Source organism: Lampris incognitus, chromosome 8, assembly GCF_029633865.1.
Source record: "Lampris incognitus isolate fLamInc1 chromosome 8, fLamInc1.hap2, whole genome shotgun sequence".
In the NCBI taxonomy this organism is placed as follows: Eukaryota; Metazoa; Chordata; class Actinopteri; order Lampriformes; family Lampridae; genus Lampris; species Lampris incognitus.
The window spans coordinates 37,171,233-37,236,198 of NC_079218.1; the positions used below are offsets into that span (position 1 = coordinate 37,171,233).

General features: G+C 45.1%; 2 non-coding genes and 1 pseudogene across 2 annotated transcripts; 1 reads left to right on the forward strand and 2 right to left on the reverse strand.

Moving 5' to 3' along the window:
- Window positions 1-2,387: 2,387 nt before the first annotated feature.
- On the reverse strand, window positions 2,388-2,469 carry trnas-gcu (transfer RNA serine (anticodon GCU)). The gene has a single exon. It is a non-coding gene; the product is annotated as a tRNA-Ser (tRNA).
- A 3,021-nt stretch (window positions 2,470-5,490) lies between these two features.
- On the reverse strand, window positions 5,491-5,572 carry trnas-gcu (transfer RNA serine (anticodon GCU)). The gene has a single exon. It is a non-coding gene; the product is annotated as a tRNA-Ser (tRNA).
- An 11,985-nt stretch (window positions 5,573-17,557) lies between these two features.
- LOC130116376 (sodium- and chloride-dependent betaine transporter-like) lies at window positions 17,558-50,153 on the forward strand (annotated as a pseudogene).
- Window positions 50,154-64,966: the final 14,813 nt, after the last annotated feature.

Consider the following 64,966-nt stretch of genomic DNA (forward strand, 5'->3'; position numbering starts at 1 on the left):
CACAGATCGAGAAAGAGTGCTTAGCCAGCGTCTGGGCATGTGAAAGGTTCGAGAAGTACTTGTTTGGGCTTGACAATTTCAGACTTGTCACCGATCATAAACCACTAGCGCCTCTCATGAACAGCAAAGACTTGGATAATGTGCCCATTAGGTGCCAGAGACTGTTAATGAGGCTGATGCGTTTCAATGCAGTGGCTGAATACGCACCAGGCAAAACTTTAGCTGTGGCTGATGCAGTCTCCAGAGGCCCAGAGCAGTGCTACGGAGATGGTGCTTCTCATGATGATGTTGCAGCGCACATTGATGCCATCGTGTGCCAGGTGCCTGCCACACCTCAAAGGATGCAGGAGATAAAACAGAGCACGGATGGGGATCTGCAGCTCCAGACAGTGTTGGGCTTCATCAGACACGGCTGGCCTGAGTATGTCGATAAAGTGCCGGAGACAGTCAGAGACTTTTATCAGGTGAGAGGGGAGTTATCTGAGGTAGATGGTTTAGTCATCAGAGGCAGTCGTATCGTCATTCCCACAGAGATGAGGGAGGTGATCTTAGACAGAATACACGACGGGCACCAGGGGATAGTTAAGTGCAGAGAGAGAGCTAGCCAGTCAGTGTGGTGGCCCAAAATGACAGAGCACATTACAACAAAGATACAGCAATGTCAATTCTGCAGAGAACACAAGAACACACAGAGAAAAGAGCCTTTAATGTCAAGTGAGCTCCCATCCAGACCATGGCAGAAAGTTGGCATAGACCTGTGTGAGTACAAAAAGCAAAACTACTTGATAGTGTCTGACTATTATTCCAGGTTTTTGGAGATCCTAAATCTACCAACAACTACTAGCAGTCAGGTTGTAGCTAGGCTGAAGGCTACATTTGCACGTTTTGGTATCCCTGAAATTGTAGTTAGTGATAATGGGCCACAGCTAGTTTCAGAAGAGATGAGGAGGTTCAGTGAGGATTATGATTTCATCCATGTGACTTCAAGCCCACACTACCCCCAGAGTAATGGACAGGCAGAGAGGGCTGTTCAGATAGCCAAAAGCATATTAAGGCAGGAAGACCCTCTCCTCGCCCTGTTGACATACAGAGCTACACCCTCTTCTTCCACTGGAGCCAGTCCAGCGGAATTGCTCATGGGTAGGAGACTCAGAACCACCTTACCCACATTGCAGCATAACCTGAAACCGGCCTGGCCTAAAGAGGAACTGATCAAAACCGCTGACGCCGCAGCCAAATCGAGGCAGGCTTTCTACTACAACCGCAGGAACGGCGTGCGGACACTGCGCCCACTGAACTCGGGTGACGCAGTACTCACCAAACCTGATGGACAGAAAACATGGACAATGCCAGCAGTTGTTCACACTCAGAGCTCCACTCCCAGATCCTACATAGTGGAGACAGCTCAAGGTGAACATTACAGAAGGAACAGGCGCCACCTGTTGGCTACACCCAAAACCCTCACCTCTGTCAGCAGGGATCCTGACCATGTCACTCCAGGGGAGAGTGGAAACACGGATGAGTCCCGAGCAGCAGAAATGCCAACTTCCACACCATATGTTACTCGCTCTGGCAGGGTGAGCAAGCCTGCAATCCGGCTGGATTTGTGAGGCGTATGGACTTGTGTATTGTGGGGGGATTTTTTATTTTTTGTGAAAAGGGGGGTGATATACAGGTTAGAAAATCATCTTAGAGGGGGAGATGTAATGAATGAAAGGTCACGTGTTTAACTTGACCTACTCACGGGTGTACGTGCAGTGTGTGTGACGTATACAGGAAGTTAGAAGGGCATGTTATGAAGGTTGTATGTCGGATGAACGCTAGTAAAAGCTACACAGTTAAGAACCTACGAAGTCGGCTCGTTCTTGAATTATTCTTATGTCAGTAAGACAAGGCGTCTACGGACATTACACCCTGAACTTGGTGTAGAGCCTGGGGGGAGGGGGGGGGACTATGGTGTTGAAAGCTGAGCTGTAGTCTACAAACAGCATTCTCACATAGGAGTTCCTTTTCTCCAAGTGGGTGAGGGCGGTATGGAGTGTAGTGGCTATTGCGTCATCAGTGGATCTGTTTTGTTAGTAGGAAAATTGGTGGGGGTCAACAGTGGGTGGTAACATGCCACAGATTAGTCCCTTAACAAGCCTCTCAAAGCATTTACTCACTATGGAAGTGAGAGCAACAGGACACCAATCATTCAAGCATGTTACCTTGGTCTTCTTCGGCACCGGTACAATGACTGATGAATTAAAGCAGGAGGGGACTACACACAGGGAAAGGGAAGACACCCACCAGCTGCGCTGCGCATGCTCTGATCACTCGGCCTGAAATGCCGTCCAGGCTGCCTGCTTTGTGGGTGTTCACGCACATGAATGACCTGAAAAGTATACCGACGAGGATGGGATTCTAACCCATGCGTGCAGAGCACAATGGATTAGCAGTCCATCGCCTTAACCACTCGGCCACCTCATCCTACACCTCATCCTGAGGACGAGGAGCTTCGTCAGGTGCTAGCTCTCATTAACTACTATGTAGGGAGGTTCCTGCCTGACCTCTCCACGAAGGTGCACACAATCACCAGCCTGCACATGAGAGAAAGAGTGAGTGGGTATGGCGTGATGCACAAGAACAGGCATTTGACACGGTCAAAGCCATGTTTGTTTCAGCCCCAGCACTCACGTATTATGATGCCAACCGGAAAACTGTCATTAGTGTTGATGCCAGTAGCTATGGCTTAGGAGCAACATTATTACATGATGGAACATGATAGTGAATTAAAGCCAGTTTCATTCTGCTCCCGCACCCTGTCCGACTCAGAGAGGAGATACTCCCAAATAGAAAAAGAGTGCCTAGCAGGTATGGGCATGTGAATGTTTCGCACGCTATGTGCAGGGCATGGACAGCTTTCGACTGCAAACAGACCATGAGGTACAAGAAAAGGTGGAGTCAATAATAACTAATGCACCAGTCTCATCACAAAAACTCAGTAAAATCTGCACAGCCACACAACATGATGGAGAGCTGCAAATGATCATGGGTTTTATCAGGAACGGATGGCCACCTAAGATATCATTATTTCCATCTCTGCATTGATATTACTCCGCAAGAGCACACCTCTCTGAGACTGATGGGCTAGTGTTATATCAGGACAGGATTGCCATTTCGACAGCACTACGATCTGCTGTGCTGAAACAGCTGCATGAGGGACACCAAGGACTGACAAGGTGCCGAGATCACACAGACAGTGTCAACATGCAAAATCTGCACTGACAACAAACCTACTCAGAGACGTGAACCACTCCTCACCACACCTTTACCTGGGGGCCCCTGGCAGCACATTGCTCCAGATTTGTGTGAGTTAGAGAGACAACTGTCTCATTGGGACTGACTATTACTTGCGGGATATCGAAATAGCTCACCTGTCTTCCACATCTAGCAGCTGGACCCCATGTTGTGCGTTGCATTTGGTTTCGATGGGGCATCGGCTATGTCCGGCAATAAAGAAGGGGGACATATGATTTTAAAGAAACGATTCTCCAGGGCGTCCGCATGGCGATCTGTTCCGTTTGTCTACCAACACGGGGATCGCCGGTTCGAATCCACTTGTTACTTCCGGCTTGCTCGGGTGTCCCTACAGACACAGTTGGCCGTGTCTGTGGGTGGGAAGCCGGATGTGGGTATGTGTCCTGGTCGTTGCACTAGTGCCTCCTCTGATCGGTCGGGGCACCTGTTCAGGGGGGAGGGGGAACTGGGAGGAATAGCGTGATCCTCCCACGTGCTACGTCCCCCTGGCGAAACACCTCAGTGTCAGGTGAAAGAAAAGAAACGGCTGGCGACTCCCTATGACTCCACATGTTTTTTCTATTATTTCCTTCAATTAACCCCTCAGCTATCTATTCTTCTGTAATGCCTTTTGGCTGTTTTACTCTTCCATCTTAACTTGCACTCTTCTCCATATTATTACACAGAACAAAATCACAAAGACTCCAAAATGTTTATACTCCTAATCTTGTCTGTTCGTTTATTTCTGCTCCCTCCTCTTCTGTTATTATTTATACTAGTGTGTTATCTATAAGGGGCCTGACTCATAGGTCCTACAGTCTTGTGGAGAGAATTTTTTTTTTCTTTTCGCAGTCAGGCGCCGGCTCCGTCCCGGAGTTTCTGTGGGTCACACAGGCTTAAAGGGCTGGCTCGGATAACCTTGTCGCCTTTCCTGTCTCCCTCCAGCCTTCAGAAGGGGCGTCCACAGGCACTCTCCCCTATTGGGTGTCGTGGGTCACACGTCCCTCAGCAAGAGTCAACCTGGAATATGGCCCGGCCCCTCCGTTGGTTTTACAAGACTGCGGACCAGTTTAGGGCTCAACCAGGCCCAGGCTTTTATCAACAAGCTTATTATCTTTCAGGCTGGAGGATTTAGATACTGTATCCGGATGTACTATTACACCCTGATACTATACCGCACCTGTCCCCGTTTCCCTAAACAGGTGCCTAACTCCCCAGAGCTAGGTCTTGGTGGACACTGTATCAAACGTTTCTTACCGTTCCTTGATACTGTACCGTGCCCTGAGACACTGTATTTTGCAAACGATACCGTATATCCCGATATACTGTTACACAAAATACTGTCCCGTGCCTCGTCCCCATCTTTTCCTAAGATAGATGCTTCACTTTCTACACGTGTTAACCCCCCATGCAGAAGGACCCTTGTGTCTTTAATTTGTTCGTTAAATTTGGTAAGCTTTAGAAAACAGCTCTTACCGACAGATAATGGGCGTCCCAGCACTGATCTCCTCACAGAAATATCTATAATAAAGCAAAAATATTGCTTACCTCTTAGTGGCCACTTTTCTTTGAGAAATCCAGAGCCAGGGCCCACCCTGCGTCGAGGCAGCTTGCTTTATCCAATTCTGTTTGTGACGCCAATTATTCTCTGTGGTGGCCAGTGATACAGAGAACTTGCAAAAAAACTCTGAGACGAGGATCCTTCAAAATAAGACTTTTATTGACGAATCAACAAAGTCTGAGTCAGGTCTGCAGAGTGACTGAAAATCAAGACAAAAGCCTCCCTGTCTTTATACCATTTACAAATCTAGTGAACAATCTACTTGCGTCAGTCAATGTCCTGCTGTTAATCAGGGTTCTTGTTGATCAGGACATGTTGGTGGAGCAGGAGCATCTCTATCGATGTAAGGATGACGTTAGGATGTCTTTAGTCATCGCCCTTTGACAGTCTAATGGTTGTCTTGATATGCTGCTACTATTGCTATTACTGTTTTCTGCATAATAATGGTTACACTTACAAAATGGAATGTCACTTGTCATACTTTTGGGCATAAACAAGTTTATCTACTACTGATGTTATGTCCTGGTTATATGGCCTTGTGCTACTTGCCACACTTGTTTGGCACTCTAGTCACATGAAATGATGGATACCCACATGTGCCCTTACGTACTACCATATGTTCACGCACATGAATGACCTGAAAAGTATACCGACGAGGATGGGATTCGAACCCATGCGTGCAGAGCACAATGGATTAGCAGTCCATCGCCTTAACCACTCGGCCACCTCGTCCTACACCTCATCCTGAGGACGAGGAGCTTCGTCGGGTGCTAGCTCTCATTAACTATGTAGGGAGGTTCCTGCCTGACCTCTTCACAAAGCTGCACACAATCACCAGCCTGCACAAGAGAGAGAGAGTGAGTGGGTATGGCGTGATGTACAAGAACAGGCATTTGACACGGTCAAAGCCATGTTTGTTTCAGCCCCAACACTCGCGTATTATGATGCCAACCGGAAAACTGTCATTAGTGGTGATGCCAGTAGCTATGGCTTAGGAGCGACGTTATTACATGATGAAACATGATGGTGAATTAAAGCCAGTTCCAGTTTCATTCTGCTCCCGCACCCTGTCCGACTCAGAGAGGAGATACTCCCAAATAGAAAAAGAGTGCCTAGCAGGTGTGTGGGCATGTGAACGTTTCGCACGCTATGTGCAGGGCATGGACAACTTTCGAATGCAAACAGACCATGAGGTACAAGAAAAGGTGGAGTCAATAATAGCTAATGCACCAGTCTCATCACAAAAACTCAGTAAAATCTGCACAGCCACACAACATGATGGAGAGCTGCAAATGATCATGGGTTTTATCAGGAACGGATGGCCACCTAAGATATCATTATTTCCATCTCTGCATTGATATTACTCCGCAAGAGCACACCTCTCTGAGACTGATGGGCTAGTGTTATATCAGGACAGGATTGCCATTTCGACAGCACTACGATCTGCTGTGCTGAAACAGCTACATGAGGGACACCAAGGACTGACAAGGTGCCGAGATCACACAGACGGTGTCAACATGCAAAATCTGCACTGACAACAAACCTACTCAGAGACGTGAACCACTCCTCACCACACCTTTACCTGGGGGCCCCTGGCAGCACATTGCTCCAGATTTGTGTGAGTTAGAGAGACAACTGTCTCAATGGGACTAACTATTACTCGCGGGACATCGAAATAGCTCACCTGTCTTCCACATCTAGCAGCTGGACCCCATGTTGTGCGTTGCATTTGGTTTCGACGGGGCATCGGCTATGTCCGGCAATAAAGAAGGGGGACATATGATTTTAAAGAAACGATTCTCCGGGGCGTCCGCATGGCGATCCGTTCCGTTTGTCTACCAACACGGGGATCGTCGGTTCGAATCCACTTGTTACTTCCGGCTTGCTCGGGCAACCCTACAGACACAATTGGCCGTGTCTGTGGGAGGGAAGCCGGATGTTGGTATGTGTCCTGGTCGTTGCACTAGCGCCTCCTCTGATTGGTCGGGGCGCCTGTTCAGGGGGGAGGGGGAACTGGGGGGAATAGCGTGATCCTCCCATGCGCTACGTCCCCCTGGCAAAACACCTCACAGTCAGGTGAAAGAAAAAAAACGGCTGGCGACTCCCTACAACTCCACATGTATCGGAGGAAGCATGTGGTAGTCTGCAGCCCTCCCCGGATCAGCAGAGGGGTGGATCAGAGATCAGGACGGCTCGGAAGAGCGCAGTAATTGGCTGGATATAATAGGGGAGAAAAAGAAAACGTTTCTCCACACCATATATGTGCATTGCAATTCCCCATTTAAACCTTGCCCTGTGCACAGCATCAAAGGTCCCCAGGCCTTTCAACATTTTTTGATGTCATTAACAACCTGCATAGTTTCATGACAGAGTCACATAGACATGCTAGATTTATGGAAATCCAACAGCAGCTGCGACCAGGGAAACAAACGTTAGAACTAGAGAGATACTGTGATGTCCGATGGAGCTCGTGGTCAAGTGCAGTCAAGTAAAGTCTAGACAGTTTTTGGTCCAACTTCGGAGACTCTACTTCAGCAAATGCAAACGAAAAATATTGTGTTCCTAGTTGTCATGCTTAACAAGTTGTTTGAAATGAGTGACTACGTCACTATCGGCTTGCGATCTCCCACCGTTAAACAAATCTTTTTTTTTTTTTTTAATTCTGATTTTCCCCTTTTTTCTCCCAATTTAGTGGCCAATTGATCCCTATTTTAATTCAAACACCCACCCTCGTATTGCATGCGTTCGCCAACTGCATCTCTCCGGCCGGTAGTCTCGAAGGAAAGCGCCTCCCCACTTTCGTGACAAGGCGAATCCAAGCCGAACCACTGTTTTTCCGACACACACAGAGACGCATTCACATGACGAACACAAGCCGACTCCGCCCCCCTCCCGAAGACAGCGTTGCCAATGATTGCTGCTTCATCGAGTCCGGCCATAGTCGGATCTGACGAGACCGGGGCGCGAACCCCAGTCCCCAGTGGGCAACTGCATCGACACCAAGCCGACGCTTAGACCGCTACGCCACCCGTTAAACAAATCTAATTGAGGAGAGCAACAATACATTCAGGAATACAGAAAATGACGTTGATGAAGTGATGCAGATGATCTGATGAAGAAACATGTCATTCTGAGCTGGGACATCACTGGGTTGTGGCTAGATGGGGTACAGCCACGGACGGAAGTGCCGCAAAATCTCACCTGGAGTATTTTGTTGCTATGGCGATAGCGAGCCTAGCTAACTTCCCAAGCTACCGCGAGTTTAGACTTTGGTTTTTAAAGCCAGATGAATGACGAGTCGGGTGAATTAGTTTTACTTAAAATAACTACAATTTCACTTAATAAAAACTGACAATTGTGTATTGTAAATGAAATAACACTGTTGCTTGTGCATAGATGCTGCTTCCCAATGCTAGCAAGCCAGCTAAGTCTATATAAACGGTAGCTAAAGTTAGCTAGTGTCTGCGACACTGTAGCTATTTATCCACAGAAATAACATTATATTTAAAATGTCACTCTGTGCATTTATCCCTATTAACTAATCGTGTTTGCCACACTCCGCCAGGAGAGAGGAGCGGGAAATAAACTACAATGTATCAGATTCATCGCCAGTGTATGGACACTGTATAATCAAACATTTGTCCTGCTAAAGTCGCATGCCTAATGTGGTCTTTCGAAGTCAAACAGTCCTACATTGATTGCCATCCGTTATCTGCACATACTGCCATACCTTGCATGGTTCAGCAAGAGAGTCAGTCAGACGTGTAGTATCTTTGGTTCGGCTCCTTCCTTCAGATGGTAGGGATGGCAATGCGTCTCTCAGGAGGTTAGCGATGCTAGTTATCGCCAGAGCGGTCTCTCGACGGCCCCGGCTATCGCCATAGCAACGAAATATGCCCGGCGAGATTTTGCGTCACTTCCGTCCGTGGCTATACCCCATCTAGTGACAACCACGTCGGTTACGTCACTGGGTCTCGAAAGAAGAAGTTGCCAGCTAAGTTGGGCGATACGCAGGTTGAATCTACCGTGGGAAAAGCATCACATATAAAGAAAAACTCAGACCTGAAAATATGGAATTATATAAACAGGCAGATCATGGAAATGAACACTCGTTTTAAGGCGGACACGTGAAGGTTTATGAGAGCGCTGCTGCTTGCTTGCCTCGGTCAAAGACCTTTGGTGACAAGGTATTAATATAGCCCGGCACCAGCACACACTTTTCCACCAGATAAAAACTGGCATCAGTGATGACATACAGACTGAACTCGTTGTCCCTGCTCTCCTTTGAAAGAGAACTGACCGACTCATTGGACTATAATGAAATTGAATTCAGTGGTCAACACCAAGCGCTGTCGTCTGCTGCTGTAATCATCAAAAGTAAGCTAATGAACAATTTTGGACTGTAATAGCCTATTGCTTATTTCAATATTATTGTTTATTGGGTATTGTAATGGCTTGAACTACTTGGGACAAAAAAAAACAATAAACCTACAAGCCATGAGGAGGCTAAAACCGGCTAGAACTTACTAATTGAGGCGTCCGTGTTGAAGTAGGCCACTTGTCAGATCAATGATTGAATTTCCACAAGGTCCATTGCAATAATACTCCACAAGTGTATTTATTTACACCACAAAAATATCCGATGCACAACTGCATGAAAGATCTAAAGCAGTGTTTCTCAACCCAGTCCTCAAGGAACCCCTATCCTGCAGATTTTCTTTGCAACCCTGAATAGGTACCTGTTTGTAGTAATTCAGCAGTGAACGTCAGAGTTTGCACACCTTGCATAATTAAGTGCTGTGAGATGATTGGTTGAGTAAGTAAATGCAGAGCTACCTATGCAGGGTTACAATGAAAATCTGCAGGATAGGGGGTCCTTGAGGACTGGGTTGAGAAACACTGATCTAAAGCAAACGGTACTACCTTGACAAGTGCACAACAAACGACATGACGGTCAAAAACTTGCTTGCCCTCGCTGGTAACAAACACCTGAATGTCATCAGGACCATACACATTAGACAGGTAATGCATATCCGCTCTGACAGGTAGAGCCACCTACTGGGCAATAAAGGGAACTGCCATCAAGAACCCAGTTTTATACAGAGGCATAATGCATAGAAGGATACATATCGCATAACAATAGAGAAATGCAAGCAAAATAAATGAAATATGAAATATAGCGCTAAACCAGCAAATTGGCTCTACCACGCCGGCCCCTAATTGTTACATGTTGGCAGGCATAACAATTACACCATGTAAATGCAACCAAAGAGCCAAAGTGTGCCATAGGGAACCATATTGCGATAACAGTCTCAAGTCTGTGAAACTGCTGCCTCGTGCAAAAGACAAAGCTTGGTTACTGGTTGCTCCAACACATTAGATTTGGTCTTAAGACGCACTGAGCGCACCAAGCCGTTCTTTTTTGGGAAGGTCTCCAAAACTCTGCCGACGAGCTACAGAGTCGTCCACAACGATGATATCTCCAGGTCCAAAATTTCTCCTGGGTTGACTCCACTTTTGCCATTCTTGAAGGAGAGGGAGGTACTCCTGTACCCATCTTTTCCAGAAATATACTGAGCTTGCCTCCACCTCCTCTTCACATACAAATCCCCCTTCACAAACAGTCCAGGCGGTAAGACTGGCTTGACTTTCATCAGGAGAATATGGTTGGGAGTAAGCAGTTCAAGATCGTTAGGATCGTCGGAAAGTTTGGTGATGGGGCGGTCGTTTAATATTGCCTCCACTTCGCACAAGACAGTGTGCAAACCATCGTCATCCAGAGTTTGCAAATGCAAAACAGACGTAAGAACCTTCCTCACCATGTGGATAACTCCCTCCCACATGCCTCTGTGGTGCGATGCTCCTGGTGGGTTGAAACTCCAGTGAATTCCATCTTGGAGCAAGGCTCCCTTCAACCGTTCCTGATTCAGAGCTGCAAGAACCTCCTTCAACTCTCGCTCCGCTCCCACGAAGTTCGTTCCATTGTCAGATCGCATCTGGGATACCTGCCCTCTTCTGCAGATGAATCTCCGTATAGCGTTGATGCATGCATCGGTATCCAGAGATGGCGCCACTTCCAAGTTGACAGCTCTACTTGAGAAACAGGTGAAAATCAACCCGTAGCGCTTACACATACTTCGGGCTCTCTTCACTTCAAACGGCCCGAAGTAGTCAACTCCAACATTTGTGAAGGGAGGTAAATCAGGCAGAAGCCTTTCCTTGGGCAAATCTGCCATCTTCTGTTCTCCTACCCTTGCACAGTGGAGCCTGCAAAAGCAGCACTTTCCAACGATCTTCCTCACAGCCGAATTGGCATTTGTGATTCAGAACTTCTTGCGAAGCTTCGACAGTGTATGATTTCTTCCACCGTCTCCCAGTTGTTCGTGGATGTGCCTCAGAATGAGTGTGGAGATGTACTGATCTTTAGGCAGAATAAGTGGATGTTTCATTTCTTCAGGCATCGCCGCTCTACTCAGTCAGCGGCCAACTCTCAAAAGGCTATCATCCAATCGTGGGTCCAGCTTATAGATCACACTGTCTCTTGCAACTGATTTTCCAGCTGATAATGCAGCCATTTCCTTCTGGAACCTTTGTTGCTGACAGTATCGAATGATGGAAACTTCGTCTTCCAATACGTCATCCAATGACAAGGTCTGCCCTCTCAGGGCTCCTTTGGCCTTTTCCATCTCTGCCTCAATGTGCCTGGAAGAACCACATGTATCCTTCTCATGGACCTTAACAGCCTGCAACTCCTTCTTCCTTTGTACCAGCTCCAGAAGAGTCCTCTTCACCTTTAGAAACCATGCCACAGCTGTCTTGAGTTTCTTCCAATCGGAGAAGTAAGTAACAAGCTGTTCTGTAGTATTAGGTGTGTCTGTGATGATCGTGTTCACGACAACAGGCTTATTGACCTCTGGATCATTGCTGGCAACAATGCAGTCTGCTGTATAAGTAGGCCATTCATCCACAGGCTGAGAGAGGAACTTTGGGCCCTCAATCCATCTGTCACCAGTCAGCAGTTCTTCAGCTTTCATACCCCTGGATGCGTAATCAGCAGGGTTGTCTCTGGTGTTGATGTACTTCCATTGAGACACGTCAGCCATTTCTCTAACGGTTGACACCCTGTTTGCGACAAAGGTATGAAAGCGCTTGTCCTCGTTTCTTATGTACTTGATCACTGACATGCTGTCTGTCCAGAATGTTGATTGATCCAACGGCAGCTGAAGCTCAGTCTTCACCATCTGTTCCACTCGGACTGCCAGGACCGCAGCTGTCAGTTCAAGACGGGGAATGGTTATATGTTTCAGAGGTGTGACTCTCGCTTTCTCCAGGAAGAATGAAACATGGATACTGTTCCTGCTGTTCTGCAGCCTAAGATGGGTAAAAGTGCCAAATCCATGTTCACTAGCATCAGAAAAATGATGTAATTCTGCACGAGTGGGGCGTCCAAAGTCTTTAGGCTTAACGCATCTGTTGACTTTGAATGACGTCATTTTTTCCAGTTCCTCCAGCCATCTTGTCCATTGGTGTGCAATATCTTTGGGAATGTCATCATCCCAGCTGCACCCTCTTCTACGCAGCTCCTGCAGCATGAACTTGGCAGGCAGTGTAACTGAGCTAAGGAAGCCCAGGGGATCGTACACTGAACTCATGATGGACAGCATACCTCACCTGGTATGCAGTTGCTCCTTCTTCACCATCCTGAATTTAAAGGAGTCTGTTTCCACACACCACCGTAGCCCAAGGGCTCGCTCCATTGGAAGCTCATCTCTGTCCAGATTCAGCTCTTTCGAGTCCCTTGCCCGGTGCTCTTCTGCAACTGACTGCAGCACTGACCGGCTGTTGCTGGTCCACTTGGTCAATGTGAAGCCGCCTCTCTGACAAATCTCAAAGAGCTTGGACCATGGCCACTGCTTCCTCCTCTGTGGGTAGGCTCTTTAAACAATCGTCAACATAAAAGTTTTGCTTGACCATGTCAACATCATCAGCAGGAAGGGGATTGCAATTGTCTTCAGCCGTCTTCTTTAGTGCGTAGCTCGCACAACTTGGGGAGGAAACTGCCCCGAACAGGTGCACCGTCATTTGGTGTTCCACAACTTCCAGACTTGTATTGCCCTCAGGCCACCAGAGAAAGCGAAGAAAATATCGGTGTTCTTCGGGAACTTTGACCTGGTAAAACATTGACTTTATGTCTGCCATGAACGCTACTGTCTGAATCTTACAAGAACACCAAGCAGCGAACTGGTGAGATTAGGGCCTTGTAACAGTTCACTTTTCAGTGAAGTTCCCTGGTATTCAGCACCGCAGATCTAACACCACCCTTAAGTTGCCCTTTCTTGGATGATGCACACCATGGTGGGGAACATACCAGACTTGCCCAACTCCACAATCCAGCTGATGCTGAGGCACGTCCTCAGCATATCCATTCCTGATAACATCAGTGAAAAAGCTGGTTTATTCCTTGTGAAACGTTTCATCATTTTTGAGCCTCCTCTGTAATCCAAGTAGTCGTTGCCTGACCACACAGAGGTTGTTGGGAAGAGCAAGCTGGTTCTAAAGGGCATCTTCACACTATAGTGTCCATCCATGAGCTGTGCCGATTCATTAATGACCTTCAGAAATCGAACATCTTCTCTTGACATTCCCTTTTCTTCTGAATTCCTTTCGCTGAAATCATGGTTATATTGGTTGCTCAGCATCTCTTCCAATCTGCTCACGGAAATCGTATTGACATTGGCCACTGGAAGCCCATTTTCAGAACCATTATCTGCTTGAAGGGGCCCGTTGACCACCCAGCCCAGAACAGTTCTCACAGCATACGGACCATATCCATGGCTGTTGACCACCTCCCAAGGTTCCAATAACCTGGGTGCATTGGTACCAATCAATAAGTCAACATTTGCCTTAATGCTGGGGATTTGGACATCAGACAGGTAAGGCCACTTCACCAAATCTTCCTGGGTGACATTATTGTCACTGGTCACAGGCATTTTCCTTTGTGAAAGGACTTCTGGGATGCTATAGAAGGTGTCACCACGGAGACCAGACACCTCCAAACCTTTCAGTGAGGTACTTGGGACCACCTTCTCCTGTCCCAAAGTGCACAGAAGGAAGTTGGTCTGTCGTCTAGTCACATTCAACGCATGCATTAGGTGGTCAGAACAAAATGTTGCAGAACTGCCAGGGTCGAGAAAGGCATACGTTTGCAGTATCTTGTCTCCCTTTGTGGACTTGACTTGAACTGGCAAAATGGACAGCTTACAATCACCTCCACCGGCCCCAGTAAGATCACAAGTTTGCCTTGAAGCTGTAGTGACAACTGGATTGACAGCTGAAGTGACACTTGCAGATTCCTTAGGCTGCTGGTCTGTGCTGGGATAAGGCCTGTCAATATGAAGCATGGTTGGATGATTTTTTCCGCAAACCTTGCAGGTTAGGTGCTTGTCGCAATCACCCCTCATGTGACCGGAACACAAACATCCAAAACAAACCCCTTTTTGTTTCAGAAAGAGAATTTTATCCTTGTGCTTCTTACTTTTCAGCCGTGGGCACTCCGCCAGAGAGCGACTCCAAAAGCAGCACACACAAGATCCAGATTTCTCCACTTTGGCATTGTGCCCCTTCTGGACAGAGCCTGAGTGTGGTTCTTTGGAGTCCAGACGTGTCACAGTTGTAGCAAAGCTGTTGCCTTTAGCTCTGCTATACTTGGACTGAGGCTGGGACTTGCTCCTGTTGCTCAATACTTCTTTGCCAATTGGTCAGTCCTGGGTGTCGCTGAAAAGTGGGTCAGAAAGGATCCTAACTTGGCGTTCCACGAATGTGATGAGATCATTGAAAACAGCTCTGCGATGTCGTCGCTCCAGTAGCTCATGAGCTGTTGTCCTCCATCTTTCCCTAAATCTGTAGGGCAGCTTGGTCATGATCATGTGCATGTTGGTAGGCATATCGAGGTCTTGCATGTGTTGCAACTCTGTCATCACGTTGCAACAGTTGCGCAGAAACAGAGAATAGGCCTGTAGCGCATTTACATCCTCAGACTTAACTGTGGGCCAAGTCAAAGCTTTCTCAATGTAAGATGTAGCAATCTTAAACTCATTCCCGAAATGTTCATGCAGGAGATTCTTTTCCATGTCGTAACCACGATCAGGCATCATGTGCTGACAACTCCTTACCAGTTCTTGTGGTTGTCCTTTTGTGAATTGTTCCAAAAAATATAAGCAATCTGCTTTATTAGCCTTTGATTCAATATCATGCTCAAATGCTCTTATAAAGCTCCTGTATTGAAGCGGATCGCCATCAAATGCAGGGATATCTCTGGATGGTAGAGACATTGCGAGCTGTTGTTGCACAAGGGCGTCTGTGATTTCGTTCTGCCGTTGCATGATTGTGCTCAAATCTCCGAGTTGTGATGGCATTTGAGAAGGTTGATACAATGGTGCAGGTGACCCAGTATGAGCTGGCATAGAATGAAATTGTGGTTGTACAACAGCTCCACCTTGTGGTGGCATTTGGGAGAGCTGCGGTTGTGCAGCAGCTCCATACATTTTAGCCTTTAGTTTTACACTGGAGTCAGGCTGTTGTGGCTGTTGCAGTGAAAGAGTGACTGACTTTGGTTTGACAACGGGCTCTTGCATAGGTAGATTGAATGACTTTGCTGCCAGATTTAGCACAGTAGAGATTGGTTGAGGAGGTCCAGTGTGATTTTCCACATGCGAGATCCTTCCATTAGCGGTTCGTGACCATCTCCCACTCTCTGATGCAGTGTCCAGAACAGCCAGTCTAGCAGCGGATGCAGCCAATTCAGCATCCATTTCCAGCTGCTGCTTCTTCCTCCTTAACTCTTCCCCCTGAGCCTCCAGAGCTTGTCTCTCCTTCAAAGATGCTGCTTTCACCAGCAGTGCAGCTCTCTCAGCCTCTGCTTTGATACGTTCAGAGGCTGTACTGTTACCACTCTGTCTGCTGGTTTGAGAGTGTCTACATTCAACATTTGATGCGCTGTCACCTGGTTTCACATCATCATCCACATTGTGAGAGAGCACATTATCTGGTTGAACATCGTCTACGTGCACGTCCTCTGGCTGCACATCCTCTGTGGGCACATTATCTGGGTGCACATGGTCTGGGTGCACGTCAACCACATTGCTCACATTAACAATATTTTGCGCCAACCATTGTTCAACTTGAACATTGAAACTCTCCTCAATTGCCATTCTTGACCCAAACCAGGCGTTTTGTTTTTCAATTTCATCCGGGGGCATAGGTAACACAGACATGACATCATTATGCAGACCTTTGGCTGTCTCGCACAACCTACCATATTCATCAATTACACCTTGTACCCCTTTCACATCAGTAGCCTGCATAAATACCTCAATCGTTTGCCTCAGTTTTTTAGCTTTGTCTAGTTTCTCTGATCTTTCATTTTGCAACTTTCCCAACCTTTCACATAAAACCTTATAGGTCGGTTTAATTTCCCTTTTTCTCATTGTGACAACACTGTCCGCAGCCGCCTCGGCCCCCACGGGTTTGTCAACATTACTGTACTCAGAACCGTCCATGTTGACAATCCGCAATAACTTTATGCGCGCAAGTTGGTTCAATCCAAAGTCAACGATAGGTTAGAACGCCCAGTCATTCAGCTACTAATGCATTGTAATTTGCGCTCGCAAACGCAAAGTTGTGTACACACAATTAAATGGCCATTAATGTGTAGCTACCACATACCTCGGCTCAAGGCCTAATGAAGACGTTGGCAGCTGGCGTTGGGTACCGTTGGAGCTCCGGTGCGCTGATCTGACGGTCGGCGTTCTCCGTGCGTCCACGTTTACATCAACACATGAAAACGATGCACAAGCAAATCCCACGCCGTCCTCAATGGATCAGATCAAACGCGCAGATCAAACGTGAAAACCATCCAACGATGCCCTCAACGACGTTCTCAACGAGCAAAGTTTTTGACTTTGAGTAATGGCTTGAATTACTTGGGACAAAAAACAATAAACCTACAAGCCATGAGGAGGCTGAAACCGGCTAGAACTTACTAACTGAGGCGTCCGTGTTGAAGTAGGCCACTTGTCAGATCAATGATTGAATTTCCACAAGGTCCGTTGCAATAATACTCCACAAGTGTATTTATTTACACCACAAAAATATCCGATGTACAGTTGCATGAAAGATCTAAAGCAAGCGGTACTACCTTGACAAATGCACAACAAACGGCATGACGTGACGGTCAAAAACGTGGTTGCTCTCGCCGGTAACAAACACACCTGAATGTCATCAGGACCATACACATTATATAGACAGGTAACGCATTTCCGCTCTGACAGGTAGAGCCACCTACTGGGCAATAAAGGGAACTGCCACCAAGAACCCAGTTTCATACAGAGGCATAATGCATAGAATCATACATATTGCATAACAATAGAGCAGCAAAATAAATGAAATATGAAATATGGCACTAAACCAGCAAATTGGCTCTAACAGGTATAGTTTTTGTTGGATGTACAATTGGATTTTATGCTGGTTTGTGTGTGTGTAAGTGTGTGTGTGTGTGTGTGTGTGTGTGGTCGCAGTGCCAGGCTATGTGATGCAGTTAATGTCCGTCTTGGTGCCTATAACATTACCTCTGACGATGTATAAGCCTTGTATTATTAAACGGCTGCATTCAGGCAAGTATAGTTGTAATTGCCTATTTCGTCTATGCGTTTCAGAACCATGGGCGACAGGTATGTGCCTCATAAACTATTATAAGTATGATTGGTCTTGGACAGGCTAGGCCCACCCGATTTTCTCTGTGCCCACCCACACTGTGTTTTCTGCCAGGCCGACACATCTTTCTGGTCAACTCAAGTGTCCTGACTAGGCTGGCTTTTGTGATCTCTGATTGCGTCATCCTAGCATTATAGGTGCCGACATGAATAACAATGTTGTTGAAAGTAGTGTTGCTGTGTGCCTGGGTTCCCTGTTTCTCCCTCCGTGATGCCAGCACCCTATGATTATCCTCTATGAGACTCTGGCCCCGGGTAAACAGTGAACCAAGGCTGGCGAAGCTAATCTTATATTGCGGGTAACGGAGTCTCCTATCACTAGCGTGCGTTGCTTTACTCTGTCAACAGGAGCGGGAGAGGCACGCTGGCCAGTAGGACTACCAACAGGGCTGGTGGGGGGGCGAAAACCGGTTTGCATTCGGGAGAGGTGACTGCCGACCAGGCCACACGACCGGTGGCTTGCTCTTGTGAACCCTCCCACGCCGGTAAACAGAGAAAAACTCAACCGCATCTGCCGATGCGGTTGAGCTAGTGCTAACAATATAGCATGTCTGTCTTTATGCATGATCAATAATCCAGGTAAGGTAATCAAATAAAGTTGAATCAGTTCATCTGGATATGTTTATTGACATACGTTTAATCACTCATGTAAGTGACCTCTCCAGGTATCCCCACCCTTATATAAACAACCCTACCCTTATGAACGGGGAGTCAAAGAGGTCATATATGTGAAGATGGAAGGCCCATCCCTGACCAAGGGGGGGGGGGCGCTAAGATTACATCTGTCGCCATTTTACAATGCTGCGATTGCAGACATTCCCAAATCCTCTGTGAATAGTACACATGGCCATTGTAACTCGATGTCGACCTGTGCATTATATAACCGCAAAGGGCTGCGATTTAATTAAATAATAAATTATGCGTGTGTGTGTGTGTGTGTGAACGTATGTTTGCGTGCAGTCTGCATATCTACGCCCACAATTACGAGATGACCAATCAGTGTCTGTTTAGGCAGTGAAGTGTGTGCAGTCTACGGTCACGTGACTATCCGATATGCTGTGTGCAGACCAGAAAGAAGGAAAAAATGGAAACCGATGACAACGAGCAGGTTAACGCTGATGAACTGGCGGCAAAATTTAAAAAAAAGCGACCTCCATTATATGGCGATATTTTGGATTAATCAGAAAGAGGTAATGTGTAAAACATGCAAAATGAAAGTCGCTACATATCGCAGCAACATGCCAAATGTATAAATTTAATATATCGTAATCGGGAATCGCGATATTGTCTACAATAATTGCAATATGGCTTTTTCACCAAATCGTGCAGCACTAATCTGAACTGATTAAGCAGCTATCAAATTAATTTGATAGCTGCTTAATCAGTTCAGTGTTTAATTGTTTTTGTTACTTTGACTCCTCATAGTTTTAACAATGTATATGTTTAAGGTAATACACTGGGATAACGCCTAACTTAAGATACACTGATGGAGACAATGGTGTATGTCGTGTAGATCTTTAATTCATATACACTCAACAGTGCATGCCTACAACACAGCAGAGAACACACCCATCACCTGTAGAGGGAGCTCCAATACATTACACTCCTCCCTTTCAAATAAAAAACCTCCAACATAGACTCTTCAAAAGTGCAACGCACATGTTCACAGTCAACCAATCAACTCTACTACTACTATTACTTTCGGCTGCTCCCGTTAGGGGTCACCACAGCGGATCATCCGTTTCCATTTCTTCCTGTCTTCTGCGTCTTCCTCTGTTACACCAGCCACCTGCATGTCTTCCCTCACCACATCCATAAACCTCCTCTTTGGCCTTCCTCTTTTCCTCTTTCTTGGCAGCTCCATATTCAGTATCCTTCTCCCAATATACCCAGCATCTCTCCTCCACACGTCCAAACCATCTCATTCTTGCCTCTCTTGCTTTGTCTCCAAACCGTCCAACCTGAGCAGTCCCTCTAATATAATCCGTTCCTAATCATGTCCTTCTTCGTTACTCCCAGTGAAAATCTTAGCATCTTCAACTGTGCCACCTCCAGCTCCACCTCCTGTCTTTTCGTCAGTGCCACTGTCTCAAAACCAAAAAACATAGTTGGTCTCACAACCATCTTGTAAACCTTCCCTTTAACTCTTGCTGGTACCCTTCTGTCGCAAATCACCCCTGACACTCTTCTCCACCCACTCCACCCTGCCTGCCCTCTCTTCTTCACCTCTCTACTGCACTCCCCGTTACTTTGGACAGTAGACCCCAAGTATTTAAACTCATATGCCTTCGTCACCTCCACTCCTTGCATCCTCACCATTCCACTGTCCTCCCTCTCATTCATGCATAGGTATTCCGTCTTGCTCCTACTGACTTTCATTCCTCTTCTCTCCAGTGCATACCTCCACCTCTCCAGGCTCTCCTCAACCTGCACCCTACTCTTGCTACAGATCACAATGTCATCCGCGAACATCATCATCTATGGAGACTCCTGCCTGATCTTGTCCGTCAACCTGTCCATCACCATTGCAAACAAGAAAGGGCTCAGGGCCGATCTTTGATGTAATCCCACCTCCACCTTGAACCCATCTGTCGTTCCAACCGCACACCTCACCATTGTCACACTTCCCTCATACATATCCTGCACCACTCCTACATACTTCTCTGCAACTCCCGACTTCCTCATACAATACCACACCTCCTCTCTCAGCACCCTGTCATATGCTTTCACTAAATCTACAGACACAATGCAACTCTTTCTGGCCTTCTCTATACTTCTCAATCAACATTCTCAAAGCAAACATCGCATATGTTTTGCTCTTTCGTGGCATAAAACCATACTGCTGCTCGCTAATTATCACCTCTCGTCTTAACCTAGCTTCTGTTACTCTTTCCCATATCTTCAACCAATCAACTCAACAAGTAATATTTCAAGCCATGTTTTTTATTTTTTGGCTAGTTAGCCCAAGGAACTTTTTTTTCATTAGAACAATAACAACAACGTATGTCTTTTTTCTTCTTTTTTTTTAACTAAACAAGGGAGAGGTAGACTACTCTACCCTTGAAGCCAAGTCCAAGGGGTTATTCTGCCCTCACAATAGACTTGGTTCCTAGACTACAATGTCAGTCTTTCGGGTTTGGTGTGAAACCGTTGAGGATAATGGCGCACTGCAGGGCTGTTGGTTTTGACAGGCATAGGCTGACTGTCTCGGTTCAGCTGGGCTCCGCACATCCAGTGCAGGGTTGTCTCTGGCAGGAAACCTTGGAGTGTGAGTGAGTTTGGGAATGGACTTACTGGTTCCCTGAGCCTCCAGAATTCTGTTGGACTCGGCTGACAGCTCGGTGTAGTCCGTTATTGGGTTTGGGATGTCACCTGACTGTTGAGACGCTGTTTCTTCTTTAGAACACAGTAGATGGTCAATGTGAATGGAGCACATTCGCAATCCATTGTGGATTAGGTATGTGACAAGTCCCAGGCGCCTCACCACAGTTGCTCTTAACTACTTTTCCTTTCCCTCTCAGAAGTTTCTCACCCTCACTGAGTCACCTTGAGATAGGTTCCTCAGCTTTGATGCTGCTTGATCGTGGTATGTCTTCTGTTTGAGTTGTTTCTCCTCTACAGTTCTCGCAAGGCTTGGTTTAAGCAGACTGAATCTGGTTCTCAACTGACGTTTCAGGAACAGCTCCGCAGGTGGGACTCCTGTCACAGTGTGTGGTGTACACCTGTACATCAGCATGAAGTTGGAGAGACGGTGTTGTAGTGACACTGTCATCTGCCTTTTCTCTTCACCTAGAACTTGCTTCATTAGTGCCGCCTTGACTGTCTGAACCGATTTCTCTGCAGTGTCGTTTGATGCTGGATGGTATGCTGGCATGTGTGTCTGCTTGATTCCATTACTCCTCAGGAGCTGCTTGAATTCACTGGAAGTGAACTGAGGTCCCTTGTCTGAAATGACTTCTTCCGGTAGACCATGAGATGATAATGCACTTTATTTACATTATCGTGTTCCTTCAGTTTCCCTGAGAATGCCATCGCGTTATGTGATGCCAACTCCATCGCTAATGCTACTTCACTTGCCATGTTGAATGTTAGCGCTGGGTCTGATAACAGCTTTCTTTGAATTGTCTCAGTCTTTAAGCCACTAGCAAAACGGTCACGGAGTGCATCGTTAAGGTGTGTGCCGAAATCACAGTGAGTCGCCAGCTGCTTCAGTGCTACTACATAATCAGAAATCGACTCACCCTCTTGCTGGTTCCTTTTCTAGAAACGAAACCGTTTCGTGATGACCACGGGCTTCGGTTTATAATGGTCACTCAGGGCCTTGCTTAGCACATCATAGGTTTGTGTGCTAGGTTTATCAGGACTCACCAAATTTTTCAGAAGTCGGTAGGCATCTGTTCCGATCACTGACAGGAGCACACTGACCTTTTTTCCGTCATCCACATTGTTAGCGATCATTCACTGTTCCAATCTTTCCAGGTAAAATTCAAAATCTTCCTTTCCCTCGTTGAACTCCGCTAACACTCCGATCTGAAATGTCGCCATCTTGCCAGCTTCAGTAGCCACGTAGCCGTAGGTTAGCTTGCTAGCTAGCTCTCGTTAGCATACCACTTTTGTTAGCCGTTTCTTACCGCTACAAACTTCTTGTCTGTGATCTACTTCCCGCAAAGTTGTATCTCTTTGTAAGATTTTTTCTCATCCCATCCTCGTCCCCAAATTGTAATATACTGGGATAATTCTAGGGGCAGCCCGGCCGGACCATCACAGCCGGGATGCGAACTCATGTATTCCGCACTGCGGGCGACTACTCGACTAAATGGTTCGACCCGTTAGCCAAGGGCTGCCGAGCCTATTCATCCGTGATCATTACATTGCCCCCTTCCTTCGGGATTCACGTCCCCGCGAATCGCCACAACCAGCACACGAACGATCCGTATATGTTACTCACTAAACTCATAAGTTGGACAGACTTACATACTGTAACGTGCGTGGATAAGTAGACACGTTGGTTCTTGACTACGGGTTGGACCCTTTAGTCGACTGGTTAACGTTGTCGCTTGCGGAGTGGGATACACGGGTTCGCGTCCCGGCTGTGGCGATGGTTCCCGAACTGCCCCCCCCCCCCCGAATTCGCTGAATTGGTGTCGGAAGTGGGATGGTGAGACCGTGAGGTCATCGGAAGCGCGTGCGCCCAGAGGCGTGAGGGAGCTCATATGCTGAAGCGCGGGGACGCGCTTCCCGAAGGAGGGGGGTAGTGTAACTTGCACAGATAAGTCGACACGTTGGTCCTTCACTAACGGGTCGGACCCTTTAGTCGACTGGTTAACGTTGTCGCTTGCGGTATGGGGGCCACGGGCTCGTGTCCCGGCTGTGGCGGTTCCCGGACTGCCCCCCGAATGCACTACAATACTGTAAATGCCATGAAGTACAGTTCATAATTAATAAACTATAGAGGTAGTGAAGAGAACTTGTTTCTGCATGTTTTTGAACAGTTGCTGGATTTGTTGGCGGTAACCTGGAGGGGATTATGTGTTTGGTCGAGTGTGTGTGTCCGCAGTTTATCTCGCAACTAGACCTATCAGTCTTGTGCAGTTATGACAGTATGATGAAGAACCTCTTGTGGTTATGTTGATTAGAAACCTTCGAAAAACGTTTGTTCTTGCTGTCGCCGCTCCCTCTCTTCATTCACTCTAATTTCGCTCAACGAACGCTACTTTCCATCGCTGCCTAATCTGTCAACCGTGCGCATGCGCGACTCACGTCAGATCGGGCAGCGATAGTGTCAAAACCAAAACATTACGTTGTAGAGGAGCTCAAGCAGGAGTCGTGACAACTTTCTCTTTCGGCTACACAACGTGCACCATTTATTCCTTCACCATTACAACAACAACAAAAACCCGCGCAGCGGAAGTGTATCACTGTAAACCCGAACCGAGAAAACAGCAGCTGTAAACCAACGTTCCTAATAGCTCAATAAGGGGAATTACGTATCCCTATAACCACTACACATGTCCCCCCAGAATTCGCCTTAATACGAAAAGTCAGTGTGGCGAGGGGGGCGGATCTCTCTGCCCCAACGGCTCAGCTAAACAGGAGCTGGGGGCTGGTTAACCGCAGGCAAAAGCAGCAGAGTCCTCACAGCTGGACCGGGGAAAGGGAGGGGCTGGGGAAGCAGGGGGCGGCTCGCCTGGGGAGGGGGGCAGGGCCGGAGGGCGCCCCCGCCGTGGGGGCAGGGCAAGACCAACAGGGCGGTCTAAGTTCAGGTGAGCAGGCTTGAGGCGGTCCACAGAAACCCGCTCCAGCCTGCTGCCAACCTCCACCACAAAGTGCTTATCTCCAGTGTCCCATACCCGAAATGGGCTGTCGTAGGGTGGCTGCAGGGGACCGTGGTGCGCGTCGTGACGGATGAAAACATATTCCGCCGACCGCAGCTCTGTGGGGACATAGGACTGAGAGCCACCATGCTGAGAAGTGGGGCCCGGTGCAAAAGCCCTGGCTTCCTCCTGCAGCGCAGTCCGTTGGCAGCTGGCGGACCAGGGAGCTGTGGCGGTGGGAAGGAAATCCCCCGGGACCCGAAGTGGCTGTCCATAGACCAGTTCGGCGGATGAGGACTGGAGGTCCTCCTTGGGGGCCGTCCTGAGCCCAAGCATGACCCAAGGCAGTTTGTCGACCCAGCGGTCGTCCTTGAGGGTAGCCCGCAATGCGGCCTTCATCGAGCAATGGAACCTCTCAACCAATCCATTAGCTTGAGGGTGATACACTGTGGTGCGATGGAGCCTCACCCCTAAACCCGCGGCGATCTCCTCCCAGAGCGCTGACGTGAATTGCGGCCCTCTGTCCGAGGAGAGGTCAGATGGGGTGCCAAAGCGGGTGACCCAGGTTCCAATGAACGCTCGGGCAACCTCAGGCGCTGTCGTGGACGAAAGCGGGACGGCCTCTGGCCATCGCGTGGTCCTGTCGACCATGGTGAGCAGGTATGTGAAACCACGGGAGGGGGGTAGGGGGCCTACCAGGTCCACGTTCACGTGGTCGAACCTCCTCTCAGGTACCGTGAAAGGTATCAGGGGCGCTTTGACGTGCCGGAGCACTTTGGAGCATTGGCACTCCACACAGGTGTCAGCCCAGTCCCTCACATCCTTTTTGAGTCCATGCCAGACAAACTTTGCCGCCACCAACCTCTGTGAAGGCTTTCTGCCAGGGTGAGACAGCCCATGGACTGCGTCGAAGACTCGCCGCCTCCAAGCAGTCGGAACAACGGGTCGGGGCTGACCCGTAGAGATGTTGCACAGGAGCGTGGCGCCGGCGTCGTCGAAAGCCACATCCTCCAACTGCAGCCCTGTGACGGCGGTCCTGCATGCCTGCACTCCTGGGTCGGCGGCATGCAGGCTGTAGTCGAGTCCCAAATGGGCGGCACCAGCGATGGCCCGGGAGAGACAGTCAGCGACCGGGTTGGACTTCCCAGCGACATGCCTCACGTCGGTGGTAAACTCTGAGATGTAGGCCAACTGTCGCTGCTGGCGGGCTGACCACGGCTCTGCCACCTTGGCCATCGCGAACACCAGCGGTTTGTGATCGACGAAAGCTGTGAACTGACGGCCCTCCAGTAGGAAACAAAAGTGCCTAACAGCGAGGAAAAGGCCAAGCAGCTCACGATCAAAGGTGCTGTATTTGCGCTCTCTCAGGTTCAACTGCCGGCTGAAGAAGGCAAGCGGCTGCTACGCGCCGCTAACCCACTGCTCATAAACCGCGCCGACAGCGTAGTCCAAAGCATCTGTCGTGATGGCGATGGGCGCTCCAGACACAGGGTGTGCCAGCATCGCCGCGTCAGCCAGGGTGGCCTTCACATCCTTAAAAGCCTTGTCCCTCTCTGCAGACCAGTCCACAGCGTGTGTGGGGGCTGTGCCCTTCAGAGCCTCATATAGGGGGCGGAGGAGATCGGCAGCCCGGGGGATAAACCGGTGGTAGAAGGACACCATGCCAATGAACTCCCGGAGGGACTGGGCCGTGTGTGGGCGTGGAAAGTCTGCGACGGCCTCCACCTTAGATGGAAGGGGGGCCGCCCCGTCCTTGGTGACCCGGTGGCCCAGGAAGTCGATGGTGCTCAGACCAAACTGGCATTTGGCCGGGTTAACTATCAACCCGTGCAGGCTGAGCCTCTCGAAAAGGGCTCTGAGGTGGGACATGTGCTCGGACACGGAGGCGCTAGCGACCAGGATGTCATCCAGGTACACAAAGAGGAAAGGCAGGTCCCGCAACACTGAGTCCATGAGGCGTTGGAAGGACTGCGCGGCGTTCTTGAGCCCAAGCGGCATGCGCAGGAACTCGAACAGTCCGAACGGAGTTGTCACAGCCGTTTTGGGGACATCAGCGGGATGGACGGGCACCTGGTGGTATCCACGGTCGAGGTCCACCTTGGAAAAGATCACTTTCCCAGCCAGGTGGGCGGAGAAATCTTGGGTGTGAGGGACCGGGTAGCGGTCCGGTGTTGTTGCGTCATTGAGCCGACGGTAGTCACCACATGGACGCCACCCACCGCTAGGCTTAGGCACTATGTGGAGGGGTGAAGCCCTCGGGCTGCTGGAGCGACGGATGATGCCGAGGCGCTCCATGTTCTCAAACTCCGCCTTGGCGACAGAGAGCTTGGTCGGGTCGAGGCGCCGAGCTCGGGCGTGCACCGGCGGGCCAGTGGTGCTCAACCCCATGTTTGGTCGTAGATGACGAGAATGTGGGCTGCGTGAGGTCAGGGAACTCAGAGAGAAGATGGAGAAACACGTCCTCGTTGGAGAGCATGCTGGACAGCCTGACGGAGCCTGTATCGCTGAGTGCACACGCGTGTGAAGCGAAGGTGACGGCGTCAATCAGGCGTCGATTCCTGACGTCCACCAGCAGCCCATGAGCACAAAGGAAAGCTGCACCGAGGAGGGGAAATGCCACGTTGGCGGTGACAAAATCCCAGCTGAACCGCTGTCCGTTAAAACACATGTCAATGTGCCTCGTGCCGTACGTACGGATAGAGCTGCCGTTAGCAGCTTTCATGGGAGGGCCGTGAGCGCCCGACAGGACGTCCACACTCGATGCAGGTACAACACTCCTCTGCGCCCCAGTGTCGCATAGGAAACGCCGCCCCGAGATGGAGTCTTGCAGGAAAAGTAGCCTGTTGTCCTCCACGCCGACGCCCATGGCCACTAGAGAGCGCCGGCCTTGGCGTTTCCCGACGAGCTGAAATTACACGAGGAGTTGCACGTTTTCGCCTTGGCCCCGAACTTTGCATGGTGGTGGCGTGTGGGGGTGGGCAGGGGTGAGCGCGGACGCGCAGTGCTGCTGTTGGCTGGCCAGGAAGAACTTGTCAGCTTCTTCAGCTAGCTTGCGGCAATCGGTAATGCTGGTGTTAGCCAAAGCGGCCCGCACCTGAGCAGGCAGTTGTCGCAGAAACAGTTGGACAAAGAGGAAATCAGGTGTGTGCGCCGGTCCCAGCAGATTCAGCATTTTGTCCATGAGCTCGGATGGCTTGCTGTCACCCAAGCCTTGCAGAGAAAAGAGACGGTGGGCCCTCTCGGCGTCAGAAAGTTCAAAAATCTTCAAGAGGTGGTCTTTGAGCCCCTTGTATTTGTCTGCCGCCGGAGGATTTGTAAGAAGACTCACCACTCTAGTAGCAGTCGAACATCCGAGCGCCGATACCACGTAGTAGTAGTGTAGTGAACCTGTGGCGGGAGGGGTTTGACATGGGATGTGGCTCTTTGGTGAGTTGATTGCTTGCAGCCGCGCAGCTAGAAGGGAGGAGACGTAAGTTAAAAGAGAGGGCTAGGCGGTCCTTCGGGGTTGCTGGAGAGAGCTGACTGGGTTGGTTTGCGAATACACTCATCGGGGGGAGGCGGCGTTCGCAGTTTTTAGTATTGCCGGCGCTGAAGACAGAAAGGTAGGGGAGCTGTTCCAGATTAGGAGGGCAGGCTAGTTGCCTCCTTTAGTTAGAGAGGGCCGGGAACGCTTAGGAGTGTTTTCGCGGACCTCCGCTCTCCAGCCCTGGTTCCAGTGGTCGGCACGCTGCCGCCCGCTGCCTGTACCGCCGACTGAACGCGATAGTTTCCCCAGCTGTCGGACGGTGCCAATAAAGCTTAGACCCAGGGGAAGGGTCTCGCCAGCCGAGCGAGCTAAGTTTTAATCTTGCTATTTCTCTATTCTTTTTGTACTATGCTTTATATACGTATTCATTGGTGAGTTTTATTGTGCTGGCTTTTTATAGAGAAGCAGAGGGCTAGGGGGCGGCTCAAGTTACCCGGGTGGTGGGGACGTTTACTGTCATATTTGCAGTGTTTGAGCAGGCGTTACAGTCCCCGTTTGCTCCTTGAGTGGAGACGTAGCCTAGTGTTTGATTCCCCGTGTGCAGTGTCTCCAGCGGGCGGAGCGTAAAGAGTGTGGTGTTTGCGTTTATGCGTGCCGTGCCTGATCTTAAAGGGTGCTCTATTCCAGGTGTGTGGTTTGCATTACAGTAAACAGACTCTACTCACCCGTGAGTAGTCGCCGGTCCTCAGGTCCATCTGTTTAACTCTGTAGGCCTTTTAATATTATTTGTGATAAAATAAAGGTTTGTCTGTTTTCCCCTGTTCCTCGATTGGTGTTGTGTGTCTTTTGGGTCTCTGACGAAGCCCATATCGGGCTTGTTTATTACAGTATTTAGTAGCGTCGTCTGTTATTTTGCGGATAGCAAACTGCGCTTCCGCCTGGGCGAACCATGTCGTTGCCGATGACTCCCAGAACTCTGGCATTTGAGAGAAACCGCGTTGATTTCGTCAACCATGTTCGTTTGAAAGATTGTCTCTGATAACTACTAAGAGACAAACGTCGGGGTCACCAGTGTAGAAGAGCTCAAGCAGGAGTCGTGACAACGTTCTCTTTCGGCTACACAACGTGCACCATTTATTCCTTCACCATTACAACAACAGAACACCCGCGCAGCGGAAGTGTATCACTGTAAACCCGAACCGAGAAAACAGCAGCTGTAAACTAACGTTCCTACTAGCTCAATAAGGGGAATTATGTAGCCCCATAACCACTACAGTGTATACGGCCATGAGTCTTGAATATAAACAAGAAGTCGATCGTATTTCACAAACCACCAAATCATTCACTGCTTGGGAACCGCCGCAGCCAGACTTCGAACCACGGGCGACTACGTTAACCAGTCGACTTAAGGGTCCGATTCCTTAGCCAAGAGCTAGCGAGTCTATTTACCCATGCACGTTACGCTACCCCGCTTCTTTGGGAAGCGCGTCCCCGTGCTTCAGCATATCAGCTCCCACACGCCTCTGGGCGCACGCGCTTCCAATGGCCTCACGGTCTCACCATCCCATTTCTGACACCTACTACTACTTTCGGCTGCTCCCGTTAGGGGTCGCCACAGCGGATCATCCCTTTCCATTTCTTCCTGTCTTCTGCGTCTTCCTCTGTCACACCAGCCACCTGCATGTCTTCCCTCACTACATCCATAAACCTCCTCTTTGGCCTTCCTCTTCTCCTCTTCCCTGGCAGCTCCATATTCAGCATCCTTCTCCCAATATACTCAGCATCTCTCCTCCACACATGTCCAAGCCATCTCAATCTTGCCTCTCTTGCTTTGTCTCCAAACCGTCCAACCTGAGCGGTCCCTCTAATATAATCGTTCCTAATCCATCCCATTTCTGACACCAATGTAGAGAATTCAGAGGGGTAGCTCGGGAACCGCCGCAGCCAGGACGCGAATCTGCGTTTCCCGTTCCACGGGCGACGTTAACCAGTCGACTAAAGGGTCCGACGTTACAGTATAATACAAAGGAAAGATTTGAATTGGACTGGCTAACAGTTATTGTAAAAAGAAAAGGAAAAGAGGTTTGTAATGTTTATGGCTTATAAATGTGATGCTTCGTGTTGTAATTTGATGTTTTATTTTATCCATTGAGGGGCGCTCAGTGTAGCATTCCAAGCGGACTTTATTCAGACGATGCACTCCAATAACGACTGATGGGTCCATGGTGCGGTATCAGACCATTTATTGCAGCATTTTACTATTCACACCGTAGACACACCATAGAACCACCTTAAGAGCTGTTCGCCTTCCAGCTAGGTGCTAAATAAATGATGATCAATGAATTATAAGTTGTGAATTCGTTCTGTGCATAGCGAACATGACCATCGCGTCCAACTTTGAGTTTTGTTCTGCCGTTTTCTCGCAGCAGCGCACAGCATCATGGGAGACCAGAGTTTTTCAAAATAAAGGTCACATAACAAAAGGAAGTGTAATTCGCTGTTAATATATCAATCAGGACTGTACTTTAGGCACCAAATACAAATCAATAATGAGCACCATACAAATCAATAATAAAAAATATGACAAAATTATATGGGTCATTTACACTCAGGGTTCATTTTGTTGTTAAGCGGTAGTGGGTTGAAAGAAGGGAAAGAAGAAGGAACCCCGGGAATGTGGGCTCACCAAGCATGGAAGCTAAGTTCGTTCATAAAATAATGTAACCGAGGGTTTGTAGATGTCGCCTATACTGTATGAAACTATAAAATAACAAATGCGGAGGTTCCACTTTCACACGAGGACCACTTTATTTGGATTCTTCCCCCAGCAGAACTCCACAGCAACAACACTGCGTATAGCACTTCCGCTCTCTCTTCAGCCTTCGAAATAAGAGCTCAATGCATATACTGTGGCAACAGCTTATAACAGGAACTTAAAATCACTAACAGGCTACGTCCAGAAAAATAGGTTACATACCTCCCCTCCTACAAAAAGAAACGTCCTCGTTTCAAAACAGTAACACTATAAGTGCAAAAAAACACAGGCTTATCCAAAACATTATCAACCTGTCCTCCTAAATATACATATATAAAGCAGAAAACACACCCTGAAACCAAAAAAAGTGCATATCAATCTGCGAACCCCAGAAGGAACCCAACACCATAAAACAAAATCTTAACAATAACATTATGCATGTTATCCCTCACGTCACTGCACAGTCTCAATAAAGTATCCCACCGCTGCCACCAATGTAACCGAGGGTTTGTAGATGTCGCCTATACTGTATGAAACTATAAAATAACAAATACGGAGGTTCCACTTTCACACGAGGACCACTTTATTTGGATTCTTCCCCCAACAGAACTCCACAGCAACAACACTGCGTACAGCACTTCCGCTCTCTCTTCAGCCTTCGAAATAAGAGCTCAAGGCATATACTGTGGCAACGGCTTATAACAGGAACTTAAAATCACTAACAGGCTAAGTCCAGAAAAATAGGTTACAATAATTTAGACATTACATTGCTGTGTTGGAATTTGATTTTAGAACTTTACAACCGCGACCGTTAAACACATTTGAAATCTTTTCTTACCGTTTTATTGCTTTAGGATGAATGAAAGTAAATCAGCAGAGCAGCTTTCGTCTTTATTTTATATTGTAACGTACATGGATAAGTAGACACGTTGGTCCTTCACTAACAGGTTGGACCCTTTAGTTGACTGGTTAACCTTGTCGCTTGCAGAGTGGAAGACGGGTTCGCGTCCCGGTTGTGGCGGTCCCGGGCTGCCCCCTGAGTTCGCTACCATATCATGAAAAACGCGACGGTTAAACACATTTGAAGTCTTAGTGAGGGATTTGAAATGATAATAGCCGGATTTCTGTCAGAATATGTCATGTCTTTGTCGCTTTCGTGCGAGGCTCCACCTCGCAAAACGTTTTCGTCAGGTATATTGTTCAGCTTGAGCGCTGCATATTAACTTTTTTATTTTTGCTTCAATTTTTCCTGTTCAAGCGGCTTGAGCGCTTCGTAAAAACCGTAAAATGGCAGGAAAAACGCCGTTTTTTTCTGTCAGCATGTTTCTGTCCGTTTTAAGTCCAAGCACTGGGAAAGTGGAGATGATAGGCGACGCCTCCATTTTCCCTTCTGGTAGGTGAAAAAAAGGGTTGCTTGTCGCCAAGTTTGAACACCGGCGAAGAGGGGCCCACCCGGCGGAGATCTGCACTCTAGTTTTTAAGTGTTTTAAACATCCATTAATGGTTAATTGAAAAAATTGTTACACTTTTCTAAGGCTGGCTTGGGTTTTTGAGCCTAAAATGACCCTGGGAAATGATTAAATGACATTTTTGTGATCAACCTTTATTTTATGTTGATATGCTACTGTAGTTACTAGGGGTGTAAATCACAAGTTTCATCACGATACAATATATCGATTGTTTGGACAACGATATGATCTTTGCTTTTATCACAAAGTCTGCCACGATTCGGTTCAGTTCAGGGGCTTGATATGTAGCGAATTCGGGGGGCAGTCCGGCCGGACCTTCACAGCCGGGACGCAAACTCGTGTATTCCGCACTGCGGGCGACAACGTTAACCAGTCGACTAAAGGGTCCGAACTGTTAGCCAAGGGCTACCGAGCCTATTCATCCGTGATCGTTACAATTTCATATGGCCATTTAACACAATCGGTTACATTTATATCAACTCACAAAAAGCAACTAAAATATGATTTGACAGTATTTCTATATATTTAAATAAAAAAAATATTTGTAATAAAAGAATAAAATACACCTATTGTTCATTATAAAGTGCCACATGTCTCATGTTTAGTTGCAAATGTTTTTATCGGTTAACTTAAGAGCCCTTGATGACCTTTCAATTATGAGCATGAGCCATGCACATCTATGCTTCATCACCTTCGATTTACGAGGTTCTGTCTCTGTCCTCAGTGGTTTGGAGATATTGAGCTTTAAATTTCCACATCCTAGGCGTATCTTCGAGATGATGATATGCATCAATGTTTTCACTTTGCGTCCATGATATTGAATTGTTGATCACTGAATTGATACATCGGTCCAGATCAGTGGCTCGTTACACCCCCAGTAGTTACAAAAAAAGATAAATGAGTTTTCTCTGTCTCTCATCACAGGCAGCCTACTTCACAGCAACTTTTCCTTATGTCATGCTGTTCATTTTGCTTCTGCGCAGTGTTACCTTGCCGGGGGCTTTAGATGGAATCATCTTTTACCTCTACCCTGATATCTCCCGTCTTCCAGACCCAAAGGTACAGCCATGGCCGAAAACACTGGACAAATACAATATGTTTATGTATGTAAAACTGCTAAAACACAGAACCCCTATTTATTCATTTTTTATATTTATGTAATCACAATATAGCTTTTGAAATGTATATGAATTTAATCTATGTAGATACTCTTTTTAAATTAGACTATAACAAGCAACAGCATTGGCCAAATTATTGACTTTCTAGACTTTCATTACATAGTCTGTTTATTGCTGCAGTCACTTCTTACAGTTATGAATGACCTTCGTGCACTTTTCTGCAGGGAGGGTGGTTCATTATTCTTGGGCTGTTTGCTCTATTTCTCCCAAATTCGAAGGATTCCTTTTCTCAACGGCTAATATCCACTAGTTTTAAATGTTATGTGGACTCATCCCTAGACATTCCAAGATTTTGTGTTTTTATTAATTTGTTTGTACGTTTGAAGTGTGAATGTAGACTTTGTACTGTTTCCACATTGCAAACATCTTCACAATCTTCTGTCTTCATGATATCTGGCTCGATGCAATAAGACTAAATCCACTGCTAAATCTCCTCCATATTTGCCTGACAGGAATATGCTGTTTTCTTTTAAGATTTTATTAGATTTACCTCATAAAAGGAAAACAAACAGGGTCCTTTACCAAAAACCTTAAAGTTGCTCTCATCCCACCATGGGGCATTTCTAAAAAGACCCTGGCTTGTCCCAGTGTGTTCAAATTACTCAGGTTGGACTTTTTAAGATTTTTCAGCAACAACCTCTTTCAAAGTCCCAACATTTACCCCACTTTCATTGAGCTGACCAAAGATGGTAAGATTGAAAACAATGACCCTTGAACCTGATGGTCATCTTTAATCTGATTAATAGATTATCAAGATTGAATTTAAATCGTTGGCTACTTTGAGCATGAATTTGGAGTTATGCAATAACTTTATTTATACCCAATGTACCATTTGAGAGGATTTCAATGTAGAGTTGAAATTTACACCTACCCTCTACTACGTATTGTCTTCCTTTGACATGGTGGAGCCATTAGAAAGATGGGGGTATTTGTTAAAGGATGGAAGAAATAGTCTCTAAGGTTTTCATTGGCAGCATGATAGAATATGTGAAGAGGTGGTAAGGGTATAAGCTTTAGAGGCAGGTCCTCTGATTAACCTTTACATTGACAAGAAAGCAGGATGTATAGATTTGGATTAACGCTGGATTAAATTATTGAAGGTTGCTACAGCATTAGCTAACAAAATATAACATTGGAATTTCATCCTTTCTCTCAAATGTATGCCTTGTTAAAATTTGTTAATGGTACAACATGATGTAACCATTGCAGTTATCTTAGTCTGTATTTGCTCCTTAGGAAATGGCTATAAAAGTTGTTTTTACCACCCTGGTTTAAAATTAGTTTTCATTCAAACAAAATTAGGCAATAGGTAAAAATTAGGTAAAACATATTAGGTACAATTTGGTAATTCTTTGCTATAAATTCTTCGCTACATAATTTTGAAATATTCTACATCACTTCATTTTTGTTTCCTCCACACAGAGAGGCTGACAAACATTCTTAAACATGTCTATTTTATGAATTTTTCCGGTTTGGATGGATGCAGGGACACAGATTTTCTTCTCCTATGCCATCAGCCTTGGTTTCCTCCCTCTCTTGGGAGCTACAACACTTACAACAACTGCTACAAGTAAATCAAGTGTTATCAATAGAAATCATGGCCATTGACAAGCTTTTAATACAGCACTTTATAAAATTAACTTTTACTTAAATATTTTAACAAAACTGCAGTTTTTAAAGAATAAAATTAGAGCATGTAAAATGAGAAGGCATCAAAGGACAATAAATTAGCTTAGAATGCAAAAGTGATATCATGTTTATATCCAGTAGAGTCACAATCAAAAAGATACATAAGGATGGATTTAATGTTTGATTTAAGAGATTATATTGATTGATTGACTCTGCAAGCTACACTGTTTGGGCAGGTTATCAGGTCTTTACAGTTTCTATTGGCTCTGATGGCAAAAGCCTGGTCTCCTGTATATCATGCCAGCTTCAAAGGGTTTTAACAGTAAACAACTCAAATTTCATCAACTTGTCACAAATGAATAGGGGGAAAAAACTATATAGACTTGTAGAAATGGGATGACAAAGAACTTTTTGTAGGCATTAAGCAAGGTTAACAGGGAGTCTTGCCAAGTCATATTTAACATCGTATGAAGATTATTACATGATCAAATCTGATTTAAAACATTACCAAGGGAATTCCCAGTTTTATTTGTGAGGAAAGTTGAAAATGTTCAGAAAAGAGGTAAGTCACATCAACAGATTTTCAGAGCCAGTTTTGGCATCTTTTTTTGAATTTAGAAAGGAACCAAACTGAAGTATAGACTGAACTGTGTTTCCATTTTGTTGAACCCTTACACCCTTACTTTCGGCAACTCTAAAGGATGAAATGACTAAACTTTCAAGATTGTTCTTGATTTTTTTTTTTATAAAACAAGAATATAGAACTTTTTTACCCATACACCAAAGATCAAGTCAGCAAAAATTACCTCTAGAGTTTGGATAGTTGACAGGGCACCTTGTTCATTATAAAACAAATCAGTGGGGGGGGGGTTTTTGGGGGGGGGCAGATCATACTGTTTTTGATATTCATTTAGTGACATAGCTTGTGGTACTATATTTGAAATGTTATCTCTTCCAAGACGTTCCTTGAGAGTTGCTTGTTAGCTCATGTCATAGGGTTTTAGAGGTAGATAAATCTTTGTGTGGTTATGGGTAGTAAGGATAAAAAAAAAAGAGTTTAGTTAAGTCAAGTCAATTTTACTTGTATAGCCCAATATCACAAATTTGCCTCAGGGGGCTTTAAAGCAGTACAACATCCTGTACTTAGACCCTCGCATCGGATAAAGAACAACTCCCTAAAAAACTCCTTTAACAGGGAGAAAAAAATAGGAAGAATCCTCAGGGAGAGCAACAGGGGAGGGATCTCTCCCCCAAGGTGGACAGACATGAAATAAATGTTGTGTGTACGGAATAAAACACAATTTACACAATACAACATTGAAAGAGGACAATAGAATTATAAGATATTTATTTTTTTCAACTTCCGGTTTAGGAAAATGGTGGCGCAAATTCACGTTTGCAGCACCCTCACCCAGTACCGCTGTGGGAAGATGGTGCAAATTCACGTTTGCGGCAGTCTCACCCAATACCGTTCATGCAATGTCTTTGTCCACGTCTGCATCTAAGTTTGTCTTCGTTTGATGGCTGGGAGAGCTGGCGCTGGATAAGCTGAGAGAGCTTGGTCTGCTGTGTCCTGTGGGCCCAGGGACCACGGCCCTGCCTGGAGCTGTGCCCGAAGAGGTAACACTGAGAGCGGAAGAGGTAACACTGAGGGCGGTCTGACAGGACGCAGAAGCGGGGCAGGCTAAGCTAACTACTAGCCCATGCAGACCAGCAGATCCAATAATACTGAGGGCGGTCTGGCGGCGGCCTAGCCTAGCCTTGACTGTGTGTTCAGTGTCATTGTGTGGAGTGCGGGGAGGTGTGTCAAAGGTGTCTGGCTGGGAGAGCTAGCGTTGGATTGGCCGAGGGAGCTTGGTCTGCTGCCTCCTGTGGGCCCAAGGACCACGGCCCTGACTGGAGCTAGACCCAAAGAGGAAACACCAAGGGCGGTCTGACAGGACATGGAAGCGGGACAGGCTAAGCCAGCTGTTAGCCCATGCAGACCAGCTCCAACAGTCATCCTGGCAGGCATTTGTTCTCCTGGACAGTTTTTTTTAGTTTGGATATATGTGTTCTTTTAGTTTTTGGATGTGTTTTTGTCTTTGTGTTGCACTTCTGTGGGCTGGGGGAAAGGATGTTTCATTTCTGCATGAAATGAAATCTTTTAAGGGATATGTTGTGGATCCTATCATTTTAAGCATTTTAGTGTTCATTTATTTTGAGTGCCCACCTACAATTTCCATGAAATTAAACTCATTAAGATTTTTTTTTCCTGAAGGGACTGTTTTTACCTGTGCCTGCTGAACAGTGCTACCAGTATTACAGCAGGCTTTGCCATTTTCTCTGTTTTGGGTTTCATGACGTATGAACAGGGAGTTGATATTGCTGAGGTGGCTGAATCAGGCAAGTATTGATTCATTTCTACAAAGATAATTTCCGTCCAGTTCAAATAAGTGTGTGTTGCATTACATTTCATTTAGTTCAATGGCAATAATAAGTTATATTATCAATATTATTGTAATAATTTAAAAATAGGATTCTTTACCCTTTTAACTGATTTCACGCATAAAAACTTCCACAGATATATCGTCTCTAACCTTCTTAGTGTAAATAAATTTATCTTTTTCTTATAACATTACTTCCAGTACATTAACAAGAATCTGTAAATTAGAACTTGTGAGCTGTACAATACAATACACAATTGAAATAACTATTAAGCCCACTAGGGGTCATTTGTTTGGAGCAGCTTGTTGTATACAAAACTCAGTCACATGCAAGCAAATAACACAAACAATAAGTTATAACCCTTCAAGGAGCTAAACGTAGAATAAAATCTATAAGTTCTATAAGTAATTAATAATATTTATAGGCTAGATAAACTTGGTAAACACAATAAAATGATCAATTAACAATAAAAAAAACTACAGAGAATTTATTAGTGGAGTTGTGGAAGGAATGAATGATTTAGAATATCGATTAGTTTTAAAGCAGGTAAAACATAATGAACATGTGCAAAAGAAGCCAAAATACTTGGTGATTTCTGTAGGATTTGTTGGTTGCAAAAAGAATTGAGATCTTTTTTTTTTTTCATTCCGGTAATCTTAGAATAGATTTTAATAATGCTGTTCAGGCTGTTTCCATTTTTTATTGTGTAACAATAGGATTGTTGTTCCTAGTTTGTGTTGTTCTGAGGAGCAATTAGTGTGACACAGACCACAAGTAATGCTGACTAGAGCTTAGTTTAATGTGAAGATTGTTATGTTAATAAAGTAAAAAGTAAACCAGTTCAGGTGCTTTAACCATCCATTCTGTATAGTTTAGAAAGAACAGAACGAAACACCGTGATACTGTGAAATCAGCAGATAAAAGAAAAACTCAGGAGACTTAACAAAAGATTGATAAAAGCTACAGAGGATGATGATGATGGGACTGACAGAAAAGGAATTTAGTTTGCAGAGAAGGTGAACTTTTTGTTGCCCCCATTTCAAAATAGCCTCAGTGTTCACATCAAATTTAAGGTTATCATTGACAATAATGCCCGGATATTTGTATGATTTAACCATTTCCACACTTTCATTATGTATGATGCACTCTTTGGCTGCATCTCTGTTACATCTAAAATTAATAAGTTCCTTGGTTTTAGAAACATTTAAGTCCAAGAAGTTGTTAGCCGTTTTGGGAACCTCAGAATTGCATCTCTGCTCTTCGCAGATGATGTGGTTTTGTTGGCTTCATCAGAACGTGACCTCCAGCGCGCACTGGGGTGGTTTGCAGCTGAGTGTGAAATGGCTGGGATGAGAGTCAGCACCTCCAAGTCTGAGGCCATGGTTCTCTACCGGAAAATGGTGGATTGCTCCCTCCGGGTTAGGGATGAGTTGTTGCCTCAAGTGAAGGAGTTGAAGTATCTCAGGGTCTTATTCACGAGTGAGGGTAGGATGGAGCAGGAGATTGACAGGCGGATTGGTGCAGCATCAGCAGTAATGCAGACATTGTACCAGACCATTGTGGTGAAGAGGGAGCTGAGCCAAAAGGCAAAGCTCTCAATTTACCGGTCAGTCTTCTTTCCAAGCCTCACCTATGGTCATGAGCTTTGGGTAGTGACCAAATGGGTGAGATCGCGGATACAAGCGGCTGAAATGAGTTTCCTCCATAGGGTGTCTGGGCTCAGCCTTAGAGATAGGGTGAGGAGCTCGGACATCCAGAGGCAGCTTGAAGTAGAGCCGCTGCTCCTTCGCGTTGAAAGGAGCCGGTTGAGGTGGTTTGGGCATCTGATTAGAATGCCTCCTGGGCACCTTCCTTTGTCGGTTTACCAGGCACAGCCAACTGTGAGGAAACCCCGGGGTAGACCCAGAACTCACTGGAGGGACTACATGTCCAATCTGGCCTGGGAACGCTTTGGGATCCTCCAGGAGGAGCTGGAGGGCGTTGCTGGGGAGAGAGACATCTGGAGTGCCCTACTTAGCTTGCTGCCACCGCAAACCGACCCCGGAGAAGCAGCTGATGATGAAAGAATGAATGAAAAAGTTGTTATCACACTAAGAAATAAAATCAGTGAGAACATTAACGTGGACTGATTGTGAACCTCGGAGAACGGTCAGCAACACAGTGTCGTCAGTACATTTGACCAAATAGCTGCGCTCCTGACTGCTCCTGCATCCATCAGTACAAAATTAAAATTAAGGGTGAAAGGATGCATCCTTGTGGCGAGCCTGTGGGCATAGCTACCAAGTCTGAGAGATAGCCATTTACAGACACTTACAGACACCTTCTGCTCTCTGCCATTCAGGAAGTTCAAAATCCATAATATAAGCTGCAGAGGCAAATTTAAGTCACATAGCAACCTATCTATTAAAAGATGTGGCTGCATCGTATTGAATGCCCATGAAAAGTCAGCAAACAAAAGTCTGGCATGGGCTTGGAGCTTGTCTAAGTGCTTATATAGGTTATTGAATATATAAAGCTTTGCATCCTCCACATCGCTCCCTGCCTGGTAAGCAAATTGCAGTGGATCAAGTTTTCCATCCACTGTTAACAAAACAAGGTTTTTTAACAACTTTCTCAAAAATTTTCATTATTAATGTTTTTAGCACGACTGGTCTAAAATCATTAAGTTGCTTAGGATTGGTCTTCTTTGGGACAGATATCACAGTAGCTTTCCAGATAGAGGTGAATTGGTTACACTCAAGTGACATCTGGAAAACATGGTGGAGGACACCGCTAAGCTAGTCAGCACTGTATTGCAATGTGCATCCACAAATGGGCTGTGGGCCAGGGGCCTTCCCAATGTTTACCCATTTTAAAAGATCTCTAACATATTCCTGACTGATGACAATGTCACAGTCAGAAGAGAGAGACTCTCTAAGGAGAGAGATGTTGTCAGAAAAGCCATGGTTTTTTTTTTTAAAAAAAAAAGAAAGAAAGCCACTTTATTTTGTCATTGCATTCTTACAATGAATGTGTTCTCTGCATTTAACCGCTCCTATTGTATAAGAGCAGTGGGCAGCTGCAGTGCCCAGGGACCAACTCCAGTTCTTCTTTCCTTTGCCTTGGTCAGGGGCACAGACAGGAGTATTAACTAGGGGTGGGACGAAATATTGATACGGGAATATATTGTATTCCTTCCTCTTGCGATACGTTATCAGTACACTGATGCCAAATATCAATATTTCTTATTAGAATATGCAGGTGCTGTACACGGTGTGGTGGCAAACTTTGTAATAAAAATAAAATAAAATCCTGAGTCAGTCTTGTCTTTCTGACTAAGTTTAATTCAGTGTTTGCAAACGGGCTCACCCCTTACAGCGTAGGAAGAAGACAGAGAGCCTTCAACTGGAGTATATAGTTTTTATAGAGATACATGGGTATGTGTTGTCTAAGCCGTCCTAACCGATTTCAGCCAGCTGCGACCTTACCCATCTGCAGAGAGATAAGGAAGGGATGACATCTGTGGGAGGGTCAGTTGTAGGCAAAATATAAGTTGTGGGCAGAACATGTGAGCATTGCATGATGTCTAACTAGGAACGAGTGGTTCTGTATTTTTCTACCACATCTCCCCCCTTTGAGCATATCATGCTCACAAAGTAAACAGTATAAAATGAAGCGGGCAAAAATATTTCAATTACACTCAAACACCAGGCCTGAACCTCAGACCAGAAGGTCATTCTGGCTGGGAGCGAATCTCAGGTGAGCGAGCGAGTGAGCACAGAAGACCATATTACAAACATTTTCTCAATGACTGGTCAGGCCACACACTCTTGGTACAAGGTCATTGCATGAGGTATGTGATCTCAGATGTCAGTGTAGTTGAGGGCGTTCGGATAAGGATACAAGAGTACTTTATGTAATGTGAGAAGCAAAAAAGGTCGACACAACAAAATGATTTTTGTTTTTTTGTTTTTTCATGAACACTCATCCTCATTATGATAGGGCAGAATCCAGTCTGGAGTTGATGTCAGCCTTTCTGATTCTTGACCTTTCCTGTACCAAATCTTCTCAAACTCATCATCTTGCCCTTGCGATACATGTGATGTGCAATGTAAATCTTCTGGTTGCATTACACTTCTGCTTGTGCTAGAGATTAGATGCTTAGCTTCCTCGACTAGAGTTTTGTTTACTGAGACAAGAGCAGCGTCTGAGAGCTTCCACTGATAATGCGTACAGCAGATTCTCAGAGCCATATTTCACAAATTGGTGTGTGTCTGGTGCCATTGTGACCACTATTCCCTCGGGGGTAGAGATTAGTACTATTCCCAATTGACACATCACATGTCTCTTCCATCAGATTCATGGGACAATGATGTGACAACAAAAATTAATGCTTAAATTTTCCCTCAATTTCATCCTGACAGTTCAATGGTATAGTAAAGTGTTCAACAACTAAATTGCCAGATGCTCCTGCAGTCCTCATGTACCTGCCACTCATTTTCGGAAGCAAATCAAATTCTGTGTTGTGTGACTGATTGTGTTGCACCTGAATCTACCAAAAAGGTGATTTCTTTTCCACTTACTATTAGTTTGTTTAGGCATACGCATAAAAGAATACGTGGTGTATTTGATATATGTGCCTATTTCTTGTAACCTCTCATTTTTCTGTCTAGCCTCACTGTAGTCAATGGCTTGTGAAACTAATTGACGTGTGTGTGCATGTGTGTCTATAAGCTTGGGTGGGAGTGTGGGTCTTCACAATTGCACATTGTGTATGCAATGGTGCTTTCACCCTTCTGATGTGTAAGTTGGTCATCGTATCTGTGGTCCGTGTGTCGCTTCCAGGAGGATTCATGTCTTCGCCCAACTCCGCCGCCAGTCAGTCTGCGTGCTGGACTGTCCCAGCTTCATCCTTGTTGTCTGGACAGTTCTTGGCCCAGTGTCCATGTTTTCTGCAGATAAAACATGCATCTGATCTTCCTCTGCATCCTCCACGGCCTCTGCTGCATCCTCTTCCATGCCCATAGCCTCTGGCTTGGCTTTGAAACAGCATAATTTGAGCCATTTTTAGCTTATTGTCCATTTGTCCCTGTTTCTTCTTCTTTTTATCATTCAAGAGTTTTTCAGCGCTTTGTTCAACAAGGGAGAGACGGCCAGGGTCTCAGGTGATGCATGTGCGTTTTACCATATCAGCAATTTCAGGCTTTATGTACCATTCATGAAGTGGTCACGACGATGGGCTTCCCAAGCGGTGAGTGGGTCATTTGGCCCTATGGTAGCGGGTCTTTCGATGTCACAATGGACAGTTTGGACCTCTGTTAAGCAGACAAGATAGTCAGTGACAGCGTCTTCATCGTTTTGCTTGCAAGCAGAGATTTTAGTCATGTCCATTCTCAATGGGAAGGCCACTCGTATTTGCTCGCACAACCGGTTGACTGCATTTGTGTAATTTTGGTTGTCATTGTGGTAATAGTCTATGTTGGTGAGTCTTACGTCCTTTTCTGGAAACTGCAGAAACTCTTGCCCAGTGGTTTCCCATGTGTGACATGAGAAGACATTGAAGTTCAGTGGTTGTGGGTTTGAATTTTCTGCAGAATATCTGGAGTTGTTCAATGAACTTCACTCCACTGTCATTAACAACAGGGAGGTGAGATGACACTTCTGTAATGTCTTTAAATGTCCATGGTCTGTGCACCAATTGACTATTACCTTGCCCGTCCGCCACCTCGATCATCGGGAGATTAAATACATCACACACATCACCTGCAGTGTCTTGTTGTACTGGTGACGCACGATATTGGGTTCCTTGCGTGGTATGATGTGGTGACACTTTTTTCATTCCCATAAACAATGGTAGAGATGCATGATCTGTACCACCAGCTGCACTCAGATGACTAAGATCTGGATATTGCGGTGCCGATTGGGGTGGTGCTGTAGGCCAGTTTACTGGGAGCTGTGGTGGCGCTTGTTGTCTTCTTGGCGGAGTCAAGTCCAGATCAGGATCCGCCTGCATTTTGACTCACTGAGACACAGATGAGGATGGAACTATCCCTGCCTTAGTTTTTCTGTCCCTGATGTTGGATTCTTCTAACCAACATGTATATGCTTTCCAGTCTACTTTAAACCCTTTCATTTTCCTTCCTTCGCTTGCTTTTTCCTTCTCTTCCAACTTCGCTCTTATGCCTGCAGTTGTCTAATACTGAAGCTTCCTGTATTAGGAAACCCACATTCTGTGACCCAAATGGACAACTGATTAGTACTTTCTTGTCCATAGTTTGTGACCATGTATTGGATGTTTGGAGATAACGGCTGAGCTGGGTTATCTTTGTCCGACTTGGATTTACTACTATTAGAACCCATACTGGTAAATTAAAATTTATTGAGAGTTTTAGCTTCAACCTGTTACCTGTTTTGTCTATTTTTTTTCATTTATTTCTGATTTTCTCCCTATTTAGTGGCCAATCACTCCCTATTCTAATTCAAATACCCACCCTCGTACTGCATGCGTTCGCCAACTGCATCTCTCCGGCCGGCAGTCTCGAAGGAGAGAGGTCTCAATACTTTCGTGACAAGGCGAATCCAGGCCGAATCACTGCTTCTGTTTTGTCTTTGCTTAGCTGTTTCGTTGTTACTCTCACACTCATGCTTGTTTTATCTTTATTCTTATTATTTCTTGCTTTTTTCCCCTCTTTTTTTCTTTCTCTTAAGTGCTGTTAGATTCTCTAGTGGTGATCAGCCCTCATAATCTTTCTTTCATACAGTATATCATGAATATACCATTTAATTCTCTTTTGACCTAGTCAACTGAATGATTAATCAGTGTCTACCTGCCCTAGTAACTCGTCAGTTATACAAAGGTGAACACAATGTAAGATTTTTTTTTCTCTTATTAAGTTCCCAAAACCTTGTGCATTCTTTTTTTCCTGTAAAAGAATTATCTCACCAGAAAGGCAGATCGTAGTTTACCATCTTAATTTTTTGGATCACAGTGGTGAGCGAGTCTGGTCCTCAGGCATGAGTACCAGACCCCAATTCTCTACCCTCTTTGATGGTTAGGTTGAAGCTGAAGTCCCAGACTTCAGGGGGTGCACACTCTGTTAACTGCCGCGCTGAGTCCCAGAAGCCCCCCCGTCCACACACACACACACACACACACACACACACACACACACACACACACACACACACACACACACACACACACACACACACACACACACACACACACACACACACACACGAGTGATCCTGTCGACAATGCCAAGTTTGTGGTGGCAAACTTTGTAATAAAAAGAAAACAAAGAGTCAGTCTTGTCTTTCACGTCTTGTCTTTTAAGTTTAATTCAGGGTTTGCAAATGGGCTCACCCGATACAGGGTAGGAAGAAGAGAGAGAGCCTCGAACAGGAGGAGTATATAGTTATAGAGATACAAGGGTATGTGTTGTCTAATCTGCTCTAACCGATTTCAGCCAGCTGTGACCTTACCCATCTGCAGAGAGATAAGGAAGTGCTGACATGTGCAGAAGGGATAGTTGTACGCAAAACATAAGTTGTAGGCAAAACATGTGAGCAGTACATGATGTCTAACTAGAAGCGATTGGTTCTGTATTTTTTTCTACTACAACAGATTCCCCCACCAGTTTGACTTACTAGAGTCACTACTTCACTGCGAGTGTCCCGGCCGCTGCTCCATCCCCGCTGCCGATCCAGGGAGGGCTGCAGACTAGCACAGGCCTCCTCCAATACATGTGGAGTCCGCCAGCTGCTTCTTTCCACCTGACAGTAAGGAGTTTCACCAGGAGGACATAGCATGTGGGAGGATCACACCATTCCCCCACTACCGCCCCCCCCCCGAATAGGCGCCCCGACCGACCGACCGACCGACCGACCGACCAGAGGAGGCACTAGTGCAGCGACCAGGACACATACCCACATCCGGCTTCCCACCCGCAGATACGGCCAATTGTGTCTGTAGAGACACCCGACTAAGCCAGACCAGAAGTAACACAGGGATTCGAACTGATGAACCCCGTGTTGGTAGGCAACGGAATAGACTGCCACGCCGCCTTGACGCTCCATAAATACGATGTTTAAAGCAAAGCTTCCTTTTACATCCCCGAGGGCTAAAATGCTTTAAGTTCTTCAGTAACCCGTGGGTTGTTATTAGGCAAGGCTAATGTTTTTTCAGGGAACGTTGGAGTCCAAACAGAAGGACATTTAGGAAGAAACAGTTTGTGTCAGTTTAAGCCAGAGCATCGCAATTGTACAATCAAAGTAAGCTTGTAAGCTGGCAATGCTGTTCTCCATCCAGCATTTCCCCATGTTTACTATTTGCTCTCATCATTTACAGATGGGCTTGTAGATCAGCAGAAGTACACTATAGTGGTAGGATGCTTCAAAAGGAGGGCTAGGCAGGGATCTGAAAGTGCCACAGGTCAATAGTGGAATTCTTCTCAGTAGTTGCACAGGTGGCATAATGTTTGTGTTTTCAGTGACTTATGTACCTGGCAGTTATTAAAATCTCCTAAAATTTTGGCGCATCAGGTGAAAGAGCGTCCAGTCTATTGGTCACCTCTGCGATCAGCAGAGAGGCTGAAAAGACGTTCGCCTGCGGATGAATATAAACAAGGGTGAAGAAGACTGGGGAAACTCCCTCAGCAGGTAGAAGGGCCAAAGTGAGATGGATAGCAACTCAAGGTCAGGGGTACAAATTTTCTCCCAGACCACGTCAGTGTTACAGTACCTATTCATCTAAAAGCATACACTGTCTCCAATGGATTTGTTTATAATGAGAGGTGACAAATCCATTCAAACGGGGTACCCAAAGCCGCTTATGTGTAGATCCTTGTTGCCATCCATGTCTCCCAGCCACATCTTAGTAAAAGCCAGCAGGCATGTTTCTCTAAAATCATGCTCATATCTGGTGTAAGTCTCCAGTTCATCCATCATGTTGCGAATGGATTGTACATTCAAGAGACGAATAGTTGAGAGCAGTGGGAGCCAGCGTTTGTCGCTTAGTCCATATTTCCTCAGTCTGCATTGATTGCCTCCTCCCTCTCTTCCTCTGTTGCTTTTTGGACAGTGTTTCACTTACTGCAGCATTTAAGCTACTACTACATAGTGATCAGGGAATGTATGAAAGATTGTAGTGGTTGAAGGGCAAGGAGTAACTCACAGCTGTAGGTGATCATGTAGACAGCGTCGCCGCTGCCGTCATGGTGTCCACAGACAAATCAACTTCAGAGTCCAAAGTGCAGCAAAGACCCCCAAGTAGACTCCCCTCATGATTAAAATCACTTCCACGTATGCTCCAAGACGATAAAAATGAAAAAGGTGCACGTTGTGCATTGACAGTAGACACACATTCAGCAAACAAGCTGCTCCCGGGTTGCACAGGTAATGTGCCCCAAAATAATGATTTCACATTTGTGCCTGAATGTTGATGATGATGAGGATCATACATTATCCCAGAGAAAACCCAAATAATGGTTAACATAATAAATAAATATCTTCTTTTTTTTACTACTCTGCTTTGGAGAGCTTGAAAGTTAAGAGCTTGGTTAGAAGGCACAGGATTAACCATTTGTTATGTTAGGTGGGGGACATTGGCAAGTCGTGCACTGTTTACACCACTCCTCACTTTCTAATGTCCAGGTTTTGCCTGGATTTGATTTCCACTCAAATGACCTCTGATAATACTTCCAATTTGAAAACTTCAAGATTCTTTGAGTCAAATCGAATTCCATTATAGATAATGAAAAACACTCTCCTCTGCATTTTCCAAAATGAGTAAATTAAATATTTCTGTCTGCATGAACGCGTTTAGCTTTCTTTGTCTGTTTCTTGGACACAGGAAACAAATCATGGGTTTGTGTAATTTACATAAAGCAACAAATTGTGAAGTTAACTTTTTGTGAAACTTACTGGCATATGGAAATTTGAATTATGTTGGAGCAGGCCAAACCCAAGAGATTCATTGAAATGACATGGGATTAACACCAGGTAAAAGCTGCTGCACAGGACAAGGATATTAGCGTGCATATAAATCTTAAGGATTTCATCTTTTTAGTTGTTCATACTGAATTATGCTGACTTGCGGTTTTTTGAATTAAGTACACACTGGCAATGTTACGTGCTTTATCTGGCACACATGCACAACTTGGCAAGTATAAATGCACTGTTCACTATTATACAAGACTGAGTGCTTTGATACTTGAAAGTTGGCATCATTTGTATTGGATTCTTTTTACAGCATTTTAGAAAACACTAAAAAAGTCCTCACCTTTCTTCCTTTCTGTTTCTTTTTGCATGAATGTGTGTGTTTAGGTCCAGGGTTGGCATTCATTGTATATCCCTGTGCTGTGGCCATGATGCCCATGCCTCAGATCTGGTCAGTGTGTTTCTTCCTCATGATCATTCTGCTTGGACTGGACAGTCAGGTAACCCAGCAACTACTCTCCAACCTCTTAAACAATGCAGATGTGAAGTGAGAATGACTTTCAACCCTCAAATGCATTTCAATCAAGTATTTATGGAATAAATAGTGATGGAAACACATTTGTCATATACGTAGGTAGTTATAGAGATGTTACAGTGTTCTGGATGTTCTGAAATGTTGCTACAGAGTGGAAATGAATTGAAATCAATTAGTAAGCCAGGGAAGAATGGGATTGCAAAGAAATAAATATATGGATGGGCCAAGGAAGGCCAAAAGGTTGAGGGAAAAGAGGAAGGACGCAAGCAAGCAAGCAAACAGGGAGATGCTGAAAGAGAAAGGGGGAAGTGAATATGTCAATGTTTAAGTAAATAAAGAATCAAACTAATTAATAGTTAAAGCTAAAATCCATGATTTTTATCCATTAATAAGTCATTATTTTATCCATCTGGATACATGGAGTCAGGTTACATAATACTAACAGGCATCTCTTTTCCATGGTCGGAGACACTCTCTAGCCTCTGTTGAATTTCTTTGATCAGGTTTCACGAACACTGGTGCAGCAGTAAACATATACGTGTTGGCAACAACTCCAACAGGAAAAACAATTGAAACGTGATGGCTGTGTTGTACAAGCAATCAGTATTACTGTAGAAAAGTGTTGCTATATAGTTTGATGTAGTATGTAATACATTAGACTTCCTGATTTGGTCCGATCCTATTTTTACCGAGATGCTAACTGCTGAGTTGATGACAATCGAGGCAACAGCGGCTGCTTCACCTTGTTTGTAATTTCACAAAAACAGTTACAAGAAGTCAATTTCTTGCTGCCTCCTACATCAAACTATTTAACAATACTGTTCTAGGTAATAATGACTGCCTAACAATTGCCACATTGTCATCATGTCTAAAAATTATGATTCAACAACTTACTAGATAAATCACTGCTTCCAGCTTTTATCAGTGCATTTTCATTTTCATCTCCAAATAAGATCCCTTTCTAATCTTTAAAATTAAGGAGAAACTTTCATTGTCAACAGTCAGTACAGAAAGTATGTTCTATTTCACAGCGGATTTTATTCACATCTTACTTTATGTAAATACATAAAATTGAATGTAAAAACTTTTTTTTTGTAAAAAAAGAAAAGAAAAGAAATCAAACAGATGTGGAATGATTTTTTTTTTTTAGTTTTTAATCTCATCTTTCCAATTGTCTATTGTAGTTTGTCGGTTTGGAGTGCTTGATGACCTCATTCAGCGATCTTTTCCCTTCATACCTTCGCCAAGGCTTTAGGTGAGAGCTGCTCTTGCTTGTCCTCTGCAGTGTCTGCTGTTTGTTGGGGCTTTCCCTTGTTACTGAGGTTGGTACAAGACATGCACAATACATGCAAATACCAGTCAAGCAAAAGTTTCAACAATTCGTTTATTATACCCTCTTTCTCACTTCAGTATTACGGGGCATTGGGTGGAAGGCAGGGAGACATGCTGTACAGTCACTATTCTAGGAAAAGGCCTATACATGCAACTACTCACATTCATTCATTCATTCATCATCAGCCACTTCTCCGGGGTTGGGTCGCGGTGGCAGCAAGCTAAGTAGGGCACTCCAGACATCCCTCTCCCCAGCAATGCCCTCCAGGTCCTCTTGGAGGATTCCAAAGCGTTCCCGGGCCAGATTGGACATGTAGTCCCTCCAATGAGTTCTGGGTCTACCCCGGGGTCTCCCCCCAGTTGGCTGTGCCCGGTAAACCTCCAAAGGAAGCAGCCCAGGAGGCATCCTAATCAGATACCCGAACCACCTCAACTGGCTCCTTTCGACACGAAGGAGCAGCGGCTCTACTCCAAGCTCCCTCCGGATGTCCGAGCTCCTCACCCTATCTCTAAGGCTGAGCCCAGACACCCTATGGAGGAAACTCATTTTAGCCGCTTGTATCCGCGATCTCACCCTTTCAGTCACTACCCAAAGCTCATGACCATAGGTGAGGCTTGGAACGAAGATGGACTGATAAATTGAGAGCTTTGCCTTCCGGCTCAGCTCCTTCTTCACCACAACGGTCCGGTACAACGTCCGCATTACTGCTGATGCTGCACCAATCCACCTGTCAATCTCCCGCTCCATCCTACCCTCACTCATGAACAAGACCCCAAGATACTTGAACTCCTTCACTTGAGGCAACAACTCATCCCCAACCCAGAGGGAGCAATCCACCATTTTCCGGTAGAGAACCATGGCCTCCGACTTGGAGGTGCTGACTCTCATCCCGGCCATTTCACACTCAGCTGCAAACCACCCCAGTGCACGCTGGAGGTCACATTCTGATGAAGCCAACAAAACCACATCATCTGCGAAGAGCAGAGATGCAATTCTAAGGTTCCCAAAACAGACACACTCCTCACCTTGGCTGCGCCTTGAGATCCTGTCCATGAATATCACAAACAGAATCGGAGACAAGGGACAACCTTGGCGGAGTCCGACACCCACCGAAAACATGTTTGACTTTGTGCTGAGAATGCGTACACAGCTCTCACTTTGGTTATACAAGGACCGGATGGCTTGTGCAACTACTCACATCTATGAGTTATTTAGTCTACATTTCACCTACATTTACTTGTGTGTCATTGGACTATGAGAGGAAACCCACACTAACACAGAAAACGTGAACTAACACAAAAGTCCTTAGATTGAACCAAGGTACTTCTTGCTGTGAGCAACAACAGTGCTACCTACTAAGCCAAGCTCAAATTTATTATTATTTTTAACTAACTTTCATCTTTTTTCCAAGGGAGGGATATACCAGCTCCAACTGTTGGATCACCATGTTTGCAGTGGCACAACATTGTTGCTCCTCTCTCTCTGCCAGTCTGTCAGCATTGCCTGGGTCTACGGTTAGTAAATATAGACCCACCACCGCTTTATCCAGCTGGGTATCTCACAAAGTAGGAATTTCACTTTGCAGTTTATCCTCGCAATACTGAATCTGCAAAACCAAACTTGAATTGCAAATTGAATGTGATTTGGTCCACATATTGATTATTGCTTGCCAAAAATGGGATATTTCGGATAGTTTGAAGTTTTCAGGCTAACTTTCTTATCCCTGTCTGTGAGATACCATTCAGATTATTAGAAAACTAATTTACGTAGATTGGGATACCCCTTTTATTAGCTGGTGTGGCGAACTAATGAGGATTGAATAGCCAACAAAAATAAGAAGCTTGATGAGGAGATTTTCTTTTCCTTTTTTTCTTTTTTGATTGCTTTTCTTCCTTACCCATGCATTAATGCCTTCAACCCTATTTTGGGGAATTCTCAGTGAAATTCTACTGATGCAGCATTCTTTTCTGGTTTCAGTATATTTCGGTCGATTTATCTAAAAATCATGCAGTCTATATTGAATCAAACCATAGACAACCTCAATAACCACCGGGCCGTTCTGCCACCCTAACAATAAGCCAGGGAAATGTTTCTTAGTTAAGATGTTTGTTTCGACATAATACAAGAACTTGTGTTAGGCAAATGCTTTTGTGCAAATGTCAGTGCTTCACTTGGCTAAAATATCCTGAAATAAGAATAACGTGTCTATATTACAAGCTTGTTCTTTTCTTCTATCATAAGCTGTTTGTTTGTGGCATCCATGTTAACTTTAATTTCACTGCGATGTTCACGGTATTCTGTAAATGTACAGATGCATCCTTCCCATCCACTTAATGTAATGCATTTAGCATGTTTTGAATCTCAAAAGCTAATAGATATATGTTAAAAGTACATTAAAAATTAAATATTACCTCATGTTTGGTACACCAAACAAAAATTCATCCATCAAAAATGTTTTCAGAACGGTTTCAATTTTCTGCATTTTTTCGTATCCGTTAAAGGAATTTCACAGTGCACAGCGACACTTTTCCTGTGACATAACAAGACGTCTGTGTCCCCATCACAAATATACTGGTAGACACTGTTTAGGATCAATTCTTAATGTGTGATTTGAGTTTTGCTAATACTATTGCATCAAACTGGGACACAGACATCCTGAAGTAGATTTTGAAGTGATCGGGATCAATCAATCAATCAATCAAGTTGCATTTTATATAGCGCTTTTCTAGCTTCAACGTCCACTCAATGCGCTTCACATTTCTGGTCAAATCTGAATTTCAGACACCTGTTATAAGCCGTTTTCTGTACAATCGCTACCTATTTCCTATGCGTAAGGCCACCGAAATGTGATTTACAACGATTTAACTTATTCACACGTGTATTACAAAAAGATTTGACATGGGCCGTTTGAGACTATTGACATTAAGCAGACTAGTGACAGACCTTAGTCGGTATGCAGATAATGGATTGTCGACAGCAGTGGAGTGGTCACCAGAAACTACAAAGTAATTTTCCTGCACCTAACATTACCATTTCCATTATTACCACGTGGGAATGAATAAGAGCCTCTGAATAGCACACAGGCTTTGCACATTAACACGGCCGAATGGGTTTCCATGTTAACTGTTCGAATAGATTTAATAATTTCAGCGCATGCCCGGCTAACCACGTGCATAAAAATCGGTTGTCACTCAACAAGTCAAACAGACGGACGAATGGATGATGTTGCTGACTAGTGAGCCACTATTGCAGCAGTGTTGTCAACCAGCACTTGCTACCATCAACCATTGATGGTTGGCCTAACATATTTAAAATCCTGTGACTTTGCAACTATATCATTCATAACTGCTTGATTTTCTAGTAACAAAAGATGTGAGATGAGTATTAATCTTAACAATATGAATGGATATTCCTCCCAAATTTGCTGATTACACTGCGGCCGTATCCACGTGTCACTTTTTCTTGCGTAGTGGGCGGGCAGCTTGCTCACATACACAAACTCAACGGCCTGTGTCGTTTAAAAACACAAGGCGAAACAAATAACAGCTCAATACCACATTAGCCAATATCTTATAGAAGTTGTTAATTACAGGATAGTTTTGCAGGTCCTGTATCAGCTTGTGAAATTCTCCCTGCTCTTGATGCCTTCTCAAATTAGATATAGCTTGTAATGAGTCGTATTTTGCTTTAAATTTCTCCTCAGAAGAGAGAGAACCAAGTTGTCCTCACTGCTTGAGGACTCACTTTTGTTTCATATTGCAAATTTGCGCACAAAAAAAAGAAAAGAAAATGTATCCGACTCAGTTTGCAAGTTTCTTTGCATAATGATTTTTTTTAAATATAATTGTTGTCGTTATTTAAAAAGAAAATGCATGTGAAAAATTTGGATATGGTTGGCAAAAGCATTTAGGTTCATTTTTGTACCTAATTTGCAAGACCAGTTGCTCCAGTATTTGGAAGTCCATGATTTGCTGGAATTTTGCCTTCAGCATTTGGTTTGTCACATGCAAGTGTCATTTAACTAGTGTTTGGCAGTGGCACATTAATCAGAATCAGAATACTTTATTCAACCCCGAGGAGAAACTTTGATTTCTTGGCAAGAACCTGTAAGACTTTGATGGCTCTATTTTAGAACTAAGTGTTTTCCTCACCTGCGTCATGTTTGGAAACATTCAAATGCAAACCATCAATGTAGTGGAGTAAACATAAAAAGCTGAAAAAAGCAGTATTAACCACTTTTGCAGACAAAATTAAAGATGATGCATTGTCTGATGGTATTTTTGATGTTTTCACCAGCTCATTTGTTCCTGGTTTTGCACTATCTTTGGAGCTTTCATTTTATGCATAAATACGTTCTTTTTAAAAAAAATTTTTTTAAGGAAAGCCTGTGGCTCAAGCAATATTATACACACATCATGCAAAATTAATGTTATTATTTTGTTTTATTGTTGTGGTTGTCATTTATTTTGTTTTTAACAAGTTAATCTCTGCTTAACTTTTGACTCTTCTCTCTCTAGCATTTCTTGTTGCTGTGCCGCCCTGTGGACGACCTTGGCCCTAAACACAAATGTCTCCCTTCACGGGAAACCAATGGTACAGTTTCCCATACTGAACTCAAACTGTTGCCCTACACGAGAGCAACTGAGGCGGCTCAGTGAAATTGAAAGGGTTCTTGGATTGAGAGATATATGTTAAACTTACCATTGGCTGTAGTTTTTACCTTGTTTGTTAAGTATAAGCTAAAATAAATGGTATTATACAAACATTATAATACTTATGTGAAATTTCACTTTTAGCCATGGGATTTGACTTTTGAGTAGGACTCATGCCACTCTCTCCATGGACATAAGAATCTTTTTATACTGTGTGTATGTGTGTGTGTGTGTGTGTGTATATACAGTGCATCCGGAAAGTATTCACTCCCCTTCACTTTCTCCACATTTTGTTATGTTACAGCCTTATTCCAAAATAGATTAAATTCCTTTTTTTCTCATCAATCTACATACAATACCCCATAATGACAAAGTGAAGAAGGTTTTGTAGAATTTTTGCAAATTTATTAAAAATAAAAAACTGAAATATTGCATGTACATAAGTATTCACACCCTTTACTCAGTACTTGGTTGAGGCACCCTTGGCAGCGATTACAGCCTCAAGTCTTCTTGGGTATGAAGCTACAAGCTTGGCACACCTATATTTGGGGTATTTCTCCCGTTCTTCTCTGCAGATCCTCTCGAGCTCTGTAAGGTTAGATGGGGAGCATCGCTGCACAGCTATTTTCAGGTCTTTCCAGAGATGTTCAATGGGGTTCAAGTCTGGGCTCTGGCTGGACCACTCAAGGACATCCACAGACTTGTCCCGAAGCCACTCCTTCGTTGTCTTGGCTGTGTGCTTAGGGTCGTTGTCGTGTTGAAAGGTAAACCTTTGCCCCAGTCTGAGGTCCTGAGCGCTCTGGAGCAGGTTTTCATCAAGGATCTCTCTGTACTTTGCTCCATTCATCTTTCCCTCGATCCTGACTAGTCTCCCAGTTCCTGCCGCTGAAAAACATCCCCACAGCATGAAGCTGCCACCACCATGCTTCACTGTAGGGATGGTATTAGCAAGGTAATGAGAGGTGCCTGGTTTCCTCCAGACGTGACGTTTGGCATTCAGACCAACGAGTTCAATCTTGGTTTCATCAGACCAGAGAATCTTGTTTCTCATGGTCTGAGAGTCTTTTAGGTGCTTTCTGGCAAACTCCAAGCGGACTGTCATGTGCCTTTTACTGAGCAGAGGCTTCCGTCTGGCCACTCTACCATAAAGGCCTTATTGGTGGAGTGCTGCAGAGATGGTTGTCCTTCTGGAAGGTTCTCCCATCTCCACAGAGGAACGCTGGAGCTCTGTCAGAGTGACCATCAGGTTCTTGGTCACCCCCCTACCAAGGCCCTTCTCCCCCGATTGCTCAGTTTGGCTGGGCGGCCAGCTCTAGGAAGAGTCCTGGTGCATCCAAACGTCTTCCATTTACGAATGATGGAGACCACTGTGCTCTTCGGGACCTTCAAAGCTGTAGACATTTTTTTGTACCCTTCCCCAGATCTGTGCCTCGATACAATCCTGTCTCAGAGGTCCACAGACAATCTTCATGGCTTGGTTTCTGCTCTGACATGCACTCTCAACAGTGGGACCTTATATAGACAGGTGTGTGCCTTTCCACATCATGTCCAATCAATTGAATTTACTACAGGTGGACTCCAGTCAAGATGTAGAAACATCTCAAGGCTGATCAGTGGAACCAGGATGAACCTGAGCTCAATTTTGAGTGTCATAGCAAAGGTTGTGAATACTTATGTACATGCAATATTTCGGTTTTTTATTTTGAATAAATTTGCAAAAATTTCTACAAAACCTTTTTCACTTTGTCATTATGGGGTATTGTGTGTAGATTGATGAGAAAAAAAGGAATTTAATCAATTTTTGAATAAGGTTGTAACATAACAAAATGTGGGGAAAGTGAAGGGGTGTGAATACTTTCCGGATGCACTGTATATTGTTTCTAGATGTTAAATAACTCATGGACCTGGAAAGGAACTCACTCAGTCGTTCACATTCTCATATTAACTCGTTCATCTCTACCAGGGAGGGAGGGAACGAAATAAAACTGGCCGTCAAAATCTGTTCAGTAAGGCTTGAAATGCCTAAAATTTAAAATGTGAAAGACATTCAACAATTTCAAGTACAATGTAAAAATGAACAACTTCTGTTCATCCCTCTGTAATTCATCCTCAGATGTAATGTAATTTTTTTTTCCTCCTGTGAGCAACCTCTGTTGCCAGCTTCGCTTCTTTGTAGATTTAGTGACTTTTCAGATCCCATTGCATGGTTCCCATCAGGGTTGCACATTTAACCTACTGCAAAAAAAATTAATACTTAAGTGTGCTATACTAACATTTTGCAAAATTCAAAAATTTATGGAAAAGCACCTGAAATTGCTTTCAGTCATGCTAGAATGATTGCCACCCATCAGAAAAGAGTGTGCCTTAAAGAATTGAAGGGAAAGTTGACATAGCGTGCCTTGTGACCTCTGAGTGTAGCCAAATGCCCACATCTGACTTTTGGCTGTACGTGTCTACAAAGGAGCCTTTAGGGTCTCCCATTGCTCAATTTCTATTTCAAAAAGACTGCTCATGAGTGCCCCAATAAACGTTTTATCTGCTTTTCAGCATAGCTTACACAGACCCAGTACCATATCATAAGGGACTACTTTTGTCTTTTCGTAATACATTGCATGCTGTATTAGCTGCGTGTTGATCAGTATGTGTGGTGTTAGGTTTGGATTCAACCAGTAAAGAACCATAAACCTTAAATTTTATTAAAGGGGGGGCCATTTTGGGGGGCCAAGTAGCAAAGCTGCATATGCACCCTAAGTGCTTCTATCAGAATCGGAATCATGTTTATGGGCCATGTAGGTTTGCACAAACATGGAATTTGACTCCAATTTCATGGCTCTCTCAGTGTACTTAACACAGAATAACAACACTACAACACAACAATCTTTGGATATATACACAGGATTGACTTACACAAGTGAAATAAGAGGTGATAAAGTGCAACGATGCAGAGAATAATCGGACATGCTGAAATAGATATTCACAGGTTACTTACATACATGGCTGAGGTAGATGGACATGACAGAGCTTATTGGTATATGTACAAATGTACAGTACAGCATATACAAAATGTTGGATTCATTGGCAGTGTAGAGCGTTCATTTGAATGACAACCCACAGGAAGAAACTTTTTATATCGTTTTGGGGTACAGTGCTCTGAAGCGCCTGCTAGAGGGGAGGAGTTGAACAGGTTGTGATCAAGGTGTGACGGTTCTGCAGTGATGTTGCCTGCCCATTTCTTGAGTCTGGAGGTCTGTAAGTCCTGAATGGAGGGCAGGTTGTCACCAATGATTTTCTCTGCAGACTTAGCTGTCCATTGTAGTCTGTTCCTGTCCTGTTTGGTGGTCGAACCAAACCAGACAGTGATGGATGTGCAGAGGACAGACTGAATTATTGCAGTGTAGAACTGAATCAACAGTTCCTGAGGCAGGTTGAATTTCTTGAGCTGGTGGAGAAAGTACATCCTCTGCTGGGCCTTTTTTGATGATCGGGTCTATCTTGGATGCTCACCTTAGGTCCTGGGAGATTGTGGAAACCAGAAATCTGTAGGTTTTCACCGCAGACACTGCTGTTGAGTATGGTGAGGTGGGGCAGTGTTGGTGGAGCTCCTCCAGAAGTCTACTGTCATCTCCACTGTTTTGAGCGTGTTCAGCTCCAGGTTGTAATGGCTGCAGCAGAGGGCCAGCTGATCGACCTCCCATTTGTATGCAGACTCGTCACCATCCCGGATAAGGCCAGTCATGGTTGTGTCATCCGAAAACTTCAGGAGGTTAATAGACAGGTCATCTGAGGTGCAGTCATTTGTGTGGGGTGAGAAGAGAAGAGGGGACCGCACACATCTCGGGGGGGTGGGGGGTGGGGGGGGTGCCAGTGCTGATTGTCCGGGTGCTTGTTCTGATTTTCCCCAGCCTCACCAGCTGCCTGCTGTCAGTCAGGAGGTTTTTAAAACTCACATTTTTTACACATGCCGCTCTGGTAAAGTACATTAAAATGCGCATTTTTACACTGTATATACACATCAAAAACACCACTTTTTACAGCATTTTATCAGTAGGGTAATGAGCCCTTCTGTTTAGCATAGCCAGTAAATTCAAAGTTTCTTTAACCAACCAATGAAGAGTAAAGCCAGAGCAATGCATCGCCAAAAGGTGCCTACCATTGTTAGGCTGTAGGTCTGTGTTGTCTTTATGAAATGTACAGTACTCAAGGTCATAGGATTATGTAACAGCAAAAAACTCTCTTGGACATAATCTCTGAATGCTATTCAGCATTCACAATCACATTAATGATGATAAAAATGACTGTAGTCTCTGTGCTACATTTTTGTTTTTTTTAGTGAAATAAAACATTTTACAAACCCAATGAACTCTACAGAATCAAAGATTACAACACAGTTCGACAAAAACAGAAAATGGTAAGGTAACCGTGTAGGCCTTGTCATGGCTTCCAGCCTACAGACCCCCCCCCCACCAAATCAAAGAAATCAAACAAAAAATATACATAAACCACACACAGTATACTGTTTAACTAAAATCCAACCTTACTGTCCCTCCTTCCCCAATGCAGTTATCAGCATGACCCTACCTGAAACGGACCATGAGCACCTCAGGCCCAATTCGGCTGGACACCATACGCCCACCCTAGTGTCTCCAGAGTCAGCCTCGCCCTTCCCATGTTTCATGTTCCCATGTGCCCTTCCTTCTCCATGCTACAATTAACAAGCAACATATCACAGGTTCTACCATACTTTATAATGTCCACTAGATGGCACTCGACTATTGTGGAGAGTCATATAGTCGAATGCCACTAGATGGCACTATGAACCTTGTGGCGGTTCATAGCTCGACTATATGAACTTGCACAAGGTCCCTATAGTCGAAAACAGAATCCAAACGGCCCTTTGTAATTTACAAAAAGCTGCAATATTTTATGGTAATGAGTCTAGTCCATGATTTGCTCTGTAGGCTCACTGCATTCTCCTTCTTATAAACAGCCTAGCCCCTTAATACTAATACTAGCCTGATTATTTATATTACACACACACACACACAATAAACTTTATTTGTAAGCACCTTTCATACATAAAATGCAGCTCAAAGTGCTTTACATTAAAAACAAGGGAACAATAAAACTCAACAAGTACAGATAAAATAAGTTGAAAGTAATAAAACACAGACCTAGGCAAAAAACAAAAGCAAGGCAAGAAATAAAACCAAAGTACAAGATAAAAAATAGGAGTAAAAGAAATATAAAGTGGAATTAATTAAAAGCAAGAGCATAAAAATGGGTCTTGAGCTGATTCTTAAAACTATCTATGGACATTGCTTCTCTTATTTGTTGGGGGAGTCTATTCCAAGCCGTCGGTGCATAAAAACAAAATGCTGCTTCGCCATTCTTTTTGTAGTTCATTTTAGGGATATTGAGCAGGCCAGCATCAGGGGATCTAAGCAAGCAGCTCGGAACATAATCAGATAAGCAGTCAGATAGGTATGAGGGTGCTAAACCATGTAGAGCTTTAAATACAAGTAAAATAATTTTAAAATCAATCCTCAATGCTACAGGAAGCCAGTGTAAAGATGCTAAAACTGGGGTAATAGGATGCAACAGGGTGAACCTCACACCAGTGAACAACATATTTGATTAAAGGAAGGCCATTTATTCAACATTCACATGAGCATTAATAATTTAAACATTACATTAACCATTACCTTTAATAATACTATAACCCCCCCTCCAATCATCATCAGTGGTCACTCGAAGCGAGTGTGACCGAGTATGAGTATGGGGTGAGTATGGGGTGTAGCTGGGGTGGGGGGGCATACACCATGGCTACATGGAATAGCCTTGGTCCCAGGCAGATGGAACATGGGAAGGGCGAGGCTGACTCTGGAGACACTAGGGTGGGTGTATGGTGTCCAGCCGAGCTGGGCCTGAGACGCTCGTGGTCCGTTTCAGGTAGGGTCATGCTGGTAACTGGGGAGTTTCTTCCAGCACTATTGGGGCCTGGCCCAGGGGACCGATTCGTACGTGGTTGTTGGACTGTGCGGTGGGCATGTAGGTCCTGCTGGAATGCCAGGGCTTCCAGCTCGGCATGATCCACTGCCATAGAAAGTACCATCATCTGCTGCTGTGCAGAGGGCCAAGGGCTAATAGACCTATGCATGTCTGCGTATTGCTCTGCTAGCATGAGCTGAGGACCAACAGGAAATCCAGCTAGTCTTCCCAGTTCTTCGTGTGGAGTAGACCTCAGGCTGCTGGAATGGGTGCAGGTGTCATTCTTTTGGCAAGTGGAAAGGGACAAATTACATCACTTTCCAAACGAGTTTTGTTTAAAAAAAACGCCCCCTTTTTAAACGCTGTTTCACTTGTCAAAAGCACTGCTTTTTATGACGCTCTATAAGGAGAAAACTCGTATTTTTTTACGCACAGCCACACCCTAGCAGAGGCGGCGCTAGGGTGTAGCTGTAAGCCCTACCACAAACTGCGTTAGCCCCACCTTAGCCCTACCACTGATCGGAGTTCAGCAGCGTTCAGTATCCCCATATTGGTATTCAACGTGGCTGTCAGCCTGTCACTGCCCCGAGATCAGTACTTTGACACGTCACTACGCACTCACGTGAGCCCGCCAGATGCGTAGCTATATTTAAAAAAAGAAAGAAAAGGGCGGCAACTGCGAGAGCCTAAAGGTCCTTGCACATCTAGCGCGATGCGAATAAACGGCAAGAAAAAGCGATTTTTACGCACCAAACCTATGCACAACAAGGGCGAAACGAGTTTTTTCTCTCGCTTTTTCGTGTTATATTTCGCAACACGATAATAAATCAATTAAAAAATAAAAATAAAACAGCCGCGTCTGGCAGTGTGTTTGAGGTAAAATGGAGACAGGCAGTAGCGGCGACGACCATACGGTCCTTCTTTTACTGACTCAACGAAAAAGAAAGTTTCGGGTACATCCTGTCTTGGAAAGGAGAGCGGAACACGGAGAGTTTCACCGGCTCATCCAAGAGCTGAAACTGTACCGTGGTCGCTTCAGGACTTACTTCAGGGTGTCTGTGGCACAGTTTGAGGCACTGTTGGCAATACTAGGTCCTCACATCTGTAGGCAGAGGACCAATTTCCGAGCGCCGGTAGACCCAGAGCAGCGTCTGGCAGTGTGTCTGAGGTAAGATATGGCTCTGTTTATCTATCGATATCCTACAATTGTCTCGGCTACTTTGACTGAATTATCTGTATATGTTGTCTTTCAGACCGTTGTCTTTATAATTGACATTACGTTTATCAAACAAGACATTGTTCTCCGAGACAAGTACGATAAGACGTTCCACCATTGTTGTTTTCAATGACCCCACGACGTCAGGCTCTCCTTGGGCCCATGACGTTGACGTACAACGAGCAATACCATTGGTCAAACTGATTTTGTCGCCGGCGATTACGCGAACATCAAAACCGTTTCGATTACGTTTCTTTCGCTTTTTCGCACCGCGGAACTTCGCATTTGATGTGCACATCTTCATACATCGGAGTTCATTTTATTATTTGCGAATTAATCGCACTAGGTGTGTAAGGAATTAGTAGCCGCTAGCCGGTAAGGCGAAATACCAAATAAATACACTACCGTTCAAAAGTTTGGGATCACCCAAACAATTTTGTGTTTTCCATGAAAAGTCACACTTATTCACCACCATATGTTGTGAAATGAATAGAAAATAGAGTCAAGACATTGACAAGGTTAGAAATAATGATTTGTATTTGAAATAAGATTTTTTTTACATCAAACTTTGCTTTCGTCAAAGAATCCTCCATTTGCAGCAATTACAGCATTGCAGACCTTTGGCATTCTAGCTGTTAATTTGTTGAGGTAATCTGGAGAAATTGCACCCCACGCTTCCAGAAGCAGCTCCCACAAGTTGGATTGGTTGGATGGGCACTTCTTTGAGCAGATTGAGTTTCTGGAGCATCACATTTGTGGGGTCAATTAAACGCTCAAAATGGCCAGAAAAAGAGAACTTTCATCTGAAACTCGACAGTCTATTCTTGTTCTTAGAAATGAAGGCTATTCCATGCGAGAAATTGCTAAGAAATTGAAGATTTCCTACACCGGTGTGTACTACTCCCTTCAGAGGACAGCACAAACAGGCTCTAACCAGAGTAGAAAAAGAAGTGGGAGGCCGCGTTGCACAACTGAGCAAGAAGATAAGTACATTAGAGTCTCTAGTTTGAGAAACAGACGCCTCACAGGTCCCCAACTGGCATCTTCATTAAATAGTACCTGTTAGAGCCTGTTTGTGCTGTCCTCTGAAGGGAGTAGTACACACCGGTGTAGGAAATCTTCAATTTCTTAGCAATTTCTCGCATGGAATAGCCTTCATTTCTAAGAACAAGAATAGACTGTCGAGTTTCAGATGAAAGTTCTCTTTTTCTGGCCATTTTGAGCGTTTAATTGACCCCACAAATGTGATGCTCCAGAAACTCAATCTGCTCAAAGAAGTGCCCATCCAACCAATCCAACTTGTGGGAGCTGCTTCTGGAAGTGTGGGGTGCAATTTCTCCAGATTACCTCAACAAATTAACAGCTAGAATGCCAAAGGTCTGCAATGCTGCAATTGCTGCAAATGGAGGATTCTTTGACGAAAGCAAAGTTTGATGTAAAAAAAATCTTATTTCAAATACAAATCATTATTTCTAACCTTGTCAATGTCTTGACTCTATTTTCTATTCATTTCACAACATATGGTGGTGAATAAGTGTGACTTTTCATGGAAAACACGAAATTGTTTGGGTGATCCCAAACTTTTGAACGGTAGTGTATATAGGCTAGGTTAATAAATCAAGAACGTAAGGCTAATGGATAGATTTGTCTTTAAACGTCCTCGGACGGAAGAGGTGCCGGGCCCGAGCACAACAAGTGAGAGAGAAGAGGACGAGCAGCTACAGCAGGAGCCTGCTTCTTCCGCCTGCCACCTTGAAGATAAACAAGCTGGGCAAGGAGAAGAGGAGATGAAAGAAGAGAAAGAAGATCAGCAAGAGGAAGAGGAGATGGAGTTGCACCACCAGGCACTGCCAGCGACCGAGGTCACTAGCAATGCTAATCCAAGTGCTAGTAGAGCTAACGTTAGTGACATTAGCCAACGACCCGAGGATGGACCCGGGTGCCCAATCAGGAAAAAATACCCTTCACGGCTAATGGGTAGCCAGCAAAGATCTTTTAATGCTGCCTGGTTTGACATATACAGCTGGATGGAATATTCGAGAAGAACTCAGCGTTCTGCTTCGCCTGTCGACATTTTTTGGGTGGTGGTGGGCATCGGTTCCATTCCGAGCCGGCCTTTACTCATGGTGGATATAAAAATTGGAAGAACGCAACAACAGCTTTTAAAAAGCACAATGGGAGTTTGGCACACAGGTTTGCCATGGAGGCATGGGCTGAGTTTAAACTGGCAACAAAAGATGGCTCGAGATTGGAAAATGTGATTAACGCTGGTCATTCAAGAACCGTGAAAGAAAACCGTGAGTACATGAAAGCTGTTGTGATGTCCCTACGTAGTTGCATGTCAAGACATTGCTTACTTTGTGGAGCTGCTAAACTTAATTGGCGAGTTTGACCATACGGTAGCAAAGAAAATGATTGACAACCCCCAAAAAAAACAACCCCAAAAACGCCGAATACACGCACAGATACACCCAAAACGAGATTTTTCGAATAATGGCTGATATGATGAGAGGGGAAATAAGTGATGAAATCAGGGAGGCTGAACAAGCCCTACTGGTTGACGAAAGCAAAGATATCAGTAAAACTGAACAAGTTTTCAATTGTTGTGCGGTTTTTAAAAGGAGAAGAAGTGCGTGAGGAATTCCTGCACTTTACGCACGCCGGTGGCCTGGATGCCGACTCGCTTCTGAAAAGCATAAAACAGACCCTCGGCCAGTGCAACATTGACTAAAACATGTGTGTGGGACAGTGTTATGGTGGGGCTGCCGTCATGTCGGGGTGCAAGAACGGAGTGCAGTAGAAATTTAAACAGGAGGTGCCGGGTGCATTGTACTTCCACTGCCATGCGCACAGACTAAACCTAGTGTTGGTTGATGTGGTCAGCAACAGCAGATTTTTTTCAAAGTGTACAAATATTGTACAACTTCTTCGCCAACTCGGTCGCTCATGACATATTTATCAAGAAACGGAGAGAAATGGAAACTGCACAGCCCGTCGAACTTAAGAGCCTATCCGACACACGCTGGGCCTGTCAGTACTTAGCGTTGGTGGCTATCCGTAAATCACTTTCTGCAGTTAGAGCAACACTCGTGGATGGCATGTCTCAGTCCAATGCACGGAGGAAAACTGAGGCCAGAGCCATGAGAGGACTTGCTGATGAACAGTTTGTCTTGCTTCTCACGCTTTTCGGGGATCTGTTCCGCATCAGAAAGTTAATGTCTGACCAGCTCCAATCTCCCAGCCTTGAGCTTGCCACAACAACCGATTTAGCGGACTCTGTGATAGCGACACTGTCAGACAAGCGGACAGAGGAGTCGTGGAGGGAAATCCGGGAACGAGCAACGGAGAAGGAGACAGGCACAGCGCCCTCGACGGCTACAGGAGTTTGTTGTCGAGGCCCCCATCGAGTGCACACCTGTTGCTGATATGTCCCCAGATGCGCTGCGCGCACATTGTTTCGACCCGGTGATCGACAAACTTGTGGCTGAAATGAAAAGACGTTTCTCAACCGAGGCTGGAGGTGTGCTAACCGGGGTCTCAGCACTCAGACCCAAACATATTTTCTTTCCTAGACAAGACATCTCTGCAGCCCATGGCCCAGTTCGATGGAGTGACATAAGAGAACCTCACCACAGAGCTTCACCAGGTTAAGCGTCTGCTGGAAAGAAAGAAAAGCAAGGGACATGCTGTGGATGACATGGCGGACTTTCTTGCTTTAATGCGGCCATACCAGGACGCTTTCGTGGATTTACACAAACTCATCTGCATTGCACTGACTCTGCCTGTGACCTCTGCAACGTGCGAACGCAGCTTCTCTTGCCTCCGTAGCATCAAGATCTATGGAACAGCAGCGGTGATGGCCGAAATAGCAACTTGGCCATCAACAAACAAAGGACGAAGGCCTTGGATGTCCAGCGCATCATTGATGCGTTTGCCAACAACCACAACAACCGCCGGATTGTGCTCCTTTGAAGCCGTCAATGGTGAGTCTGAATATATCTTAAATTAGCGAATATGGTTGATTTGGAAACCCTGCTGACAGCATTGTCTTTCGCTGAGACGCATTGTTTACTGTTGCCATGGTGTTGTAGCCCACTTGTTTTTAGCTTAGCCTAGCCTGGTTTAGCAGAGCTTAACTTACGTTGTTAGCTTTGGGCTATGCTTGTGGTTATTTTGTTTCTCCTGCCGGGATGGCAGTTTTTAACTTGGACGTGTTTGTAGTTAATTGTGTTTTGGGTCAGTTTAATGACTGTAGGAACGCTGACTTGGGTCACCCTCGGGTTGGTAAGCGACCGGGCAGCAGTCTGTCAAGAACTTAGCTAGGTGCAGCGAGTGAGTTAGACAGAGTGACACATTTTTGTTTTGGTTCTAGGCTATTTCTTAATGCTGCTGCCGTGCAGTATAAAAGCTATGTGTTTGTTGTTGTTCTAATTCTTAATGCTGCCGCCGTGCAGCATAAAAACTACGTGTTTGTTC